Here is a 72,089-nt window from a genome sequence, read left to right on the forward strand (position 1 = left end):
CACAATTGTGAGATCTTTCACATTTTTTGAAAGAGTAATTTTTTAGAGAATGATAAATTAATGCTTATGATTAATATATTTTTTATTTTAAGAATATTATAATACCTAGATTAAATTTGAAGAATTCATATAAACTCTCCAAAACCCTCCTCCACTACAATTTTTCAGTTCCCCAAATGATGAGGGTTTGTATTATAAAGAAAAATAAAACCCTAAAGCCTTTCCATCTTAATATCATTTATTTTTTCCACTTGCTCCTTCCTTTTTTTTCCAAACGTCCCCCCTTCTCCTTCAAACTCGCAAGCAAAGACTTAGAAAATTACCTTTTGGAATTATTTACCTTTGTTAATGTATTAATGAATTTTTTAATCCACCCATTATAATCCAACCCAATTTTATTTTATCTAGTTATTTGTCACGACAAATATAAATCGATTAAAAGATGTTTGATTTTGTTCGTTTTCTTTGTTGCTTTCTCAATTCAACACAACGTGGTTGAGCAGTCTCACATGAAAGAAAAAAACTGAAAAGAAGCAAAATTGAATGAATAAAGTAATTAATTATATTTGAGATTAGTGCTAGTAATACACACTATATTCTTGTAACACATTATTCTCAACACTTATTGAAACTCATTTGAATTTCTACCAATTAGAGCAGTTGAAATACCTGTTTCTGGCCTAATTTGGAGGGAAAACAAAATGACATTAACATGTTACAGTATCCTTTGTGTTGCTTAAGCAAAAATAACATTTTTTTTCCTTTATATGTTTTGAATTCAGAATATGATCTTGAATGATATTTTTCCTGTGGGGAAATTCTTGAAAGTAAATATTATAATACTCTTACGAAAAAAAAACATATTTTGTCAAAAGTTTTAAACAAAGTTCTTTTGGTAAATGTTTGTGGTAGACGTAGATATTATATAGACATGTTAGATATCAACACAAATGTAGCAAAATCATGTTTACCAGAAAACTGAATAGAACTATAGAACTCTTTTTATGCCAAGATTCGATATTCTTTTCATCCAATCGGTTACAAGACTGTAGGTAATGCACCATCGACAACAGAAATCATGGTGTGAATCCAATAGAATTATAACCATATAAGACTATGAAATTGCTCTTTTCTCTTTTAAAATTGCTCATTCTTTTAATCCAGCAACGATTGACATTTTTCAGCATGAGTTAACTCATGCTACCACTTTTAAGATTGATTGAATCGATTTAAAAAGTGATTTAACCGATCTTAAAAATAGAAACGTAAGTTAACTCACGTTGAAAAATGTCGGACGTAAGTTAACTCACGTTGAATTTAGAGAATGAAAAAAAACGAAAGGGGAAAGAGCAATTTTCTAATACTACAATGGAAGGGTCCATTTAACCATTTCAGGATTTCGACGGAGCCCATATAGTTAATGTTTACTAACTTTGGATACCATGAGATTGACATTATACCAAACTTAATGTCAGGCCCCTCCCATATTAATATGATTGTATTATTATTTTTCAATATGCTCTTGTCATTATTATTGATCATTGATCTATATAAACCAAACCAGAAAAGGTGTGGAAGATGAACTGATATTTTTAAGAATTAATTGTTTTGGAGTCTTAATGAAATTGGAGTCTTATTGATGGACAACATTGAAGTCTAATTAATTAAAAAAGTAAGATATCAACTTACTTTTTCAACTACTTGTTAATTTTATTCAACTATCTTCGTCTCATATCTCATTTAAAAAAAAAAAATCTCAAATTCTGTCATTTCATTTTATAATACAAATACGACATTTACTTTTTAACAATGTTACTCATTTTTTTTTTTTAAACAAACAATGTTACTCTTATTTAATAAAGTAGTTACAAGTATACGATGGACCATCCATTAATAAATGAAGTACAAAAATATTTTAGTCTTAACATATTTAATTATCTTAAAAAGTGTCTCGATGATGAGCCACTTAATATATACGTGGAGATGGAGTGGTTCATACTAGACATGTCTTCATAATTTTTTTTTTTTTTGAGGGAAGACATGTCTTCATAATATGAAGACCCTAGCTAGTACATAGATAAATAAAAACAATAGATAGTCTCTCTTGTAATTATCAAGAATTACGTGTAAGGGATACATGGTTTACACAAGAACCAAACTTATACAACATGAAGAAAGTTTTTTACAATTACGTGTAAGTTTTTTTACAATTTTTCAATCATAATTTACCACTTACTTCACATGGCATATGTTATAACCGGTGAACAACGTATACAACATCTCAATTTTGATTAGTAAAATAAAATCTAGATTGTGTCATAGTGTGTATTAGACATTTATTGTTCCACCAAGTATTTTTATACTTGTATGCCAGTCCGTCGTGCATGAAGAAAATATAGTCTCAATTATAGTAATTTTTATTAATGATTATGTCACGTAAATTAAAAAAAAAATATTAGAACAGAGAAATTATTAACAATTAAATTGACAGTGGTAGTAATTTTACAACTATTTTCCTGAAGGAATTTGAACTCAATCATTGTAAGTTAATTATAAGATGAAACTCATACCACTAATTTTTCTTTTTTGGAACAGACTCGTACCACTAAGTTAATCATAGAAGAAAAAAATATGTTTGTTTTGTCTTCTAATATGTGGGTGTGATTATGTGTAAAAATGAAAGAAAGCAACACAAATACATTCCTACTTGCTTCTTTGCATTTGTGGATAACGCTTTGACTAGTGACAAGTTACTAAGTTAGGGTAAAAAGCACATTGAATACATGCGTATATCGATTTTCCACAACAAACTATTTCCACATAGAAAAGTGAATCAATAAGAAAAAGTTAAAGAAAGATACTTAACAAACTTGGCAATGTTCATTGGCAATAACTACACATAGATATATCCTTAAAAAAAAAAAAGTACACAGATATAGATAGATGAGCTCTTATACATGAACCACTGTAGATGGCATACACTCTTTTACACCCACACATATTTATGATATGTGGCAAAAACATTAAAAGAAGAGATGAAAAAGGGTGATGATGTGATGTAAAATTACTAAAATATTCCTGACACATGAGGTGTATATGAGAAGTGTATAAAAAAGGGTGTCTATCTATATTTTTCCTAGATAGATATATACATTTAATTTCTCTAAGAAACACATGGCGGCGTGTGATGAATGACAGAATGAAGCAACCCCACCACCATAACATGTGAATGTGACTATGAGAAGCCAAGACAAAAAATTGAAAACCACTCTTTGTGATGGGTAGTTTCGTCAATTAAACTCTATCACAATTATTATCAAATTAAAGGTTTCGTTAACGAATGTCTCCATGATATTCTTAAAAGAATAAATTATTATAAAAATTCAAATATTTCGATTTTTTTTAGCAAAAAATATTTCGATTTTTAACACATTGATTATACATATTTTCATAAAAAAATTAGCATTTAAAGATCATAAAGAGTGCTTCATAGACACTTGTTAACATTTCCCTTAAATTAAATCCACATTGTCATTATTATTAATACTATTCTTATGTGTGTACATACGGTACTTCTCTAGCATATATAAAAACAAACACAACTCATCCTCCAACTCATTCCTCATTTTATAAATATATAACACATCAAAATTCATAGCTTAAATCAAAGGGTGGTTTGTATTGTGAAACTTCAAACACAATAATGGGGAATAGCTTAAGGTGTTGTTTGGCTTGTGTTCTTCCATGTGGAGCACTAGACTTGATCCGTATAGTTCATTTAAATGGCTATGTAGAAGAGATTACACGTCCAATTTCAGCTGGGGAAGTTCTTAAAGCCAATCCAAATCATGTTCTAAGCAAACCAAGCTCTGAAGGAGTCGTTCGCCGGATTCTCATCCTTTCGCCGGAGACTGAGCTCAAGAGAGGAAGCATATACTTCTTGATCCCATCCACGTCGTTACCGGAGAAAAAACGGAGGGTCAGAAGAAGCGTCGCGGAAAAAGATCTTGAAAACAAGAAAGTATATTTCTCCTCTGAAGAGAAGAGCAAGAAGTGTGACGATGATAATAAATCATCGTCACAGAAACATTGTGAGTCTAAGGAGATGAAAAGCTCGAGGCGAGATCGCCGGCATAGCCGTAGCTGGCAACCTCATCTTGAAAGTATCATAGAAGATTTGTGTTAGTTTTGTGTTTCAAAAATTTGCCGGTGAAGGAATCTGGCATATGGAAGGGAATGGGAACCAAAAGTGGTTCAATACTTTAATTATTGAAGCATATAGCTAAATGATCCATTTTCTCTTTTTTCTTTCTTTTGAAATATATGTGAGTATTAATTTTGTGGATAGAAATATTACCTTGTTTTCTTGTTTGATCTTTTTATTTTTGTGTTTGGGGTTGGACTTGTTAAATTCTAATATACTTTGGCTCATAGAAATAGAAATTTAAGAATAAAATTAAAGAAAAGAAAATAATCAAGAGAGTTGTGACCAACTGAAAATTCAAGTTTATAATTATTTCTTATATATCTTGTAGTAAAAAAAGTATATTGCCTTTTGTGTTAAAGTCGTGATGATGAATTCAATTTTCTTATCAATGTAAAATTTAAGATTGTTTGTCCTAAGATCTGTTGTATATTATATTAAGATGAACATCTTTGTTTGAGTTTAAATCCTAAACCTCATATTTTTGTTTAGAAATTTCAGATGGTGTTTATTAATTACTTTGTCATATGATAAAAAACTAAGATTGTTTTTGTTTTTTGCGATTGATAAAATATTATATGGACCCCCAAACAGTAAACATATATGCTGGCACTCAATTAATGATCCAAGGGTTAGATCCATATTCCAATGATTAAGATGAATTTTCAATTTGGATATTTAATTGGAACATGTACGTTAGGCACATTTGTCCCCTCAAGGAATCTATTAACTCAATATAAAAGATAAAAGACTTAGCTATAGATTAATATAGGGTAGTGTTAACTTGTGTCCTTAGGGCACATGTTAAAAAATCTCAAAAAAGAAATATTCCTTTAAATTTTGTGCATTCAACTCATTAAAACATTAAAGATTAAATTTAATGCATGCATTCCAATACATTATTTCTACATTTGACTTCTAAACTTGTGCCTTAAGGGTACAAGTTAACATTTCCCATTAATATACTCCCTCCGGTCCTAAATATAAGCAAATTTAACTTTTTAGGTTCATTCAATTGATGATGTATGTGGTCCATATTATGAACCACATACATCATTAATTGAATGAACCTAAAAAGTCAAATTTGCTTATATTTAGGACCGGAGGGAGTATTATGGGTGGTGTTAACTTGTGCCCTTACGGCACATGTTAAGAAATCCCAAAAAAGAAATATTCCCTTAAATTTTGTGCATCAACTCTTTAAAACATTTAAGATTAAATTTAATGTACGCATTCCAATACAATATTTTTACATTTGCCTTCTAAACTTGTGCCTTAAGGGCACAAGTTAACATTTCCCATATATTATTTCAATACTAACCAAGTTTGTTTGGGTTAGTCTAAAAAGGGCAGCACTTTGGTGCCATTAATGACATCGTGCCATTAAATCTGGGTCATTAATGGCACCAACATAAATGTGTTGTGTGGCTCAGATGCAATGACAATGTGTTTGTATGACCCAGATTTAATGGCACGGTGCCATTAATAGCACCAAAGTGATGCCCGTCTAAAAAGGATATAAATTGCCACTTTTAGGTGATGAACAGTTGTAATTGGAACCAAACTAGGTCCAATTAGAAAAAGAACAATAATAGTTCGTTGGTGTCAAAAGTCAATTTAAAGCTTAAACACATAATAATTAGCACATTAAAAAGTAGATTATGTCCAAATTAAGGCTAATAGTTGTACGTCTAGGCCTTCTTTTTATTCTTGAATTTTTCTTAATCAATCCAGCTCGGTTAGTAGAATTTAGTTGGCCATATTAATAATTTGAGAGAAGTTAACATTGTTTCTTGGTAAAAAAGAGTGTAATATTAATAACTCTTTTAATATTTAACCTATAGTAAAGGACAAGGTAGTACACTTCTAAAAGCAAGTAGAAGAAAAAAAAAAGATGATAGAACTAGAAACATTAGAGAGGAGAAAACAATGGAACATGGTAGAAACATTAGCGACATTGCCACGCTACACACCTACATAAGAATTAGAAAACAAGCTGGCATATTTTACTTATCTTAATCACTCAAAACTCAGTTATTCATGTGGATTCCCTCTTCTCTCTCCAATGCCAATAGTAATAGTGCTTTAGGCAATTAAAGTTTAGGCGAATTGTGTTGAATGAACTTATAAACGAATTATAAACAACTTCAAAATCAACTTCAACATCCACATTCACGTGTAGTGTAAGCCTGATTCCAATTTTCATATTGTGATCTTTAATTTGTGGCTCTGATTACATGTTAAATGGGTCAATTTGGAAATCTGAACATTGTGAGACTATAAATAAACTACAAACAACTTCAACATCCACTCTCACGTCTAGTGTGGACCTGATTCCAATTCTCACATTATATTTTTTAACCTGGTTCTGATCATATGTTAAATGAGTTTGGATCTCATCTAGAAAATGAGCATAAAGAATGAGGGTATTCAAGCATAATTATATATTTCGCAGCTCAAAAATCTAAGCAATATAGGACTAGAAACGAACTACAAACAACTTCAAAACCAACTTCAACAAATTGGACTCAAAGGTTCATCAAAGTTAAAACAATATGTAAATTTTAAAAAAACAGTTATAAAGATACTTACAAATCATTTCCGAAGAGGTACTCATGTCTATGTGTCTCTTTGATGGTTTTGTAATATTTGAACCAACTTTCATAGACAATAATAATAGTTTATCAAAAATAAAAAATTGCAATAATACTAGACAATTGTTTTTGCATCACTTTCCAAGGCCCCAACTCATCCGTATATTATTATACGGGTTCAATTGGACCACACACCTACTTGGTTCCACTCCTTTAGATCATACATATATCGATGTACATCTGTTTTAGTAAATAAACATCATAAGTACATTGATTGCTGATATTTTTCTTTGGAAAAAAATTTTTGAACAAAAACTTTAACATCAAAAACCGTATAAATACACGGATTGGATTTTTAATGAACGTTTTTTCTCTTCTCAAATGATAATGAGAAAAAGACACTAATTAGAGTGTATTTTATACTTTGTCAAAAAAAAAAAAAAGAGTGTATTTTATACAATGTCCGACATATATGTCATATTTTGTGGCCAAATAACAACTTTATATTTTAAATCCTTCAAAAAAAAAACTTTATATTTTAATGTCCTTATTTTTTTCCCCTTAAATCAAATGATTCAACTTTAGAACAACATACGTACGAATACAGGATGGATTTTATACTTTTTTAAGGTAAAATTTCTTCGAGATAGTTAATTTTACAATCAATGAAGCATTAATGTTTTTTTTCTTCCTATTATATCATTAACTATTTATTACGCCCTCTTCTTTCAATTCTTTAATTTATCTTTCTCATACCATATTTATTAAGGACAATTTTGTAAAATAATTCATAATACATATATTTCCCGTAAAAAAATTAATTGTAACTTTCACTACGTGCAAAGTCATTAATGAATGCATCTGAAATATTTTTTACCTCTCTCTAAAATATCAGCTACCCTCAACCTTTTCTTTCTCTTCTCCCAAATCCAAGTCGATTTATACACGATGTAGATGGTACGACCGGTGGTGCGCACCGTTCTAACGGCCACACCACCCTATTTCTCGTCGGCGTCGTGTTTGTTGCTCTAATACTTGCTAGATCCACCGCCTTGATCCGTTCTCTGGCACCGCCATTCTCCGTTCTCCGGTGAATGGGTGTTGTTTTGGTTCATTTTCTGGGTCAGCTCTTGATGTCATGATGGGATTTTCTTTTTTGAGGTGTTTTGGCAAGTCGTCGCCATCTGTTCTGAGCGCTGTCGTGAAGCTCTCCTTGAGCGTCTACGCCTTTCTATTCGTATTGTCTGTGCAAGATTTGCTTTACTTTCAGATCGCAGTCACTGTTCACATTCGATTGTGGTTGTGGGTATGCTTGCTTTTGGATTGCTCTTCGTTGGTGTTGCGCCATGTTCTTGCTCGGGATGTAGCGGCAGTGGCTTTTCTGTTTTTTTTATAGTTTTTGTGTTTCTTTTTGTTTGTTTTATTTTTCTGATCGGAGATTGTGGGTGATATCAGACGTGGACTATTTTGCGGTGATTTATTTCGTAAATCCGAAGAGTGTGGTTCTATAAATATGAAAGGGTTGTTTGGTAATTAACATGTTGAGCTCATCCTTCAAACGCATCTGAAACTGGTTGAGTTGGTGGTCATGTGCTTGATTCTCTGATGTTTCAGGTATATTGATATCTACAGGTCTCAAGTCGTCAGCCCTACATCCGCTTCGGTGATGTCTTATTTTCCGTCTTAGTTCCTGTGACTGATCTCAGAGTGTTTGCTCAAAAGAGCTCTTATGCCTTTTGCTTTGTTCAGGAAGTTGCTGGTACGTGGATTTGATACCGTGTTGGTGGTTGATTTCCTACTTTAAACCCTTTTTGATTCATACGAATGTTCACTCCACATTTTTTTTCCGTAATCTAGTTTCACGCTCATACGTGGGTTCGCTGGGTTGCACCCTTGTGAATGTTTGTTTTGTGAGGATTGATTAGGGTTGATCACATGGTCTGTATTATCACGTTGTATTCCTAATCGGGTTGTACCTTGGTCAAGTCTAATGTCCCCAGGTAGAAAAATATTTGCCTAAAAAAATGTGAAATCTTTAAAAAGTTTTATAATTTGGGACGGTTGGAGTGGTAGGTATATTTAATACTTTATGGATTTTTGTGAAGGTGTAAAGGTTTTTTTTATCATGTGTAAATTTTCACATCTTAAAAAGTTTAAAATAGTAGTAATTTTATATTGTACTAACTTGTACATTTTATATTAAATATATAATTTTTTAATAAATAATTGTTGTTTTCAATAAAAAGTTGTTATTTTTAGTTTCTTTAACATATGCAAAATTTCACACGTTAGACGAACCCTATTTGTAAAATCATTAAGATAATTACAACAATTAATATTTATCTTGATTTTAATATGTTAGCATTTTCCTTTTTTTTATACATCATTTAATGAATAAATCTAACATGTTGATTTTTGTTATAATAGTGATAAGATGATGTACAGTAAAAGGATCGGGATGGATGGAGTAGTATTAGAAAAGTAAGTCAAAGTGATGATAATAGTTAATGCAATATGAAATGACAAAGAGGGAGATCCAAGGAGGGGAGTAAAGTAGCATTGAGCCTTGCGCTGCATTAGGTTAGAGGACAATACAACACAAATCAAGACGCTAAGTTCACGGACGGGTTTCATTAGCCAAATCTAATCTAGGAGTTAAACTTGCCTGAATCTCTTAAAACATGCGCACAACTCATTCTTGGAGATTGGAAAAAAATATTGTTTCTCACTTCACTATTATAAAGAAATTGTTATAAATATTAATAGTGGATGTCCAAATAGCAAATTGGTTAATGGGCTATACTAATAGATCATTGGGCTTAGTCCATAAGCTATTTTATTTCCCTATAAATAGAGTTCATTTGTAACATTCTCAACCACACCAGAGAAGAATAACATTTCTCTATATTCTCTCTTCCTCTTATTCTCTCTATCATTCTCTCTATTTATTTAGTTTTATAACACGTTATCAGCACGCTCTAATCAACTAAGAAGGTACATAACCCTTCTTAATCTATTATAGTAGATTGTAATTTTGTATCGATGATTATAGGCTATTGTTGTAATTCCATCAATTTGGAATCAATGCCTTATAGATACACTTTATCATTATTATGCAAATTATATACCGTTTGTTTATTTTTTTAATTAAAAATTCAAGCATCCCTGAAGGATTGCATAAAAGATTGATCACATCTATAATATAGTTCCTGAAGAACTATATTCAAAAAGAAACGCATCCCTGAAGAATTGCTTAAAAACTCAAATTGTTTTCCAATGAATTCCTGATGAATTCAAAGGTGCTGCATCCCTGAAGGATTGCTTAAAAACTCAAATTGTTATCCAATGAATTCCTGATGAATTCAAAGGTGTTGCATCCCTGAAGGATTGCTTAAAAACACAATTTTTACTGAATTCCAGATGAATTCAACAAAGATACATCCCTGAAGGATTATAAAAATGAATTAATTATATTTATTATATTTTTTATCAAGATTTAATTTATTATATAGTTCCGGAAGAACTCTCAAAGAATTCAATAAGTATTTTAATATCCCTGAAGGATTGCAAAAGTAGCACAATTTTCATTATTTTTATCGTAAATTTGCTCTGTTTCGGTATGATCATCTTTAGTTTTTATTTTAATTATTGTGATGAATAATACCTTAATGTGTAAGAGTAGTAACAATTTTTTTATTTAATGTGAACTTTATTGTATTTTAATATTGTAATCAATAGTATTTTAGTATGCATGAATAATTACCATATTAAACGTTATGTCAATATGGTTGCATTAAATCATTATTATGTGAATTGTTTTATATTACTGTTATTATTTATTCTGTATTCATTTTTGAAGAATTCAAAAGTGTTAATCTCTAAAAGATTGTTAGAGAATTGATTTTATTGTTTAAATATATTGCATAGTTCTTGAAGAACTTAAATACTCGGTTTTATTTTCTATGAATTCATGAAGAATTCGGTAATGATACATCCTAGAAGGATCCTACAATTAACTGATTGGATCGGTTATATAGTTCTTGAAGAACTTAAAAACCAAATTTTATATGAATTTCACAAGAATTCAAAAGTCTAGAGTTTATTCTCTATGAGTTTCAGAAGAACTCAAAAGTCTCAAATTTTAAAAGACAACTTTTATTCTCAATGAATTCTTGAAAAATTCAATATTGATGCCTCCTTTTAAGGATTACTTGAAGAATAATTTTCAAAGATCATTGGTTATGAACATATGTGATATAGTTCTTGAAGAACTAAAATAAACATATTATTGAAAGCATCCCTGAAGGACTACTTAAGGAATGAATTATCTCAATCATTGTTCATGAAGATTTGTGACATAGTTCCTGAAGAACTAATGCTTTAGTAAACACCCTTAAGGGCCGTAAAGAACGGTGATTTTTCTTGGTCACCGTTTATGTAAATTTGATGTTGAGTTCTTGAAGAACTACACATTTAAATCATAACAGAACACAAATTTATAAGATCTATTTTATCATGAAAAAAAAGGAGGAAAATATGAGACAATAGATGTTTTTATACCACTCGAATATGTTCCTGATGTAGCAAAATGAGTGAATATCTTGAAGAATATTTTTGAAAGGTTACTCACATTTGTAATTGAATAATGAGTGGTTTTTGATCAAAATAGTGAAAAGTCACATTGAACGTCATTCCCAGAAGTGAATGGTTCATACTATTTGTTTTATATAACTAATATCATGGTTATTGTAATTGATTTAGTAAAGATTAGTATTGATATGATACATGCCAAGGTCATACAATTCCTTTAGTATGAACTTAGATTAGATAGAAAATTACTATTTGATCAAAGATTTTCTTGATACGATCATATTTCTATTATATGGATTGAATCTGGCAAGATTGTTTTCTTATTGCATGATCAAAGTTTGGTTATGATTTTCTTCTTTCTTATTGCATAAGACTTCTAGATGGCTTGAATTACAAGGTAAGCACAAATTCTTCTCTACATAATTCTTGAAAATATCTTCTATGAATTAACGTTATCTTATTTACTTCTAAATCCTTCAAGATTTTTATCTCATAAACATTACATGTTAGATATATATATTTTCTTAGGAAATAAATTTATTTTATCTTGATCTCACAAGTAATTTACTTTGTGAAGATATCAAACTTTGGAAATATATCTTATTTTTTCGTAATTATACACCTGAAAATTACATATGATTTATAAAGTTTTATTTCTTGGATAAATTTTGAGTTTAGCTCTTTTTATATCTATGGTAATACAAGAGATAAATCAAGACTTTAACATATCTATTATATAGTTTCATTTGGATACATTATGGATAAGAACAAATGAAACACATATTATTGTAAACCAGAAGTTTACAAATCATCTTTTAAATGGTAATTCTTAAAAATATATAACAATTCCAGAATGATTGCTCAAAATTGTTTTTCTTGATTATTTGTGATATAATTCCCGAAGAACTACAAGATTACTCGAAGCTCCTGAAGAGCTAATGTATTGTTACATAAAGTAACAAAGTTACACGTTGAGATTGCATTCTAATATGATTTTATTGTGTTATAAAATATCCATCCAAATGGATATCATATTGAAAAATATATGTTAAATATCTCTATTACGAGATATACTCTGGTGAAAATAAGCGTAATGGAAAAGTGATGTTGTCTATGATTTGTAATACGCTTATATTAGTGCAATGGAAGCACATATTATGTAAACCAGAAGTTTACATACTATATAAAGTTTGTCGTTGACAAGACCGGTTGGGTTATCCCGGATCTATTATGATGCAAAATAGATAAATTTTAATGGATTTGTATTGAAGATCCAGTAGATTCTTCAATCAAATAACTTTTGTGTCTTAATATTTTTCAAGGAAGTAGAAAATTTGAGAATTTGAGTCTCTCAATAATTGGTGATATTTATGAATCGATATATCGAAAGTGTGAATAAACTAAATGACATGTATGACTATTGTCAATTCACAACCAGAAGTTTGTGAGATTATTTTGTCAACAAATTTGATAATGAGTTTATTTTCTGAACTTTTCAGAAAAAAAATATAATAAGTATCATTTGTCAATTGAAATTGATATTGAACAATTGCTAGCATATGCTCATGAAAAAATGGACTTGAAGATCCATTCTTTAGACGTCTAAAGTTAAGTGTATGATTGATACTTATAAAACCACACCTTATAAACTCTATTTTGGGAATCAACAATCTTTGATGTTGATATATTTATTTGCATCAAGCCAACATATTATTATATGTAAGTCCCCCCCTTAATTCATCATTGTTTTTAGGTTAACAATCTAATATTTCCCATCTTAATAAATTTTTGGATGTGTTGTGTATATCACAATTGCTCCAATATAATGTACTAGGATAAATCTTGAAAGAATATTGGGAAAACATATTTGATATGAATCTCCATCTATCATAAGTTTTATTGAGTCAACTTGTTTACAACCCAGTAGGTTGATTATCGATTGATGGATTAGTTTTCCCAATATTAGGGGGAGATGATAAGCAGCTAAAAAAAAAAAAATGTGAACCTGAAGTTCAAATAATTATTTGAAAGGAAATATTATTGTCTCATCATGATCCTCAAGATATAACTCATTTGCAAAGTTAAACAAATTGAATATCAGCTGCTAATGCTCCAAACGAAATAGATATCCCTGTAGGATATTCTAATATTGCAAATGAGTCTCAACTGTGCCTGAAGCACGGTAGGCCAATCGGTTCCAAATATATAGAAAGAAAAAAAAACCTCGAATAAGAAAAGGAGCTTAAAGGAAAGATAACCCAAACGAGGATATAGAAACTCTAAAAGAGTGTTCTGACATAATTGATATTTCAGTTCCAAAAGAAACTGACCAGGTACCTGAAATTCCCGAAAATAAAGAGATCTCAGTAAATTATGACACTACTGAAATCCAATGGAACCGACATGAAATCAACGTTGATGATATTTTTGCAAACAACAAAGCGCTGAATGTGATAAATGATAACGAGGATCAAGAACCAAGGTCTATTAAAGAATGTAGACAAAGCGAAAGTTGGTCAAAATGGAAAGATGCAATTGAAGCAGAATTAAACTCTCTTAATAAGAGAAAGGTATTGGACCTGTTGTCCGAACACCTAAAGGCCTGAAGCTAGTTGGATATAAATGGGTGTTTGTGCGAAAACGCAATGAGAATGGTGAAGTTACAAGATACAAAGCAAGACTTGTTGCTCAAGGGTTTTCCCAAAGACCCGAAATTGATTTTGATGAGACATACTCACCTGTAGTTGATGTAAGTTGATGCAACTACTTTTAGATACATAATAAGCCTTATAGCTCATGAAGGGCTCAATTTGAATATGTTGGATGTCGTTACAGCCTACTTGTATGGCTCACTTGATAATGACATTTTCATGAAACTCCCTGAAGGATTTAATTTGCCTGAGGCAAATAGTTCAGTAACTCAGGAAGACTACTCCATAAAATTAAATAAGTCTCTATATGGACTAAAACAATCAGGACGCATGTGGTACAATCGCCTCAGTGAATATTTGCTGAGGGAAGGATATAAAAATGACTCCATTTGTCCATGTACTGTTATGAAAAGATCTGTAAAAGAATTTGCTATAATTGTTGTCTATGTTGATGACATAAACATTATCGGAACTCCTGAAGAGCTTCCATAAGCCATAGATTGCTTAAAGAAAGAGTTCGAGATGAAAGACTTAGGAAAGACAAAGTTTTGTCTTGGATTACAAATTGAGCAAGTAAAAGGTGGGATTCTTGTGCATTAAGAAGCTTACATAGCAGAAGTTTTAAAGCGTTTCTACATGGACAAATCTCATCCATTGTCTACTCCAATGGTTGTTAGATCCTTGGATGTGGAGAATGATCCTTTCATACCTTGAGAAGAAGGTGAAGAACTACTTGGTCCTGAAGTACCATATCTCAGTGCAATAGGAGCATTGATGTATCTTGCTGATAATACACGTCTTGATATATCATTTTTGTCAATCTATTATCAAAATATAGTTCTTCACCCACGCGAAGACATTGGAACGGGGTCAAGTATGTACTTCGTTACCTTCGATGTACAATGGATATGGAATTGTTTTATCCCAAAGTACCCAAATTAGAATTAGTTGGTTATGCAGATGCATGGTATTTGTCAGATCCTCATCATGGTAGATCATAAACAAATTACTTGTTTAGAAGTGGAGATACAACCATTTCATGGAGATCTGTAAAGTAGACCATAACAGCAACACCATGAAATCATGCAGAAATTTTAGCATTTCACGAGGCAAGTAGAGAATGTGTTTGATTAAGGTCATTGATTCAACATATACAAAATAATTGTGGTTTATCTTCTGGAAGAATGGATGCAATCATTTATGAAGATAATACATCATGTATTGCTCAGTTGAAAGAAGGATACATTAAAGAAGACGAACAAAACATATTTCTCCCAAATTCTTTTTCACCCGTGATTTTCAGAAGAATGGTGATATCAGCATTCAACAAGTTTGTTCGTGTGATAATCTTGCAGATGTTTTTACAAAGTCACTCCCATGTAAAGTTTTTGAGAAACTTGTATTAAGAATTGGTCTTCTCCGTCTAAGAGATATTTGTCTTCATGAGGGGGAGAAATAAATTTGTTCTGCACTCTTTTTTCCTTCACCAAGGTTTTGTCCCATTGGGTTTTCCTGGTAAGGTTTTTAACGAGGCAGTTCACACTCAAAAGGATATTGTACTCTTTTTCCTTCACTATAATTTTTTTCCCACTGGGTTTTATTTTAGTAAGGTTTTAATGAGGCATATCCTCGATGGACATCCAAGGGGGAGTGTTATAAATATTAATAGTGGATGTCCAAATAGCAAATTGGTTAATGGGCTATACTACTAGATCATTGGGCTTAGTCCATAAGCTATTTTATTTCCCTATAAATAGAGTTCATTTGTAACATTCTCAACCACACCAGAGAAGAATAACATTTCTCTATATTCTCTCTTCCTCTTCTTCTCTCTATCATTCTCTCTATTTATTTAGTTTTATAACAAAAATCTTATTTTTTAGATTTATTAATTAACTGATTTATCTTATCTATCATATAGAATAAATACATTAGTGTCCCTTCAAAAAAAATATACATTAGTGTCAGCTATAATTTTTTAATATATAAAAAATTGTTTTGATTTATTTTAAATTTAAGTAATTTAATTCCTTCAGCTTGTTTGGTTACTTAGTGTCTGGGTGGTTTGGAATGCTCGTAATGATAGAATATTTAATAACATCCAAACCACCGTAGAACAACTTCTAGAAAAGGTTAAATTTCATTCTTTGTGGTGGCTAAAGGCTAATAACGCCTCATTTGTGCATGGCACTCAGATGTGGTGCTCGAACCCTATGTTATGTCTGGGTATCGACTGACCGAACTTTTGTATATATTGTTTGACTGTTTTCTTTGCGGGGTGGCACTTTGGTACATCTTGTGCTGAAGTGGATTCACTGCCGGTGTTAATATAATCCATTTTTGTTTCTTCAAAAAAAAATTTAAGTAATTTAATATATGTTAAATAATTTTTTTGTCATCCAAGTTATTGTTAGATTTCGCTTTGATCCTTAAATCTTTTTTCTTTCATTTTAGCTCCTTAAGTCACCAATGATATATAATTTGGTCCCTTATAATTTTTTTGTTTTATTGATCCTTATGTTTTAAATTGAACGCGTCATTCTCTTAAGTTATAAATATTACATAATGATAATTCAAATGATAGTAAGCATGACAATAAGAAATCTTGTGGTACAAGTAATTAGTATTACATTCTGTGAAGCCCCGATACTTCAAAATGGATGACGTATCGTATCCCCTGCGTATCCTGCACTGATACCTACCTGATACTTCCCGATACGTATCGGGAGAGTATCCGAAGATTAAATTTTATTTTTTAAAAAAACAATTATCTGATACTTCCCGATACGTATCAGGAGAGTATCCAATTAATGTTAGCTAAAATAACTTAACTCTTGCGTACTAATGTGTTCTTTTTTGGATATAGTGCTTCTTTTTTGGATCGATATAGTATAACACTAACAATGTTCCTTCTGGATATAGTATAACATTGATGGTGCTCTTGTTGGGATATGTTGTGTATGTAATTAACTAACCATCACTCTCTTAATCGTCAATATTATTTAATTTATATTGATGTGCTATGAGCCTATGACTGGTTTCTTTTGTTTGTTAATATATTTGCATATTAAAAAAATGGTTATAATTATATTGTACATTTAATTATATAATTTTTTTTATTAATGTATCTCAGCCGTATCGTATCTTGATTTTTGAAATTTTCTCGTATAGGCGTATCGATGCAGTATCGTGTCCGTATCGTATCTCGTATCCGGGCTTCACAGATTACATTGTACTTTAGCTTGACGATAGTACAATCCTTCTAACATAGTACAATTAGCATATTGCATATCCTTATTTATTAATTTTGTTAGGTCTGCAGCAATTTAATCTAATATTTTCCAGCTCATTTGCTGTAGGTTAGCAATAATTTAACCTAACAAATTTCATCTAAAAAAATGCATCGCATCAATTTCATTTCTATCCTCTAGCCTTTTTTTTGTACACTTATTTAATACTAAAAAATGCATCACACCAATTTAATTCCTATCATGTTGGCTATATCCTTATTCGTTTGTCAATCCCTTTACAATAAACATGTGCGGAGCACGGATCAAATATCTAATATACTCTTATGTATCCTCTTTTCATCTTAATGAATCATTTCACACTTTTATTATATTCTTAATAATAAATTTTAAGACATTTCGATAGACTAAAATGTCTAAAGTTTGTAACTTAATCAAAGTATTTAGTATTTATAAGTTAAGTGATCAAAATAAAACGAAAAAAATATACTTAAAAGACTAAATTGTCTAACTTTTATAATTTCTAGGGTTACAATAAAAGAAAAAGCTTAAGAGATGAAAATAAAACAAGAAAAGTGGAAGAATATTGGCACAATATATATGAATAAGGGATTAGAATGGGGTGGCCATGGTCTTCCAAAGGGGCGGAGATCCTCTCATGTTAAAGTTATGTCCGGTGAAATCCAGGCCATTCAATCTTTTTTATTGCAAGCACTTCAGGTTGTTAAAATGAATATTAAAGGCGCATATCAACACTGGACACTCTCCAGTGAAATTCCCACAGGAGGAGATCCAAACCCCTTCCAAAGCCACCGCCGGTTCCGCTGCTGCTTACAATTACAACCATAGTATGAGAGAGATATCATGTGGAAATCCTAAGGAAATTTTACCCTATACCCCAACACATGTAATTTCACCCCGACAAATTTTTGAAAATTCCAATTTTAACCCTTTTATTATTTAACCTTTTAAACATAAATTTTTCACCCTCATTTTCAACATCTCCTAATTCAGTGTGAGTCAGGGGCGGACCTGGCCTCACAAAACCAGTGTGGCACAATTTTTTTTTGTAGGTTGTCTTATATATATTTTTTTTGAGTTGTGCAGGTTGTGTTATATATTATTTCTCACAACAATATTCATAAAACAATTGTATAGATTAATGGTATATATGAATAATATAATTAATGGTATATATGAATATGGATTTTACTTTAGGTGATGCGGTTCAACACTTGCTTTTTGCATTATATGGATTTTGTTAAAATAAAAGTTAAAAAACTAAAATGTGCATTGCAGGAATCAAACCAAGGTTCCCTTGATGAAAGGGGCGCACGTTTGCCACTAGATACCACCATACATATGTGATTAAGTGATAAAATTTAATTTATATAAGATAATATTTAGCTAAAAAATTAAAAAAGATATATAGTTCGGCCTGGACTGGTGTGGCACTTGCCACAGTGTGCCCAGTCCAGGTCCGCCCCTGGTGTGAGTTCACCCCACTTCTAAGTACGTATTTCCGTTTTTTGTTCTTCCCTAAAACGTTTCCGAAAAAAATTCAGAACACTCATATAAACATTTCCGAAAATAATTCGGAATACTAGAATGCTTGGCGTTCCGAATATATATACCGGAGAACACAGAAATACCTTTCCGATTCATGCTAGTTATACAATTCCATCACTTGATCACAAATTAGCATATAATTCCATCACTTGGCTACTTCCTTGTTATAATTTCCTAATTATGGTCACAAATTACGATTATATCACTGGTCAAAACTAGCATAATATAATTGTTCATGTGCTGCGAAAAATATGTTGATTTCTAAAAGAAGAAAAATCAGCATTTTGTATCCAAGACATTAGCATAATATAATTGAATTCTAAAACAAGTATATTAGTGGTATAAAAACAGATAAGTGAATGCTGCTGACATAAAAGATGCATACGAGTTCAGGAATTATAATGAATACATATAAACAGATAAATGAAAGCTGCAGACATAAGGATGCATGAACCGGAATACTTCCCCAAACTATTCCGGGAAGCATTTATCGGAAGGCTTCTGACGCTTTTTCTGGAAAACAATTGGAAAGCTTTGGTGAACATGATTCCGGTTAACGATTCACAACGCCATTTCATACATCGTCATTTCCAGAATCGTCCTCACATCGTCGTTGTCAATTGACAATTCCGGTAACCACTAACCCAAAAAACCTAGAAAACCTTAATCAAGGATTCCGGTAACAAGGAAAGAAGGCTCATATAGTAAGAACGAACACGGAAACGATTAAGAGAACAAGGAAAGAAGGCTTACTCTTTGTTGAAAGTAGACACAGAACAATGGTTTTTTTTCTTTTTCAGAAAAAGGGTGAACACGCGAAGTGTTTTTTCCAGAAAAGTGTGGGGTGAAAAGTGAAAGGGTATTGTGTTTTGTTTTATATAAAGGGTAAATTTGGTAGTTTGTGTTAAATGTTGGGGTGAAGGTATAAATGTAGGGGTGGGGGTATAACATCCTAATTTAGAAAACTTCTTTACAAATTTTGCAATATGTTTAAAAGGATATAAGTATTAAAGGTTTATATAATAAAAATCAGAAATGTAGAGATATCAATATGTTTGAGATTGATAGTTACTTAATTATAAAACCAATGACGTGTATAGTCAGGATCCGTTTAAATACCTAAATGGGGTGCTGCATTGTGGATGGTCTATGTAATAACCCGCTCAAAAACACTGTCAATTAATTGTGTCAGTTATATTTATACTTGAGACTTAAGTGAGGGCAAAATGGTAATTGCACATAAGACTTTTCGGACCAAATCATATTATTCTAATGGACTGCGAGAAATGTAATATTTCGCTTAAAACTTTTACGACATGTTATCAGATAAGCTAAGTTAAGAGAACGTGGAAAAGGGGTATAATGGTCAATTTCCCTAAGTGGGGTATATAAAACAAAATATCTAGAAATTTTCTACACTTTTCTACCACATTCTCTCTCACCAAAATCAGATTTTTCTTCCTCTTCTTCTCCCTAACTCACGCTCCTTTCCTTCTTCTTCCCAAGTCCACCAAAAATTATCACTTCTCCACGTAATCATTAAGTTTTAGTGTTTTTCATGAATTATGGTAGAATGGAACCTTTTGACAACTCAATCTTTCTCTTATCCTTTTCTGAGAAGTTCATACAAGAAACTTATGGCATGGGTTTAAGAGGTTAAAATGTATTGGAGGCAAGTGTAATCAAGATTAAGGCAAGACACAAGAGCTAGGGTTTTGGCTTGGCAAGAAGTTTGAGGTAAGGGCTGTTAGTAGAATTTGTATTGTTGTTGTTGTTGTTTGGCATGAAAAGCTAGAAGCTAAAAGCCATAAACTGTTCCAAAAACTTCCATAATTGATTTTTGAAGTTAGCATGTTATGATTGCTGTAGAAATGGGACATGAGTTGTGTATACATGTATGTTTTGATTCTGGAAAATTTGAATTGAAATTGAATTGTTTAGAGGTCATAACCTGCCAGTTAAGCTGTTTTGAGCAAAATTCCTTAAATGACTAAATCGTGAATTCAAACTGATGTATAAGTGGATCGTAGGGCTGATTATACATGTTGGAACTACTGTGTTAAAGGTTGGGTCGAAATTAATTTGATAGAAGTCATAAGTTGGTAGAGAAGCTGTTTGAATAAGAGGTTAAGTTGGAATTTGACTTGTTTCAGGTATTATTTTGTGATGAACAGCTTAGGAGAGATATGTTAAACTGGTATATGTGTAATGGTAAAATTATAATATGTTCTAGTAATGATAAAAGTGGTTAAATGGTAATTAAACTGTTTTGGAAGTGCTTAAATAGCCAAACGGTGTACTTCTGTTGCAGGGACTGAAATGAGAATTTTTGTATATTCTGGTTTATGAAGTAGGAGTATGTCACAAGTGGTTTGGACTGTTTACGAAAAGGCAAGACCTATAAGTCAAGGGATAAGCTATTTTGGAAAAGAGATTATGGAGTTTTGGAGATAGCGAAAGCTGCAGATTGTGGATAAGTTGTTTTGCCATTTCTAGGAGTGATTCACGGTGAGATCCTTTAGATAGAATCCCCACCTTGGGTAGTTTAATTCTCCATGAAACTACATTAATTTATTTATTCTAGCTTATTAATTTATATATTAGTTTCTTATATCAATATAAATTTATCAGGGCATGGGAAATTATTTATAACCTTTAGGAATGGAATATGACAACGATATGCCTAGAACTAGAATAGGTTAGTATGATTAGACACAGGAAAATATTAGAATTATTAGATTAATTACAAGTTAAAGACGAGATTCACTTCGTCTTTATTATCATATGCAGAAATATTATCATTGTAAGAAAATCAGTTAAGATAAGTTATTCCTCTCTAGCTACCCGTTAGTAGTGGAGTTGAGGATTAACTCAGTTATCAGAAATCAGTTAAGTTATGACTCTCTAACTCCCCGTTAGTAGTGGAGTTGAGATTAATTCATATTTATAAGAAATCAGTTCAGGTTATAATATTAAAACATGTTTAAGTCGTGGCTTTCGATATCCCGCCAATTGGATACGAAAGGTTCCCGCCAATTGGATACGAAAGGTTCCGTAAGGATGACCACACGACGACAAGAGGAGTCCGTTATCCCCGTCAGTTGGGTTCCCGCCAGTTGCAATTATACCGGTTAGCATTGGAATAAATTCCAAGGTTACTCCACCTGGGTTTATTCTCTAAAATCAACTCAGATAATATTGTTTGTTCAACGCTAACAGTTCTTACATAATATGACAGAGATTATGATTATAATTATGATTATGATTTGAGCATTAGTATCAGGATTATATCAGTATTTTAGGCAGCGATCCTAGTTATCCCCTGATCGCTTAGTTATGCATCAAGAAATTGTATAAACCCGAATTGGGTTGAGTTTAGAAACAGATGGCGATCCTAGGTTCCCTGAGATTGCCTACAGCCTAGGATAGGTGGAACTCACTGAGACATTATGTCTCACCCAAATCCCTTTTATTTTTATTTTAGAGGCACTGGTGGCGCGCAAGCAGGATTCTTCGTGATGAGACAACAAAATAGGCTGAATGATTATTTTTACTCGTCCTGTATCAGTTTATGTTTATCATTTGTATGTAATTTGCACACATCAGTGATACTATTTCAGAGGCATTCGACGAGTAGTATTATAATTTGTTCAGAGAAAATTTTTATTATTTTAATTTTAATGTATCCAGTACTAAATTTAACGCACATGCTAAATATTCCAGATAAGTTTAGTATGGGTGTTACAATTTGGTATCAGAGAAGGTCGATTCAGATCATGCCTTTGATCATTAGAATTCAATAAAATGCAGTGGGACCATTGGGTTCCGGATGTTTATTCTAAATGTCATATCTACCTGTGCCTGATCAACTCAGACTAGTATATGACGGTTATAACAAATGTCTGAGAGCTGAATAGGACCTCGGAGGAATGAAGCAGAGGAATGAAGCGTATGAAGGAGGAAGGTCCGGGTGTCAGGTTTTATAGTGGATTTTGATAAGGAAGTATTTGACGTCAGATGGTGGCTGATAAACTGTGAAGTTGAAGATTTTTCGAGGACATAAGAGAAATGTTAAGATTAAGACGAAATACTATGATATTGTTGAACGACACTTTTATGTGGATACCGAAGAAGTAAGATTCAGGATTATTAAGGAATGATTGTAACCTTAACATGAGCCGCAATATAAGAAGCATAAGTAAGGCGTAATTAAGATTGCGAGATCAGAAGAGGAATTTGAATCAGGAAGTGAAAATGCTATGCAGCATAAGAGATAAGAAGGATGAATAAATAGTAGTGGAAAGATCTTTTATGGATCAAAGTATGTTTCATATGTATTATTCTTGGCAAAGAATTGCAGAGAAGTTAAGTTAACGAGAGTTGTACTCTAAGGGAATTGTAATAGACCCCCCATCATTTAACATGGGTTATTAAGTTGTTTTGGATTAATAAACACCAGTATAGCAGTGAATGGAAAAGCGATCTCAATGATGGTCAGATACGAGATGTAATTTTCGATTGAAATAGAAAATAATGATTTAATGATAAGCTCCCAGAGTTTAGTAAACTAATAGACGAGTAATGTCAAATTCTTTCAACATAATGTGTTAACGCATGAATAAAATAAGTTTATGTGTTAAGGATTAATCAAGATTTTTGAATTTGAAAATTATTTTAAGGTTCTGCTACAGGAAAGATTGTCGCTAGTGTGAAAGAGTTAAGAACGAAGTAAAGTATTGAGGAGTTAAACATTTTTATCTGATGATTTTTCTTATGCAAGTGTCTTGAAAACCAAAATAATGATTTTGTTAACAAAATTGAATTTTGGGAGTCGAAGTTATTTTAGAGGAGATCGTAAGTGTAACTGTCATTACAAACAAGAACAAACTAAATGGAAATAAGCCTCAAATATTCAAGTATGTTTTAGTTCATAAATAATGTGAATGTGGGAATCATTCAAGGAACACTTTGCGAGAACAAGTATGTAGTGCATGTTTAAAGAAAAAATTGCAGTATTTGAAGATGACTCGTCAGTGATTATAAGTCGGTGCTCGAAATAGCAAGAAGTGTAGAGTTAGCCCCATGTTCATAACATGTAGTAATGAGATGGAGAAATTTACAGTATGGTTGGAGCAGTACGCCTAAGCGAAGTGAACTAATAAATCAGAGTAGCGCAGCGAGATATTAATCAGCAAGAAGTAACATAATATGCAAAAGTTTAAGACTTTGAATGAGATATTCATGGGAAACTATAAGAGACGAATTAAGGAATTTTCCAAACCGCATAATTCAAAGATATTAAAAGTTCAAGTAGTTGAAGAGGATGATAGTAAGAGTAGGACAAAAGTGTTCTTACCTCGTTAAATCGAAGAAAATTGGAATCACCTTTAGTATGTAACCTCGAAGAATGAATTAAAAGTACCAGTTTAGCTGGATAAGAGTTAAGTATGAGACAACAAATATGAATGTTATATCTAGAAGAGTTTAATTTTGATTTGAAGCACCATCCCAAAATATCAAGTATAGTAACAGGTAGCTGAGTGGAAGATACTACTCAAAACATGAATGCGGATGCTCGAACACAATTTTAGTTGAGAAGTTCGGGAAATCAAACTCCATATTTCTGGAGCTGAAGAAAAGAATGATGTCACACCAGTTAGGAAAATCATCCGTGACATACTGTATGGAACAATACAAATTTAAGTCATGAATGTAAAATTATAGGAAAGTTTGGGATAGTATGTTCCTCATAGTAATAGCTAGAACAATGTTGCTCGAGAATGGAATGTATATTTTGGAAAGAAAAAAAAAATAAGTTCACGAGAAAATCCATGATTACAGATCCTATTTATTTTAACATGATGATGATGTATTCTGATCGATTTAAGAATGTTGAAAGCTTAGTATAAATGAAGCAAAGTCGGATGACTACAAATATATGTCATGTTTTAAGCTATCAGTTGTACTACCTCGTGTATTGTGTACTCGTCAGTCAGTGCACTACTACTCAAATAAGAATTGTATTTAATGTACTCATCAGTTGGTACATTTTGCATTTAGATATGACTTATGGATTGTACTCTTCAGTTAGTACTTCCATCAGATGTTTGAGGTAGTACCATGTTTGAATTCATTTCAGAGAACGTAACAGATATCAGAAGTAACACATCTTAATTATATGTTAAATAATGCAGAAAGTTGAAACAGTTCTTACATTCGTTGGAATAAACTTAACGACAAATATTGTTCCGAGTATGGACGATCTTATACGGAATATGGTATGATTATTATTATGTTATGTGGGGCATAGTTCAAAAAATATTTATTTAAAATTAGTTGTAATATGAAGGACCACTCAAAGGTTGGATCCATTCAAGAAGATATAAAAATCAACGGAGTCGATAAAAGTGTTACTCCAATAAACGTATGAAATTTTTCCAGAATTCAATGAAGGTAAACAAGTATTAATAACTTAAGTCAGATTTATAAGGAGCTTATTATCGAATTTTTTTTTCGACTTATGAGACTGAAAACCATGTTGTGAAATTAATTTCAATCCATCAATGAAAGCAAGTCTGTATTCATGGTTATGTAGTCAAGAAACCTTGTGTAACAATGGAAACCAATACTTGAATTGGACAGGAAGAATCAGTTAGTAACAAGTATATATTGGAAATTAAGTCCGGAGCATATTGTTGATCGTGGTGTCAAATCTCTAAGGAACAGGAAGATTTCCATTAATAAGGTGATATGGAAGGGTTCTCCTGATGATAAAGTTACATGGGAATTTGGGATTTGAAATGCAAAAGAATTAACTGCATTTATTCTCAAGTAAACTCCAAATTTCGAGGACGAAATTTCTTTAAGGGGGGTAGAGTGTAATACCCCGCTCAAAAACACTGTCAATTAATTGTGTCAGTTATATTTATACTTGAGACTTAAGTGAGGGCAAAATGGTAATTGCACATAAGACTTTCCAGACCAAATCATATTATTCTAATGGACTGCGAGAAATGTAATATTTCGCTTAAAACTTTTACGACATGTTATCAGATAAGCCAAGTTAAGAGAATGTGGAAAAGCGGTATAATAGTCAATTTCCCTAAGTGGGGTATATAAAACAATATATCTAGAAATTTTCTACACTTTTCTACCACATTCTCTCTCACCAAAATCAGATTTTTCTTCCTCTTCTTCTCCCTAACTCACGCCCCTTTCCTTCTTCTTCCCAAGTCCACCAAAAATTATCACTTCTCCATGTAATCATTAAGTTTTAGTGTTTTTCATGAATTATGGTAGAATGGAACCTTTTGACAACTCAAACTTTCTCTTATCCTTTTCTGAGAAGTTCATACAAGAAACTTATGGCATGGGTTTCAGAGGTTAAAGTGTATTGGAGGCAAGTGTAATCAAGATTAAGGCAAGACACAAGAGCTAAGGTTTTGGCTTGGCAAGAAGTTTGAGGTAAGGGCTGTTAGTAGAATTTGTATTGTTGTTGTTGTTGTTGTTTGGCATGAAAAGCTAGAAGCTAAAAGCCATAAGTTGTTCCAAAAACTTCCATAATTGATTTTTGAAGTTAGCATGTTATGATTGCTGTAGAAATGGGACATGAGTTGTGTATACATGTATGTTTTGATTCTGGAAAATTTGAATTGAAATTGAATTGTTTAGAGGTCATAACCTGCCAGTTAAGCTGTTTTGAGCAAAATTCCTTAAATGACTAAATCGTGAATTCAAACTGATGTATAAGTGGATCATAGGGCTGATTATACATGTTGGAACTGTTGCGTTAAAGGTTGGTTCGAAATCAATTTGATAGAAGTCATAAGTTGGTAGAGAGAAGCTGTTTGGATAAGAGGTTAAGTTGGAATTTGACTTGTTTCAGGTATTATTTTGTGATGAACAGCTTAGAAGAGATATGTTAAACTGGTATATGTGTAATGGTAAAATTATAATCTGTTCTAGTAATGATAAAAGTGGTTAAATGGTAATTAAGCTGTTTTGGAAGTGCTTAAATAGCCAAACGATGTACTTCTGTTGCAGGGTTTTTTGAAGTAGGAGTATGAAGTAAGTGGTTTGGACTTAAATAGGGATAAGGGTTTTTTGAAGTAAGTGGTTCATAGGGCTTAAATAGTAATGGGAATTTTTTCTATATTATGGTTTATGAAGTAGGAGTATGTCACAAGTGGTTTGGACTGTTTAGGAAAAGACAAGACCTATAAGTAGAGGGATAAGCTATCTTGGAAAAGAGATTATGGAGTTTTGGAGATAGAAAAAGCTGCAGATTGTGGATAAGTTGTTTTGCCATTTCTGGGAGTGATTCACGGTGAGTTCCTTTAGATAGAAACCCCACCTTGGGTAGTTTAATTCTCCATGAAACTACATTAATTTATTTACTCTAGCTTATTAATTTATATATTAGAGTCTTATGTCAATATAAATTTATCAGGGCATGAGAAATTATTTATAACCTTTAGGAATGGAATATGACAAAGATATGCCTAGAACCAAAATAGGTTAGTATGATTAGACACAGGAAAATATTAGAATTATCAGATTAATTACAAGTTAAAGACGAGATTCACTTAGTCTTTATTATCATATTCAGAAATATTATCATTGTAAGAAAATCAGTTAAGATAAGTTATTCCTCTCTAGCTCCCCGTTAGTAGTGGAGTTGAGGATTAACTCAGTTATCAAAAATCAGTTAAGTTATGACTCTCTAACTCCCCGTTAGTTGTGGAGTTGAGATTAATTCATATTTATAAGAAATCAGTTCAGGTTATAATATTAAAACATGTTTAAGTCGTGGCTTTTGCTATCCCGCCAGTTGCATACGAAAGGTTCCCGCCAGTTGGAATGGGCACTATCCATAAGGATGACCACACAACGACAAGAGGAGTCTGGTATCCCCGTCGGTTGGGTTCCCGCCAGTTGGAATTATACCGGTTAGCAGTGGAATAAATTCCAGGGTTACTCCACCTGAGTTTATTCTGTAAAATCAACTCAGATAATATTGTTTGTTCAACGCTAACAGTTCTAACATAATATGACAGACATTATGATTATAATTATGATTTGAGCATTAGTATCAGGATTATATCAGTATTTTAGACCGCGATCCTAGTTATTCCCTGATCGCTCAGTTATGCATCAAGAAATTGTATAAACCCGAATTGGGTTGAGTTTAGAAACAGATGGCGATCCTAGGTTCCCTGAGATTGCCTACAGCCTAGGATAGGTGGAACTCACTGAGACATTCTGTCTCACCCCAATCCCTTTTATTTGTATTTCAGAGGCACAAGTGGCTCGCAAGCAGGATTCTTCGTGAGGAGACAACAAAAGAGGCTGAATGATTATTTTTACTCGTCCTGTATCAGTTTATGTTTATCATTTGTGTGTAATTTGTACACATCAGTGATACTATTTCAGAGGCATTCGACGAGTAGTATTATAATTTGTTCAGAGAAAATTTTTATTATTGTAATTTTATTGTATCCAGTACTAAATTTAATGCACATGCTAAATATTCTAGATAAGTTTAGTATAGGTGTTACAGTCTAAGAGATTGATAGTTACTTAGCAAGTGCATTAAAAGCTATCAAGTAATAATCAAATAAAGTTATGCTCAACAAATGTATTATTACTATTACTATTACTATTACTATTACTATTATTATTACTATTACTATTATTATTATTATTATTATTATTATTATTATTATTATTATTATTATTATTATTATTATTATTATTATTATTATTATTATTATTATTATTATTATTATTATTATTATTATTATTATTATTATTATTATTATTATTATTATTATTATTATTATTATTATTATTATTATTATTATTATTATTATTATTATTATTATTATTATTATTATTATTATTATTATTATTATTATTATTATTATTATTATTATTATTATTATTATTATTATTATTATTATTATTATTATTATTATTATTATTATTATTATTATTATTATTATTATTATTATTATTATTATTATTATTATTATTATTATTATTATTATTATTATTATTATTATTATTATTATTATTATTATTATTATTATTATTATTATTATTATTATTATTATTATTATTATTATTATTATTATTATTATTATTATTATTATTATTATTATTATTATTATTATTATTATTATTATTATTATTATTATTATTATTATTATTATTATTATTATTATTATTATTATTATTATTATTATTATTATTATTATTATTATTATTATTATTATTATTATTATTATTATTATTATTATTATTATTATTATTATTATTAAGGATGTATTGAAAATGAGGGGTTGCATATGGCAATTGGTTTGATATTAACACATAAACTAAAAGAAAAATTATGATAAAAGTTGAAAACAAATTTTTAGGAAATTGATCAGGTCTTTTGAATCTTTTGTCTCTCATTGTTGGGTAAATTGCACCTATGCTTTATAAATTCTTTTAGTTTCACTACAAATTAGCATAATAGTTATGATCAATTCCTTGATTTAGAACACTCTTCTAAAGCTACAACACCCTAATGCCTGAAGTAAGTTTGCAATCGTTGAAGGTTTTATATGAATGTTAATTTATATGGCATAATGTAACATTCGTCTATCCCTACACTAACGCGTTAGATTAACCATAATTATTAGATCCAATTCAATAGTTAGAACTAATAGTCAATTGATATTTGAAATTAGTTTATATGTGATCAATATACAAAAACCATTAGGAACAAATAGTTATGAATAAAAACTAGAATTGCAATACTTTATACCATCACATGTTTCCAACAATTTGATACAATTTCGTGTAGGACCTAATCAATGGAAAAAATAGGGTGTGCTCCTTGGTTTTTTGAATTATAAAATCAAACACCCCCTAAACACCCCTCTTATGCTAAGAATTAAGGGAAAAAGATTATATAATGTGAAACCTACTAGCACATTACAACTCGAGAGTTTACCTCAACTCGTTTTACCTACGTAAACTCGAATCGTAAACTCGTACGAGTTTGACTAAAATTAAAATTATATAAAATTTATTATATACATGACATATGTAAGCTAATATAATATTGCAAATAGGTCAATAATACAAAATAGAGTTTTGCTAACCAGTGTCCTAAGGGCAATGGTTAAAGAATACATTAGTAGAAAATTTGTCATGTAAATACAAGTTTTTATCTTTGACTTAGCAACAATTACACAACTTTAATCTGTTGTAATGTTGCTTATTTTAGTACTTTAACCAATGCCCCAAGGGCACTAGTTTAACATTCTCCTACAAAATATGACATAATTATAAAGACAAAGTACACATAACCACCATAATAAAGAAGAGTTGTGTTCAAGTTAACATCAAGATACAAAATTAACTTGCAAAATCATAAGTTTCGTAAGACTCTAAACCATCCAAAAAAGCAAGTTTCACAAGTTTCTGAAGCTGTTAATAAACCTATCCAAAAAAAAAAACGAGTTCCGTCAAAAAAAAAAACTAGTTAATTGCTTCAAAAGTTCAATCCTTCTAAAGTTTCATAACATCATTATCGTTGGTGTCTTCATCTCCAACTTCATCAAATTCTTCTTCATATGATAAAGAGTTTTCAAATATTAGAACCAAATACATGGCTTGAAATCACTTCAACATTAATTTCAGTACCTTGGCTTGAAAAAAAGAATTGGGTTTGGACAAAAAAAAATGGGCCAAAAAAAAATGGCCCAAAATATAATAAAAAAGTGTTTTTTTAAACATAAACTTGTAAACTCTGTCGAGTTTACCTTGATTTACATGAGTATACTGAGTTTAACACGTGTTAACTCGGTCAAACTCGTCAACCATTTTGATTTCACCAAAAACCGAGTTTACCTCCAAGTTAACACGTTTTTGGCACCTAAAAACGCAAGATCGGGCGAGTTTACGAGTTAACATTCAATTTGTGGAACACTGATATTGAGTCTTTTTGTAACATGGATAGTCAGTTTAAGGACCATACTAATCATTCTAACCCTCATCCTTGTGTTTTAGGTCATTGTTAGTTTTTCCGACTGTGTCAAAGTCGAAAATTTGGTTTTCAGTCTACTTGATCAGATTGGTCCGAATTACTTTCCCACAAAATCAGATAAACAAAATAAAGGATCAAGACTTCCGTATAAGAAACTTCATATGGGACTCCACTCCTCAAAATCCAAAATTCCACCATTTATACCCATTTTTTATATTCTTAGAAAAATACGACAAATATTTTCATTGCTTTTATTTTATTTATTTTTTTTCTTTGGTGATATTTTATCTCATTTGACATGTTTTCATCTTCTTTACTTTGTCTTTTGTTTGTTTTTAAAAATTTCACAAATGTCCCTCAAAAAAAAAATTCACAAATGTTGAAATGAGAGAGATTATAATTGATACTTATATATAAGTATGTTTTGGATTCTATAATCCGAACACATGCAAACTCTGTTTGGATTATAGAAACTAAAGCCGAATGGATTTTTTTTTAAAGTAGGGCCCTTGGTAACGTAATCGGTAATAGATCTAAGAATGGTGAAGTGAATTTTTTTTTTTTTTAAATTTATCCGAAGTGGTGAAATTTAAAGAAAAAATAGGCTTAAATAAGAAAAAGGTCCCTGTAAGTTTGCGCGTTTTTTGTTTTAGTCCCTGTAATTTTTTTTCTTGTGAGACAACCCTTGTAATTACATAACGTTTTCACATTCGTCCCTACCGTCCGTTTCTGTTAAAAAAACGTTGTGTTGGCTAACGAAGGCGTATGTGGCACTTGGTAATGTGGCTTTAGTTGATGACTAGTGTTAGTATAGGGACTAAAACCAAAAACGCATTTTTACACAGGGACTAAATTAAAAAAACGTAATAATTAATTTTTGAATAAGATGTTTCTGTTCTTTCCTTCTTCTTCCTCTGAAGCCAGAGTTACTTGTGATATAAAACTCCGATTGTGAATAAGATGTTTGGAAATGTGTTAAGATTTACTTGTGGCTGTTCAGTTGTGTTATTTTGTTTCTGCTTTTCTAATCAAGTTTCTTGGGCAAGATGAGTTTCAATTCCCTCAATTTGCAGCAGCTCAACTTTGCTGTTAATAAAGCAATGCTTAACGTTGAAAAAGACTAAAACATATTATCAAGCATCAGAAAACCGTATAGCATGTATTAAGTTTAATTGGGTAAAAAGAAGTTTTCAGGTTCAAATTTACAATCTTGCAACAAAAAAAATAAATATAAATTTGCTTCAATTTAAGTTGGAGTGTCCTCTAAAAGTAATGTGGCATGTCAAACAAACCAGTCAATAGAGTACAATATCGAGTCAAATACAACACCGGGAAATACTAATAATTTTGTCACAGATGATATAAAAATATCAGGTTTCAGAAATTGTGTAAAGTGTAACAAAAACGAAAGCAGCCGAAACTAACTAAAATTTTTATATGTTATAACATATAAAAATTAAGTTAGCAGGTCTCTTCCTCTGTTGTAATTTGGTTTTTCATCTTGGTTTTAATTTTCTCAAGTTCAATCTAGCTACACTGATGAAAGTATGCTTGCACAAGCTCAGACACACAACATTGTTGATACTCAGAATTAGTTACCAAACCATGATGCTTCCCAAATCCATGAGACTCAAGTTCAAGCCACTACTCAAGCAAACAACACCCTGTCATCTCAGAATCACACAAACTTTTAAAATTCAGAGACAAAGAGAGGAAGAAGAAGGAGGAAAGAACAGAGAAAGAGAGAGAGAGAGAGAGAGAGAGAGAGAGAGAGAGAGAGAGAGAGAGAGAGAGAGAGAGAGAGAGAGAGAAGAAGATGGAAATACTGCTTTTAAAAATACGTTTTTGGTTTTACTCCCTATACTAACCCCAATCATCAACTAAAGCCACATAAGCCTCCGTTAGCCAGCACAACGCTTTATTAACAGAAACGGACGGCAGGGACGAATGTGAAAATGTTATGTAATTACAAGGGCTGTCTTGCAAGAAATAAATTACAGGGACTAAAACCAAAAACGCGCGAACTTATAGGGACCTTTTTGTTATTTAAGCCGAATAAATATTACGATGTGGTCTTGTTGAATTGGTGAAATTTGAAAATTTGAAAAATTTGTCCGAAGTGAAAATGAATCAAATCTAAAGTTATAGGAAGACAAGTTTCCATCTTCTCTATTTAAATTTAATGAACTAAATAGGTTTATTAGCCTCCCAATCCTATATACAAATTTTTGTTTGGATCAAATAGAGAAATGAATTAGAAAACGTCCAAGAAGGAATATCATGTTCTCATTCTATGCTTCTCAACTAAGTATTAACAAAATAACTATCATGAATAATAAAAGTGAACTATACATGATGTCCAATGTACATGTCCCTAGTATTTTTTTTCTCCCTATTTTATGATCCTAGTATATACAGTGACTATTAACCCCATATATTAATGTTTCTTTACACAAAATCTGACATCAACATCATATAGTTTCCACTCATTTACTTTGATCCGACGTTACCAATCATTTGTATGCTGTGTCGGTTTTTGTGTCTAAATAACATAGTTGATTAAATAATTGGCCACACCTTTCTATCACGAGGTACTTCCACAATGGTTAGGGTTTCTTGCTTTGTTTTGATCATACCAGAATCTAGATTCAAATCATGATAACCAACCCCTGACCTCTTTTGTTGTTGAATCACCAAAACAGAACCATCAAAAGTAGAATCTGAAGCCACTAACATGTCTCCAATAGAACCAAGTTCTGGATACTCATTCCATTCAGACATTCCACTAAACAAATTTGACTCACTTGCATGTCTTCTACCAACCAAAACCAAATCAAAACAACCATCAAGTGACCTTATAACATTTATCAATTCAATACTATCTCTTGCTATTTCCTCTTTATAATCATGACGTTTAATTTGAATACAATCCACTTTAAACCTATGAATCAAGTCGCCGTCCGGATCCCTGTTGATCAAGTTCCTATTTTTCTTTCGAGGCTCCATTATTCGAACCAATGTGATCCTTACGTTCGGGTGATGCGCCATTCGCATCGCGTATGCTAACGCTTCGCGATCGTCCTCACCTTCTATAAAAACCATTCCAACACTAAAATATGAAACACTAGTTAGAGGATTATTCCTACTCAATGTGCCGCGTTCGATTAATATCCCAACAGAACAAGGTGCTGTTCTAAGAAGATGACGATTTAATGCACGAATCGGGGCTGCTGACTCTGAAGACCCATTTGGAATCCACCGTTTATGAAAAGGAAGAATCAACAAACAAACCCTCTTTTCGGCAACTTGCATACATATCTCATTATGCATTGTCTCATAAGGAGAAATCGATGTGAAGAGTTTCACAACCACATTGTTCGAATTTTGTTGCTCATACGATCTAAACGCATTTATTATGTGTTGTGAATAACTCGCCGAATGCGGTGCATTCTCCTTGTTGCATTCTGGTTGATGATCTATGAAAACTGGTGATACTCTTCCTCTAAGTTGAATAAGATGTAGGACATAGAAACAAATAGGATTTTGCAATGAAGGGTTTGACATTTCAAGAAGATTGATAATGGATGGTGTGTTTTCTTGACTGTGTATACATGCCATGAGACGTAGTTCACTATCTGAAGTTGATTGTTCAATGGTTCTTCTTCTATTCAAGGATAAGTACCTCTTAGATGGATCATATAGGAATTTCACAATGGGTGTTGCGGCTCCTGTTAACCATATTAAAGCTATCAACCCACTTGCATTTGATTTTTCATTTATAATCTGCAACAAATCACATATATATTCACATTCAAATATGTAGCTATTATTCATATCTAAAAAAAAAAAAAAATATGTAGCTATTATTGATTGACATCATTGCACTCATTACATTATCATTACTTTCAAGTAAACTGTCAATTTAGTCATAAAGTATCATTCTCACTCTAATTTATTCTCTAAAGAATTTATTAGGTTTAACTCAAACGAGTCTTTGCTCAATCCATTTATGAATGAATCCATAAATCCGAATTTTTAGTTGCATTCCTTTACAAAATTCAAAATTTATCAATTTGTCATATTCATTAAGAGGGATGCTATACATCGCGAGAGTTATTTTCCCGACAAACTCACGAACTTTTTCTTTTTCTAACTGCAGATGACAATATTTAATTTTTTTTTGAAGGAGATGACAATATTTAATTGTCCACACTTTATTCAACGCATGTATGTTAAACCACACTATAATGTATTGTATGTACAATTAACAAGTTTTATATACACTCAACGTGTCAACTTCAGAAACACCTCACCGTTCCATACCTGCTCAAGCATATGACAAAAGCTCTTTCATAATTTAGATTAATAATTATGGTGGATTTCATTGAAGTGCCTTCTAGAGACACAATAGCATGCTAGAAGTTTACTGAAGTGCCTTATATTTGTATAATTTGCCAACTTTTAGACCGTTCTTCCTCGTTCGTTATACTTTCGCGAATTTTTTTTTTTTCGCTGTATTTAGCATTTTTCATTCATTAATGATGTAGAACTCGATTTGATGATGCGACGTTGAATGATTTGAAGTAGATATTGTGAATTTAAAAATAAAAATAGATCTACATTTGATAAATTAGAGCGAAAGAAAAAATTTATCAAATTTGATGGTAAAAAAAATAATATCAAAACCAATGCAACAATTTGGGTTTTTACATCATGTGCAAATTTGCACATGTTAAGAAGTTTTAAATAGTAACTACGCAAATTTCCACATATTAAGAAGTTTTAAATAATAACTTTGCATTGGAACTTGTATATTTTGTATTTAAATGTATAACTTTATAATAAATACTCCCTCCGTTTCACAATACTTGTCCATTTTGAAGAAATTACGCATACTAAGGAATCAAATAAATGTTGTCATTTTTGATGAAATTTTTTGTGTTTTTTCTATAATACCCTTACTCATTTATTATTTCATTCTATTATTTCTTTCTTTACAATAAATAGGTAAGGGTATTATTGATAAACCAATAATTAATGTTGCATTGAAACTTGAAAGCGAGAAGTAAAGTGAAACAATATTATTCTCCAAAATGGACAAGTATTGTGAAACGGAGGGAGTAGTTGTTTTTTTTCTTCAATAGTTGTTTTAACATGGGCAATATTGCACATGTATGTTAGACAAACCCTTTTTGCAAATACAACCTAAATTATAGTGGTTTACGGTTTGCACACGATTATTAAGGAAATGATTAATTGTGTTTATTTCAATGGTAAAATTAATATCATTTACTAAATTACCTTTATTAATTGTAGTAAGTGGAGTAGTTAAGTTGGATGAAATTTAGGGATGGCTAAATGGATTGAACCCGTCGAGTTGGCCCGTTTAACCCGCTATTTTTAGCGGGGTGGTTTGAGAACCTGCCACAAGTAGGTTGCCCGCTCCGCCTAACCCGCTAAAAAGCGGGACGGCGATGGGACGGGGCGGGTTGGCTCGTTGGGTTGATATGTTAAAAAAAACACTCTGTTTTTCACTTCTTTTAATTTATAAGTCACAATCAATTTTCCAATTTCACCTTCATACATTGGGGAAAAAATTCAATTAATTTTATCACTTTTGGTTTATGATTTTAGCCTTATATTTTTAACAATTAGTTAATTTATAACTCATGAAGTTTTTCTTTTCAATGTCTTATTGATTAATTATAGAATTTTAGAACATGTAATTTATATGTTTGAATAATTATTTATATATTTTTAGTGGATTCATAAATTATATATTTAGATTTCTTTCAATTGGCTTTAAATTTATATATTTTTACATTGTTTATTTGAAGATTTAATTAATAATTTTAAAAAAAAAACATCGACGAGTCAACCTGCCAACCCGTCGGTCTGCCATAAAACGGAGTGGGATAAGATTTTCAACCCTATTTCTCTAATTGACCCGCCCCGTTCAGCCCGGTTATTGACGGGGAATGGCGGGGCGGGGCGGGTTGGCCCATTTTTCCATCCCTAATGAAATTCAATAAATAAGGGTATAATAATGGAAAAAAAATAATAAATGTTGTGTTGATATTCTAAAGTGACGATTATTTTGAGAAAAAGAAAAAATGCTAAAGAGACGATTATTGTGAGACGGAGCGAGTAGAAAATTGTGAAACATTAAATACATTTACTAATATTAAAAAGACAAATATTAATTGACGGGTCTTTGCAAAAAACATTAATTGAGGGGTAAGTATTTTTTAAACAATAATTACACGGTAAAAATTGTGACATTTTCTTATAAATAGAATCAAACTTTTATTTTTTGAAAATCTTCTCGTAACAAGGACCATATGGAATACTATAAAAACTCATTTTGCTCTTCATGGAAATTAACCACATACATGATTGAAAATGAGAAGAAAGTTATAATGATTCTTACCTTAAGATTTAGAGCAGTCTGCAAGAAAATGAATTGTGTAATGCCATGAGCACTCATAAGTATTCCTAAAGATAGAACATCAGTTGCTGGCATCTTCCAAAAAATTGAAGGCAACATAGTTCCACCAACCTTCCCCAAAGTTGAAAATATAGCAATAAATTGTATTATTAAAAAGCTACGAGCATCAATTAGAAAAAATTTGAATTTAGCAGACATATAAAGAAAATACAATGGCAAGTAAACTGCTGACACCATTGTATCCAATCTTTCAGCCAATGCTGATCCTAATGGAGGTCCATCAGGTACAGCCATACCTAAAATAACAGCCCCAACTAAATAATGTTCTCCAATTAACTCACCACAAAATGCACAGCCCAATAACATTAAAAACACAGAAATTATGTATGATTCTTTGATTGGTTTTCCTTCTGGTGTTTTTCTTATCATCCAAAGCATTATGGGTCTAAGAACACATATTATGATAACAACCATAGCGAAAAAAGAAATTGTCATCCAATTAATTGATTTGTCTTTCTTTGATTGTTTTTGTGTGTTTACTACAGCAATCCACAATAAGCAAACGGTTCCATTAACCATTGATGCAGATAGTGCTATTTCACCTATTTCTGTGTTTAACAGCTTTAAATCGGATAAATGGACCGCGGTGGTGTGTACCGAACCGGTTGAAAAGACAAATACTATGGCAAATAAGGACTTCAAGGTAATATGGTCTAGGGCTAATACTAATCGTAGAAGAAGCAAGATTATTGTGCTCATTATTAGTGGGATGAGCAATGAAACTATTCCAATTGTCCAAGCTTTTTTCCCTAATCTTGTAATAACAGTTACGTCGACTTTTACTCCAATCAAGAAATTGAACATCATGCACCCAAAATATGCGATTGTCTGGGTTATGTAGATTGTTGTTGGTGGGAATAGCCATTTTTTTAGGAACTCACTTTGCCCGATAACTGTTGGTCCAAGTATCAAGCCAGCCTGAATACATTTCAAAAACAAAATAATTAACTATCATGTTTTATATCTTAATAATATATAAATCTGTTGTTGCCAAATATTCAGTTTTAGCATTTTTAGCATGAATACATTTCAAAAACAAAAGAATTAATTAGCATCTTCATGTGTCAACTTTTAAACATGTTGTTGCCAAATCATCATTTGGAAGAACAATTTTCTTAACCATTTTTTACCTTCCAAGGATTACATTAAGCACATAAACCAAGATGTATTTGAAAGAGCAATTCATCATCGTTCTTCGTGTTTTTTATTTATTTAAAGGATTGATCTTTGCGACACATAATATTTGAAAATTCAATTTTTCCTCGCTTGATGTATAAATTCGGGTCTTAAATACCGAAAAAATTGAAATCAGACTCAACAACAACTACGTCCAACACAATACAACCACTAATTTTGTCGCAAACAAAAGGAAATTTTCCTTCATCACAAATAAACAGAAACTATAAGCCCTCTTTTATGAATTAATCCTCTGCATAACAAAGACAAAACCTAAAATGCTTCCTCTGCACCACCAAACAAACATTCAATCTCTCTTTATTCTCCTCTCTTTATTAGTCTCAAATAAATCCACTCCCATTTTCAACTTCTCTCTATGAAAGATTGTACATCGAAAACCACGAGCTAGGACGTAGATACAAACTTCAAACCACTCTCCGAGGACTGATGACAGTGCATCAACATTAGTTTTTTAGTCATATTTAGGTCTTTATTATAGCATTTAGAGAGTCAACTGCAATGAATTCATGGTGAAATCAAACCAAAACAGGAACAAGAGCTCAAGAGAAGAAACTTTGAGAAAACAGGAAAATATTGCCCAAGTATAAGCAAACGTGCCACGTTGGTAACTGGTCGTGGCACGTTGGAACGATGTGGAGTTCATGGTGACATTCTGGAATTTTTGTGGCACGAAGGAAAATGCAACGTGCCACGATTGGTTGATGAACTTGCTGCCACGTCAGATTAATGAAGGCATCGTGCCACGATGGTCCCGAAACGTGGCACGATGATGGGCTTTTTCTAGATTAAACCCTAATTTCTTTCTATAAATATCCAGCTGCTAGCAAGGGTTAGGGTACTGATTATTATTGCGATTTTGAGCACTAAGGACGACAGGAGACCAAGGAACGAGCCCTGAATCTCATACCAACACCCCGTTGGTTAGATTTATGTATGTTTTCCCTTGTTATTTCTTATGATTGTTTAGCTATGAGTAGCTAAACCTTTAGTTTGGTTAAGCCATGATGAAACTATTGTAATATATGATTTTGTAGTTGAACTCTCTCTATGATCAATGCTATTCAGTTTTTATTCAGAATTACTTGTGTTTATTGCTTTTCATGTTATTGTTTTGTATGACTACTAGCCCTAGCTTCTTGCAATCACATGAATTGATATTAGGAATTGAATGACTACTAGCCCTAGCTTTTAATCCTGAAATAGTAATTTTGTTTAACTCAACACTAGGAGCCTAGAGATAGGAAATTGAGGGTTATGATACATGAATTAACGTTCCAATATTGCTTCCGCGGTTATTCAATCAAGTTAAGAGATTAATAGGGTTATAACTTATGAAAGGGTTTTGAGTCAAGAGATTGATCAAAACCACTTAGTTAATTTATCGTAAAAACTGAGTAGTAATTGAGAATAAAGAGAGGTAGACTTTTCATATAGAGCAATAGCGGATTCACCGGCTTAACCATTCATCTCAATATAATTTTCTCTCGCACTTTTTGTATTTTAATTAAGTCTGATAAAACCAAACTTTTCTGCCTAGGGCAACCAAATACAAACTTTACACATCCTAATGTATAACGCGCTTGCTATAATTGAAATTAACACAGTCCTTGTGGATCGATATTTTTTACTACTTCGATAGTTTTTGGTACATTTCCCAGATATCTATCAAGGACAACCACGATTTCCTATTCTTGCATTTATTCACTCATAATTTATGTTTTGTTTCTCATTCATTATTCTCTCTATCTCTCTTTCTTCTTCCACAATTGGCCAAAATGGAAGGAAATGGAAGGATGCCGGTGAGAGGTGAAATTTTCTCGAGGTGATTTTATTTATATCTTGACATCATATGCTTTGGGTTAGTCGTTTGTCGTCATTTATATTGATTATTATGTGGCTTTGCAATACGTTTTTCAGAAAATCATTTTCAATGTATAGTTAGTTTGTGTGACTTGCTATAATTAGGCTGTGTTTTTTTCCTTCTCTTTCCTTTCTCTATTTTGTACAACTTGACTTATTGTTATTTCATGATCATAATTAGCGAGTTAAAAAGAGGTAATGCAAAGACTTGCATTGAGGCCGATAATTTAAAAGGCTGCAAAGAGCCTCACAATTTGAAATTAGAATTGAAAATGCTTACTTTTTTTTACCACCACCACTTTTTTTTGCATAACCGCCTTAAACAAACAGTAGGAACCTCTCTTCCTCTCCTTCAATATCCAAATGACAGCTCACATTTATCTTCTTCGACACATTGAAATCATTTTGATATGACGTAGCATCATATGGGTGGTGTGTTTGCCATAGGCGCCACCACCTCTTCTCCCTAAATTGTCGGCTCCATTGCAGTTGTTCATTAAGGGCTGAGCACCAGTGGCCACCGTCTCCCCTGATTTTGTTTTGAGTTTCTCGACATGGTTTTTTAGATTCAAATGTGGTCCTCTTCTCGGATTGGTTGTTGAATTCTGAAGGTTTGCGCTGGAGATTAGAGGTTGTTTGGTGCTTGGGTGGGTGTCTGTTTGCACAATTATTTTTTGTCTTTTTTTCCTGCGTGTGTTCGTATTATTTGTTTTCATATTGTTTGTTTTTATGTTTTTGTGTTTCTATTCTTAATAAGAGATTGGGTGGTAACATATGTGACATCTTTTGTGGCAATTCAGATTTTAAAACCTGAAAGGTTCTTGTTCTATTAGCTCAAAAAAGTTGTTTGGTTACTAATGTGTTGGACTTATCTTTCGATCTAGGTTTAAACATGTATGTTCTTGTGAAACCAGTCGTGTTGGTGTTCTTGTGCTCTTCGATTCTCTGAGGTCCAAAGTCTGTTGAGATTTGTAGGTCTCAATGCGTCAAGACTACCTTCACTCTAGCACTGACTTCTTATCTGTCTTAGTCCTTGTGAGTTTGTTCGGACTGTTATCGTCGAAAGAGCTATCATGCTTGCTACTTTGTTCAGGATGTTGTTCGTACATAGATCTTGGTTTTGTGTTGACGGTCGAACTATTTGCCAATTTTGAACCCATTTTTATCCTTAGAGATGTTCAATCTTCATATTTTTTTTTGTAACCTGGTTTCACACCAGTACGCAGGTTCTCTTGGTGGCACCCGTAATGAATGCTTGTTTTGTTGGGATTGATTAGGGCTAGTCCACTTGGTTTGTATTATCACGATGTATTCCGGAACAGATTTTACTGGGTCAGGTCTAATGCCCCATAATCTCCTGTATCTTTTTATTTTTATTTAATATATTTCTCCCTTTGTCTAAAATTTTTATTTAATATATTTCTTCTTTTGTCTAAAAAAAATAATATATGTCTAATTTGGTGGAAATGCGGCTTTGATTTTCAGGAATTCCTCGATTCAAATGGATTATATGGGGCTTAAAGTGTTTGAATAAGTCCACACAAGGGAAAGGGATGTAGTTACATATAATGTTACGATACACTAAATTTGATACTAATTCTCTTAAAAAAGAAAAAAAAAGAAAAAAAACCTATTTACAATAAATTGTAAATTGCAACCAATGTTGATACCTAATAGAGGGATACAAGTGCTTCCCTTCCTCACTGGTTATAGAAGTCATATAGACAACTCATCAACCTCATAGAACAACAATTACAATAGATTCTAGTTAGTTACAACAAGTAACTTGTTAGACAAGTTAACTAGTTAGATTGATAGCTCTGTAAATAGACTTCATATGTAACTAACTTGTACACAGATCATTGATTCAATAATTCAGTTTTATTTATCAATTTTGTATTCTTTATCACATAATATGGTATCATGGACATTTTAAGCTCATGTCATGCATTCTTCAATTTTCTTGTTGATTCTCTTTTCTTGAAGAATATTCTGAATCAAGGGGGGAATCATGAACCGGTATTCAAGTAAGAGATCAAGGCAGAATAGTTCCAAGAAAGTTGTTGAGTGTTACCACTGTGGTAAAAAGGTAAAGGTAAAGTTAAATGGTGTTGTTGAGAGGATGAGTAAAGCATTGGTGAAAAAAGTTCGATGTTTATTGTTAGATGAGGAGCTTCTAAAATCGTATTGGGATGAAACATAGAGCACAATAGTTCTTCCTATTATTTTTTCTTGACTGAGATCATCGGTAGTGCTTAGTATTATTCTTCGATTTCATCTCTCTTTTGTACTAATTAGGATTATCCTTTCGGTAAATTGAACAATAGTTCTTAAAAATATTGCATTTCCTTGTTTTCCTATAGTTTCATAAAATATGATGATATATCATGTAGAAAACTAATAGTATTTTGTTCTTTCCTTTTCTTTAAAATTTCAATTTTAGAAATTAATGCATTAATTTGCCTTTCCTTTAAATATAGATTCATTTCTCTTTCTCTTTGTACTAATATAGATTCATTTCATGTTTATATTTTTATAATTTAAGGGTAATATTTATTTAAAATATGAAATATCATATAGGGAGAATAAGTTTTTTCTTACTATTATGAATATGTTGTTGCATGTTAAGTGTATTTAAAATAAGGGTAAAAATTGTTATCCATATTCCATTATGTTCAATATCCAAACAATGAAATGCAGTATTTTCTCCGTTTAACTTCACTGCATTCTGCTCCACTCCATCATATTTCATCAATTCAAACCGTACCTTAGATACTATCTCAGAGACTAAACTGGATGATGATAAACAATTAATATGACATGAGTATTTGTTTTTCAATTTCAATGATCATTTTGAAATGTTTTTTTTCTTATTTGATCAACACCTAATTTCAATGTATTCACTTTATAACTTGATACATCAATGATCAATGAAGTTTCAATACTTCTATTTAAATATATAATCATAATAGCAAATGTATCAATCTTAATTTTTACTTGCATGGTTTTAAATTGCAGCCCACAACCGCAAGCATAAAGGAATATGATATCTCCGTAACCACATCATAACCCAAATTATATCCCCATCCGCCATATTTTTTTTTCAGATTTTGCCGCAAATATAAAGGTTCCCAGCATATTCCCATTAATAGAATGAGAGAAGAAACTAGTATTTCAATTCTAACAAACATATTTCAGAAATATTAAATAAATTACCAGTATTTGTGGAACGAAGCTGGTCTGTCCAAGTGGTGCAAGTAGGAATTGTAAAATTGTGGTCACAAGAGAAGCTAAAGAGGTTTGTACAAATAGCACTGGCAATGTGTAACTAAATGGGTTATCATGAAAGAAAATTCCTTTTGATCTTTGATAATTGACCATGTGTTCACATAACCACCTTGTTCCGTTTGGCATAACGGTAACATTCGCGTTTACGCTTGTTGCAGCCATGCACGCTAATTACTGCAAATCAAGCTTGATATATTTGGAGAAGAGAATATGTAATTACTTAATTGATCTCCATGGAATTGACGAAGAGGAAGGCAAAGAAAATAGGGTGAAAGACAATGTTTGGATTTTTTTGGAGGATGCAACTTTGTGAGAAGTATATTGATTAAATTTTGATAGCGGTAACGCTGAATTATGGGTAAGGTTTTAAAATTAGTTCTTTTTTTTTTTAAGGAAAAATTAGTTCTTTTTTGTGATTAGTCTATGATGATATTTTTAGAAGTCAACTAATGGTATTGGGTAGGAACTGTTAATGGGCTTAAGTCCTTAAATATATTTTTTTACTAGAGGTAAGATGCATCATTTTTTTTTTCTTCAAATAACTTAGTAGATAAAATTCAACTTTTTTAGAGAAATGATATTTGCATAACTATTTTTTGACAACTTTTGTGACAATTTTTTTTTCTTAAGCTCACATTATGTTTTTACTTTTTCACTCTATTGTTTTGTTTTTGTTCAAATACGGTGTCGTGTCGGACAAGACATGTGTCCGACATCGGGATTCAGGACTCACCTGATCTGAGGAGTATCCGTGCATCCATTTTTAATCTAATGGTTGATAATTATTTTCATCATTCTGATATGAAATAACCATTTTCATATGATATGTGCTATATATTGTTGTCCAATTTTGGGTGTGCTTTATGAAGAAAGTATATTTATAGTCAATAACTAGACTACTAACTAAGTTATTCTGAAGTGGCCATGATAATACTGTTGTGTGATCTTTTCGTCTTTTCTCTTGTTTAATTTTATTTCTGTGGACTAATCATCAAGTTTTGAAATGTTTAAAGTAATACATACTTTTTGAGATTGTTTATAAAAGAAGAATCAAATTTTTATCTAATAAAAAGATATAATGAATAATAATATATCACTTCATTAAGAAACCAATGGTATTAATTCCTCTAAAATTTAATGTATTAATTATAGGCTATTTAATAATTTATATCAAATGTTAAGTGGCGAAAACCCTCAATTTAGAATTCAGTTTAGGCTCTTCAAAAAACACAATTTAGGCCTTATTTTTTTAAGGGAAATTTAGGCTATATTATATTGCAATATTGAGCTATTTAATTTTATAAGTTGTAACATTTGTATTAATTTGCAATGTGACTCATTGATAGTGGATTGGAGATATGTTCTCATCCTAAGATGTAGATCATTGTTGTACCAATACTCTCTACTCTCTTTATCTTGTAGTTATTTAGTTCGATTGTGGTTTTGATTTACACTTAATTGCAAGATTAGATCGTGATATGTCTTTGTTACTTGTCACTGTTTAGTTGTTGGTTGCCATTGATATTTGCTCCTTTTAGATGACTCATGGTTTTAGGGCATCCCCCTTAGGAATAACTAGCAGAGTTTATTTTATCAGAAGATAAAGCTATTTTTGTTAGAGACACAGTGCAAGACAAAAGAGAGTAGTAGAAATGAAATTTTAGATGGAGCAGGAATTTATTCCAAGAGGAAATTGTTTTGGAAAAGGAAATTAGAGAAAAACTTATGAAATAGTAATTACCTAAGAGCTTAGAGCAAGTATTGAGGTTGAAGATCGTTATATAACAGAAACTCTGTTTCTGGGAGTTTGAAAATGTATTGGGTTGTTCCATTACTCTTCATAATGAAACAATTAGGTTGATTAGCCTCCCACTCCCAAATACAAATTTTCTATATAGAGCAAGTACATAACTCAATTAGAAAATGTCCAAGAAGTAACACTTGAAAATTGTTACTAAAACAAGAAAAATGTTACCGATTAAAATTAGTAACATATGTATAATTGTTAGGTAAAGCCCATGTTACTAAAGAGCTCTTGTTACATTTTATAATATTATCTGTAACATTCAAAAAGTGTCGCTAAATGTTACATTGTTGTAACACTTTTTGTATCACCAATAACACTAAAAAAATGTTACATTTATAATTTTTAAGAAGTTAAAACTGTCGCAAAATTGTCCAGGCTAAAAAATTATGAATCTACCTAAAAATATTACTATTTGAAATAGATTAGAAAAAAGTGGATGTAACGCCTAAATTTGAAAGTGTCTAGAATATTCAAATATGCGTTAAAACTGATATTGGATACATTAATTATACAAAAGGGAAACGACATCAAGTCGGAAGTTAAGATACATCAACGTTCCAAAGTTTCTATGTTACATTATTACACCAAAATTTTTGTCAAACTAAGTACATATACAAAGTTGTAACAACACGTCCCATAATATAACATAGGCATCATTAATCTACATCAAAGTGAATCCAAGAAGTCACGATCAATCCAAGACTTTTTCTTTACCTTTTCCTTGCGAAACCTGTGAACCTGAACAAATAATGAGTTGGGTGAGACATATTGCCTCAGTGAGTTCTTTCTAGCCCTAGGCTAGTGATAACCTCGGGGAAAGCCTATGGTTATCACGTGTCTACTTTACAACCTGACGGTTGATTATACGTGTGTGGTCATATACCATTGACGGTCGTGCAAACTAGACCCGTCTTAGGTATCTCCTAACTTGTTATAGGCTTGCTAACATCATACGTGCCATGGCGGTCGAGGGTTCCTAGTACCGCTTTGCTAAGATACGCTAAACGCATCTAAGCCTAAGCATGAATCAAATCATGGCACAACCTATACCGGACGAATAAGGAAACTTAAGATCGTCCTTGGCAATCTTTTATAATTGTTCTTATCTAACATCATATCATAATCATGCATGAATACATTCATTTAAATCATTATGTTAGCGTTGAACAATCAAACATTATCTTGATTCGTTTTACGGAGAGTCCCGGGTGGAGTAACCCCGAGTACGCTCCCATCATGACCAATGTACGTACATCGGACTCCCTCGGTGTCGTGCGGGTCCCTTACGGCTTGAATCGTTCCCCTTGAGTCGAGAACCTCTTGTATCCATACCTTCATGGATAACAAGAGACACGAACACCAACATCTTGTATTAGTCATAATCTTATGCATACATGAATGGTTAATCTATCTCCTCTTGAGTTAAATTCCTTTAACTCGGATCCTTAATCGATCCCTTAGGGTAAAACATACAAATCCATGAGTGTATAACAAAATAATCTTCGCTCCTTGACATACATATAAAATCATGTTCAACACCCTAGTTCTCAACAACTATGTTGAGGCTCTAGTTCCATTTCCCCCATTATTTATTGCTTGCTACCCGTTTAACTCATGCTATAACTCTTTTACGCCATACTTAATTTATACACTACAAATACTTGTTGAATGATCAAGAAAACATTTTAAAGGCCATGCCTTGGAGTCATGTATTGAGGGGTTTATTATTGTAAAAGAATGCTCGAAGAAGACTGGACCGAACGGAGGTGAAAGGGCCTGAAGCGGGCAAACAGGGTGCTGCCACCCTGTTACTCGCCACTGCGAGTTCTCCTACTCGCCACTGCGAGTTACTTAACTCGCCACTGCGAGTTCATGGCGAGTAAACACCCCTTCCTGTGGTGCTTGCTTGCCATGGCGAGTAATTGCTCGCCGTTGCGAGTTGTGACAGTCCAGACCTGCAAAAATGGTGTTTTTGACCCAAAAACCTCAATACAAAACATCCCAAGACATATTATGGTGCTAGAAGTCATATGGAACTTGTAAAACAATCATTGAACAAGTATTCACAAGTATAAAGATGCATGGCATAAAAGGGTTAACTTTCTACTCATAAACCCTAGAGAAGTTATATAATTTCTTGCAAGCTTTACCCACATCCCATGGATAAGAACTATCTAAGAACTCACCTTAAAAATAACTTGGAGATAGGCTCACAATCTCAAGACCTTGACAGCAACCTCTAAGAATCAAAACCTTAGAAAAGTGATAGATGTTTGGTGAAGATTCTTCCTACTTGTTACCAACAACTAGCCAACCCTAGCCTTGCTTAGATTCTTGTTTCTTGAAGGATTAAGAAGAAGATTGAGCAAAGATCATGAGTAGAGAGGAGTAGAGAAGCTTGCATCCACACTTCACTAGCCAAAAACCAAGAACTCTAACCAACACATTCTTGATTCCAAAGAGGAGAAGGAGAAAGCAAAGATTGTGGGTAAAGGATGATGATGATGAACAATTTTCTAGAGAGAAGGGAGATCAAAATTTCTTACAAACCCTAGTGAGAGAAAGTGAAGAGGATTGTGTGAAAAAAATTGGACTAAAGTCCTTAAATAGTCCCTTCGTGCGCAATTACCATCTTACCCTTAGTCTTAAATGCGCTTACTCTATCGTTAACAGATAAATCATCGTTTCATAAAAGTGGGATATTAAATCCTACCCCCCTTAAAAAAATTTCATCCTCGAAATTTAAAATTTACCTGAAAACAAATGCGGATACTGACTCAACATCTCAGATTCAAGTTCCCATGTTGCCTCACCATCTGGCGACCCTTTCCATACTACCTTCACTATGGGGATTTCTTTGTTCCTGAGGGACTTGACGTCACGGTCTACTATACTCTCTGGTTCCGGCTGAAACGTCAAATCTGACCTTAACTCTATAGAGTCTAATTCAATTGGCTGAAAAGGATCTGAAACATACTTCTTCAGCTGCGACACATGGAATACATCATGCAATCCCGACATAGCTGGAGGTAAAGCCAACTGATATGCTACTGGTCCGATACGCTTAAGTATCAAGAACGGTCCCACATACCTAGGACTCAATTTCTTGGTTCTAAAAACACCTCTCAAACCCAGTTTAGGCGTAACTCTTAGAAACACATGATCACCTTCATTAAACTCTAAAGGTCTTCGTCTTTGGTCCGCATAGCTTTTCTGACGACTTTGAGCTATCTTCATCTTCTCTTGAATTGACTTAATCTTCAAAGTCGTTTCTTGAATGATCTCTGGTCCAAGGATGCTCTTATCTCCAACCTCAGCCCAACATAATGGGGTCCTACACTTCCTACCATACAAAGCTTCATATGGGGCCATTCCAATACTTGAGTGATAGTTATTGTTATAGGAAAATTCTATCAAAGGTAGATGATGGTTCCAACTTCCTCCATCTTCCAGAACACAAGCACGTAACATATCTTCTAAGGTTTGGATAGTCCTTTCTGATTGACCATCGGTCTGCGGATGATGAGACGTGCTTAGTTTCAATTTAGTTCCCAGAGCTCTATGGAAAGCTCTCCAAAAATGCGAAGTGAAGATCGGATCCCTATCTGATACGACACTCACTGGAACGCCGTGTAGCTTGACAATCTCAGAAATAAACAAATCTGCATATTGTGATGTCTTGTAAGTAGATTTTATCGGTAAGAAATGAGCTGACTTGGTTAGTCTATCCACAATTACCCAAATGGAGTCATGCCCTTTTTGGGTACGGGGTAACCCTCCTACAAAATCCATGGTAATGTGCTCCCATTTCCACTGAGGAATGTCTAATGTTGTAACATATCGGCTGGTCTTTGATGTTCTATCTTGACTTGTTGACATACAATACACCGTGCTACAAATTCAGCAATATCCTTTTTCATGCGGGGCCACCAATACTCCTTCTTTAAATCTTGATACATCTTAGTTGTACCAGGGTGAATTGAAAAACTGCTCTTATGAGCTTCTTCCAAAATTAATCTCCTCAGCTCTTGGTCGTTTGGAACACATAATCTTCCCTCGAACAAAATTACTCCATCCGCAGCCATGGAAAATTCCGAGTAACCACTTCGTCTCTGTAGTTCCAAATCATCACTTTGGGCTTGTACAATTCTTGATCGCAAGTCACACGAGACTTCCAAGTTATACAAACAAATACCATCACCAATGTCTATGACTCCAAGATTAAGATCACGAACCTTTTCATACATCTGACAAGTGTGCATCATAACTTCGGCTTGAGCTAAAGCCTTACGACTCAAAGCATCCGCTACAACATTGGCCTTTCCAGGATGATACTTTAAATCAAAATCGAAGTCTTTAAGGTATTCCATCCAACGCCTCTGCCTCATATTCAAATCCCTTTGATCAAATAAGTATTTCAAACTCTTATGGTCACTAAACAACTCAAAATGTGTCCCATAGAGGTGATGCCTCCATATCTTCAGAACGAAAACTATAGCTGCCAACTCCAAGTCATGGGCAGGATAGTTTGCTTCATGCGTCTTGAGTTGTCTAGATACATAAGCTACCACATTATCTTCATGCATAAGTACTCCACCGAGTCCCTTAGACGATGCGTCACAAAACACCACATATTTCTTTTCCGGATCTGGAATTGTCAAAACAGGAGCTTGAGTCAACTTCTTCTTCAGGGTCCTAAAACTCTTTTCACATTCTTCATCCCACACAAAAGGTACTTCTTTCCTTGTGAGTCGTGTTAATGGCAAAGCGATTTGAGAAAACTTCATGATGAAACGTCGGTAATAACCTGCTAGTCCCAAAAAGCTTTGAACTTCAGAAACATTCTTCGGCCTTGCCCAATTTTGAACAGCCTCAACCTTTGATTGATCAACGGCTACACCACCCTGAGAAATAACATGACCCAAAAACTTGACTTCTGATAACCAAAATTCGCACTTACTGAACTTTGCAAACAATTGCTTCTCGCGAAGGATATCCAACACTATCCTTAAATGATGAGCATGCTCTTGCGGATTCTTAGAATAAACCAGAATGTCATCAATGAAAATAATGACGCACTGATCTAGATAAGGTTGGAAAATCCGGTTCATATAATCCATGAAAACTGCGGGTGCGTTGGATACTCCAAATGGCATAACTAGAAATTCATAGTGCCCGTAACGTGTTCTGAAAGCCGTCTTGGACACGTCAGAAGATTTGATGCGTATCTGGTGATAACCCGACCTAAGATCAATTTTTGAGAACATTGATGCTCCCTTAAGTTGATCAAGAAGGTCATCAATTCTTGGCAAAGGATACTTGTTCTTGATGGTTACCTTATTAAGCTGACGATAGTCAATACACATCATCATGCTACCATCTTTCTTCTTGACCAGCAATACCGGTGCACCCCATGGAGAGACACTGGGCCTAATGAAATGCTTCTGAATAAGCTCTTCTAACTGCGATTTCAATTCTTTGAGTTCCATAGGAGACATTCTGTAAGGTGCTACTGACACTGGCTCAGCTCCCGGAATCAAATCAATCGAAAACTCAATTTCTCTTTCCGGTGGCAAGCTAGTGATGTCGGCTGGAAAAACATCCAAATACTCACTAACTATTGGAATATCACTGGGGCTTAAACCAGATTCTGGCGTCACAGTGAGCATTACATAAAAACCTTTATCTTGTGCATAAATAAACTGAGTCATCTGATACGTGTGCTTAATCAGTTCTAACAAAGCTACTCCTTCCTCCGTGTTACTGGTAGGCATGTAAATAGTTTTCTCTGCACACCCTATATATACATGGTTCGCTGACAACCAATCCATGCCTAATATCACATCTAGTTGTTTCATCGGCAGACACACCAAATCTATATAATACGTCTTACTAGACACGGTAATAGGACAATTTTCACAAACATGGGTTGCTACGATTCCTCCATCGGTAGCAGTAGTTACTATCATAGGGGGATTCAACAAGGAAACAGATAATTGAAGTGCTTCAACACATTGAAAAGAAATAAAAGAACATGATGCACCACAATCGAATAAAACTTTAATAGAATGTTGACCAAGAAAACACATACCACATATCAAATCCTCATTAGCCTGTGCCTTCTTTCCATCAAGAGAATACACTCTACCCTTACTCATTGTAGTACCTACTCCCTTGTCCTTGTTTCCTCTATTTGGACAATTTGCCACAAAATGCCCTGCTTGACCGCATGCAAAACAGTTGTCAGTGCCCATCCTGCATTGTCCTTGATGTGCTTTGCCACACTTCCTACAAGTTGAATTATTCCTGGGTGAACCTGAAAATTTTCCCCTTTATGGAGAACCCTTGGGCTTCAACTTATCATGATACTTGTCGGCAAAGTTACCCCTGTTCCTTCCACTTGCCCCAGAACCTTATCTAGCTGCCTTATCAAAACCTCTTTCGGCCTCCAAACTGTTATGCACCAACTCATCATAATCTGTTACCCTTTGCTGACTTACTACAGCATAGAGTTCTCCCCTCAAAGCAAACTTATATTGATTAACTTTCCACATCTCATTACCCGCATACTCGTTGTGAGTAGAGTAATAAGATAACTCCTCAAACTTCTTCGTGAAATCTGTCACTGACATATGACCTTGCTTCAGATGGAGAAATTCATGTTCTTTCCTGACCTTGTATGACAAAGGAAGATACTTCTCTTTCATCACCTGTTTAAAATTCTCCCAGTTCAACTCTAACCCATTATTCTCCATCCTACGTCGAGCAGTTTCCCACCAATCAAGTGCTGCACCTCGGAATTGATTTGTTGCAAAAACCACCTTATCCTCCTCGGTACAGTTAACCATCAAAAAAAAAATTTCCATCTGCTTGATCCACCTCTTAGCTTCAGGTGGCTCACCGCTACCATCGAACTCCGGGGGATGATTCCGGTTAAATTCCTGAAAAGTTGGATTCCCCACAACTGGAGGTGGTGGAGGGGGCTGATGATTCACACCCAGACCTTGTTGCATATTTGCAGCCCACTGCTGATGAGTCTGAGCATTCTGCTGAATCTGCTGCTGCATCATATGCATCATCTGTTGGTTCTGTTGCATCAACTGTGCCCACATCTGAGCATCAGGATTAACATTCTCCTCCACATTCAGATTAACTCTTGGCCAGCCTCGTCCCCTTCGTGCTCCAGACATTTTCGCTCTAACTGTCATATTTAAGTCAAAGTGATCAATTTCAACCCAATATAACAATGAGGACAAATATCCTAAACACAAATGAACGACTACTTAGGTTGTATTATTAATAACCCAAGGCACGATCTGAAACGACCTGCTCTGATACCAAATTGTAACGCCTAAATTTGAAAGTGTCTAGAATATTCAAATAAGCGTTAAAACTGATATTGGATACATTAATTATACAAAAGGGAAACGACATCAAGTCGGAAGTTAAGATACATCAACGTTCCAAAGTTTCTATGTTACATTATTACACCAAAAGTTTTGTCAAACTAAGTACATATACAAAGTTGTAACAACACGTCCCATAATATAACATAGGCATCATTAATCTACATCAAAGTGAATCCAAGAAGTCACGATCAATCCAAGACTTTTTCTTTACCTTTTCCTTGTGAAACCTGTGAACCTGAACAAATAATGAGTTGGGTGAGACATAATGCCTCAGTGAGTTCTTTCTAGCCCTAGGCTAGTGATAACCTCGGGGAAAACCTATGGTTATCACGTGTCTACTTTACAACCTGATGGTTGATTATACGTGTGTGGTCATATACCATTGACGGTCGTGCAAACTAGACCCGTCTTAGGTATCTCCTAACTTGTTATAGGCTTGCTAACATCATACATGCCATGGCGGTCGAGGGTTCCTAGTACCGTTTTGCTAAGATACGCTAAACGCATCTAAGTCTAAGCATGAATCAAATCATGGCACAACCTATACCGGACGAATAAGGAAACTTAAGATCGTCCTTGGCAATCTTTTATAATTGTTCTTATCTAACATCATATCATAATCATGCATGAATACATTCATTTAAATCATTATGTTAGCGTTGAACAATCAAACATTATCTTGATTCGTTTTACGGAGAGTCCCGGGTGGAGTAACCCCGAGTACGCTCCCATCATGACCGATGTACGTACATCAGACTCCCTCGGTGTCGTGCGGGTCCCTTACGGCTTGAATCGTTCCCCTTGAGTCGAGAACCTCTTGTATCCATACCTTCATGGATAACAAGAGACACGAACACCGACATCTTGTATTAGTCATAATCTTATGCATACATGAATGGTTAATATATCTCCTCTTGAGTTAAATTCCTTTAACTCGGATCCTTAATCGATCCCTTAGGGTAAAACATACAAATCCATGAGCGTATAACAAAATAATCTTCGCTCCTTGACATACGTATAAAATCATGTTCAACACCCTAGCTCTCAACCACTACGTTGAGGCTCTAGTTCCATTTCCCCCATTATTTATTGCTTGCTACCCGTTTAACTCATGCCATAACTCTTTTATGCCATACTTAATTTATACACTACAAATACTTGTTGAATGATCAAGAAAACATTTTAAAGGCCATGCCTTGGAGTCATGTATTGAGGGGTTTATTACTGTAAAAGAATGCTTAAAGAAGACTGGACCGAACGGAGGTGAAAGGGCCTGAAGCGGGCAAACAGGGTGTTGCCATCCTGTTACTCGCCACTGCGAGTTCTCCTACTCGCCACTGCGAGTTACTTAACTCGCCACTGCGAGTTCATGGCGAGTAAACACCCCTTCCTGTGGTGCTTGCTTGCCATGGCGAGTAATTGCTCGCCGTTGCGAGTTGTGACAGTCCAGACCTGCAAAAATGGTGTTTTTGACCCAAAAACCTCAATACAAAACATCCCAAGACATATTATGGTGCTAGAAGTCATATGGAACTTGTAAAACAATCATTGAACAAGTATTCACAAGTATAAAGATGCATGGCATAAAAGGGTTAACTTTCTACTCATAAACCCTAGAGAAGTTATATAATTTCTTGCAAGCTTTACCCACATCCCATGGATAAGAACTATCTAAGAACTCACCTTAAAAATAACTTGGAGATAGGCTCACAATCTCAAGACCTTGACAGCAACCTCTAAGAATCAAAACCCTAGAAAAGTGATAGATGTTTGGTGAAGATTCTTCCTACTTGTTACCAACAACTAGCCAACCCTAGCCTTGCTTAGATTCTTGTTTCTTGAAGGATTAAGAAGAAGATTGAGCAAAGATCATGAGTAGAGAGGAGTAGAGAAGCTTGCATCCACACTTCACTAGCCAAAAACCAAGAACTCTAACCAACACATTCTTGATTCCAAAGAGGAGAAGGAGAAAGCAAAGATTGTGGGTAAAGGATGATGATGATGAACGATTTTCTAGAGAGAAGGGAGATAAAAATTTCTTACAAACCCTAGTGAGAGAAAGTGAAGAGGATTGTGTGAAAAAAATTGGACTAAAGTCCTTAAATAGTCCCTTCGTGCGCAATTACCATCTTACCCTTAGTCTTAAATGCGCTTACTCTATCGTTAACAGATAAATCATCGTTTCATAAAAGTGGGATATTACAGTGGATTATCTATAGGAGTTTTTGTACTCAATCCACCACATTGAATCTAGAAATTACATAAGTGTTTTTACATGATCCAAGCAAATCAAAATACTACATTTTGATCAAAATTTAGATCAACTATTTTGGATTACATTACAATGAAATAAGATTTCCCGACTAAACCTAGTAATAATCAATTTTTCCACCAATTTTTTTTTAATAAATAAAAAAATTAGCCATGAGGGGATCTAAGAAAGCTAATGCAACAAAAATCTTCTTGGCTTGCAAAACCATCTTTCATAGATTCTTTGGAAACAGCATAAGTCTTCTAGCTGCAAGTATTTAGAAGGAATGTGTGAACAAAAACAAAATAAAAGTAAATTTGAGGTATAAATGATTGAACCAAATCCAACAATCATTAAATATTGAGATATAAATGGAGCAGAATTTACCTTTACTAAAGATGAAGCAAGCAACAAAATCTTATTGATTTAAGTGTTGCCACTTTCTGAACAGAGGAAAGATCTCACGTTGTTATATTCCATGATCAAATCAAACACCTATGTTGAGCTGAACAGAACAAGGATCATGTTAAACTCTTGTTCAACAAGGACAACACTCACTCATAAGAGTTTCTACAAATTAAGTCGAAAGACACACTCATTGCAAGCCACAAAGCGTTCACCCTTAGCATTAACCCCGTACAGTATGTGTTTTCCACATAGTTTGGCAATTGGCATGTGTGACCATCTAACTCTATTTTTGTAAAATTTTACTAGCGAGGCAAATATTCTCAACAATTCCATAAACCAAATATGTTTAGCTTGATGACACATTATCTCTTGCCATAGGGAATGAACACCAAGCCAGTTACAAAGATCTGATTCAAGCATACTCCAAAATAGTACAAAAATCTCTATATCAGTTACAAACAGCAAGTAAAGCTAATAAATTAAAATAGTCAGAACCAATACCACTCAAATTCTTTGGTATTTACTGATCAGCAAGGAATTCATCTTAGTCAACTATTTTTCCATGTCAAGCCACCATACAACACTAAGAAGTGGCATTTGCGTGGGACTCTTAGTCCATCGCAAAAGCCAGGATGACAAAGGCAGTGTATTTGTGTGGGACTGTCAGTCCAAAACAAAGTGCATGGTTTTTACGTTGTATCATGGCCCACGCTATTGTCACGAAATTTTTAAAAGAATATATGTATGCATTTGCGTGGGACATTTTCCGCCGTAAAAGCATACATATATATTAAAAAAATTAATATATATATATATATATATATATATATATATATATACACATATATCAATTGAATATAAAAAAACCAATTTAAAAAATGTGAATTTAAATATAATAATTCTAACATAAAATAGATATAATATTTATTGTTAAAAATAATATGATAAAGTTAATTCAAGAATTTTATAATAAAGTAACTATTAAATAAATAATCAAACATAACAATAAAACTTACCAGAATAAAAAAATTGTAGAGAAAAGGTAGAGAAATTGTAGAGAGATGGTAGAAAAGATGTATAGAAAAGTGGTGTAAGAGGAAATGAAAGAGGAAGATGGGAAAGATATATATATATATATATATATATATATATATATATATATAGAGAGAAAAAAATTCTGACCGTTGTACATTTGCGACGGCAAAAGAAAGACAAAAATTCCAGCTGGGATAAATTTTCTAAAAGTGGTGATTTGCGGTGGAAATAGGACCGTCGCAAAAGAGAAATGGTAAAAAATAGTTTTTGGTCATTAGCGGCGGCCTTTTCCCGCCGCAAATATCAAATTTCAAAAATATATGCATGGGTCGACGAAAATCCCAAACTTCTGAAATTATACCCAGCATTTGCGTGGGCTACAATCCACCGCAATTGCCAATTTTTATTTTTTTTCAGGTTAGATTTGCGGCGACTTTTGTTTGCTGTAAATTACCAATTCAAAAATTTTTCCCGCCTTCTTTTAGCGAGGGCTTTTGTGTCCATACTTGTAAAGCATTTGCGTGGGCTACAATCCGCAATTGCCAATTTTTGTTTTTTTCCAAGTTAGATTTGCGGCGACTTTTGTTTGCCGCAAATTACCGATTCAAAATTTTTTCCCGCCTTCTTTTAGCGAGGGCTTTTGCGTCCATACTTCTAAAACACTTTGTAGCACCGCACCAACTCTTTTGATCAAAAGTGTGTCCGATGTCTAACACGTATAAGTGTTTGACACCAACACAACACCGACACATGTGATTATATTGAATAAATGTATTACAAAATGTTGCAAGATGAGTGTTGTTAAAAAACATAAATGTAGTAGTGAGCAAGCATGCACATAAATCATAAAGTTGAATTACCTTCTATTTTTTCTATTGAACCACCAAGCAAGAGTTTCTTACTACTACATGACATTTAGTAACACAGGTATGTAACGAAGAAAAAAATTGTTACTATTTAACCATTTTTAGGACGAGAATAACATCTTCTCATCCTATGTTTAACAACAAAGTATAAAGCAAAATTAATACCATGAATATTGAAAATGAACTATACACACTCTGTATGGATATGAATTTGGATTTAGGTCCTAATGGATGGATCAAAAAACTTCTTTAGTTTCATTAAAATTCACTAAAAATTCTTCTAAAAAATCCATCCAATCCAATCCATGAAATATATAATCCATATGATCCATCCCTTATTAGATTATTAATGAATGGATGTTCATAAGATCCATATGTTAAAGTATATTATGTTTTTGACGAATAAAGTTATTATTTGTTAAAGTGTATTTTTTCAATGAAGTCGATCAAAACAGATTATATATAACAAAGGCAAAATTTTGTCAATAAATAAAGTGTATTATTTATTAAAGTGTAGCCATTGTATTTTTTTAATGAATAGAATGTATATACAATGGCTATTAAACATCAAAAATATATTTTTTTTCTTACAACATCTTATATTAACAGTTTATATAACACATGAGGTCGTTATCTTGTCTTGTGCACCGTTTGAGGAGTTAATTTTTTTGAGGTGATGGAGGAGGTTGAATCATGTATTGCACCATGTGGCCTGATGAGCCTGACGAGGTTGTCACCTCGATGGACCTTGACTTGACCTGCTTATTGGCCTTCTAGCCATGTTCTTGATGGGCCTTTATGTTGGGCCTTTTATGCCTGTGCTATTACACTAACCCCCTAAGCATTTGATAAGTGATTGTCCCTAACATCTCTCTTATCACGTGATCTTATTGTTCTTTTCTAGTTTAATTGATTTGATTTCAATATACTAACCATTTAAATAAGTGGTTACACTGCTTAAAAAAGTGGTTACTGTATACTTTTTGAGTGTGTTTATAAAATAAAAAACAAATCACTACCACAAAAGTGGGAAAATATAGCGCCCAATTAATAGCGTTTTTAACACTAAAGCGCAATAAATCAAAACACGGAGGTTTAGATAGCGCTTTTAAAAAACAAAAACTCTTTCTCCAGTGATTCTTTCTCTAGGTATATCTCTCACACCAATCTTTTATTGATTTTAGTTCTAGATTTTTCTAGTAACAATTTAATTTACTAATTTTTTGAAATCGTTTTAAATGTTTGTTGTAACTGTAAAGTTTTATATATGATATAGATACTATGACGATTCTGAAAATCATTAGTCTTCTTTTTTTTTATATCAGGTAGTTAATTCATCAAGTCCTCCATCAAGTGGAGGTTTTATGTAAACCGGAATACCTAGAATAATGAATGAAAATAAGCTTTTTTTCGAGTGTTGAATGCTTTTTGGAATGGAACAGGATGTTTACATGTTTGATTTGAATAATCTTAATGAACACTTAGTGTCTGTTACCTAATTTTAATTGGTTGCTATTGTTAATATTATTATTATTACTATCATGGGAATTATGGGATAACAAATCAGTCCATATCTAAGACTTTAGGAGTCCAATATTTGGATTGGAAGTTATAGTTATTTTTCTTTCATGCTTCACTCTCTTGAAAACCTAGTGTTGTCTAACACTGAAGTTGGGAACAGCGGGATTCAATATATATATATATATATATATATATATATATATATATATATATATATAAGGTTGGTGGAAACAACCCTGTAGCTATCAAATGAAAATTGAAACTAAATAATTAGTGTGAATTTGTTGGCAGATAAATTCAAATTAGAGCATATGTTTATATATATTTTGGTTATATGTTTGAGTGCGAGTGCTGTGTACGAGGTACTCTATATTTCATATGATATGATTCGCTTAAAATCCTTGTTGTTCAGCTTCCATGTTGACAACTTCTAGTGTCTAAATTGACATTTTGTATTTTATGGCCCAATCTTGGAATGTGATCGCAGACTGTTGTATATATGTTGGGAGATAATTTCACGAAGCCTATTTACTTACACTAATATAAGTGAATAACTTAGTTACACTAATAAAAAGAAAATTATCTTGAAAATCTTTGAATGTGATCATAGACGTGATAATTTTTATAGTTACACTAATAAAAAGATGTTTTTTAGTTACAATATAAGTGCTTTATGGCTTTTCAAGTGAATAATCTTGGAATGTGATCACATACATGATTTATTAAGTTACACTAATAAAAAGAAAATTTATGTACGTGAATAATTTGCCAATCTGCCTAAGCGCCTGGTTGTTTTAGATTTTTAAAAAATGGATTTTTCTTTGAATTTCTAAAAATGGATTTTTTTTGGAAATTCATTCAAAAATAGTAGAAGTTATTTCAAACTCATTTGATATAAGTTAAAAAAGAGATTCTATGATATGTTAATATTATATTTGATAAATAATAGTCTCAATTATAATGTGCCAAACATATATATTTTGATTTTAATTAATAAAAAAATGCATTTTTATAATTTTTTTGTAAAAAATTAACAATGCTTATTGTAGCGCTTATTTTTATAAAACGCTATTAAAACTACAATGTTTTACAAGGCTTAATGAAATAAAACGCTATCTAAACCAAATATTGCATAGCGTTTTAAAAACAAACACTAGCATGAGTTGTATCGTAATAGCACTTAAAGATAGAAGCGTTATTTAAAACCCATTTTAGATGGCTGTTCTTACTTTAAGGGTTATCAAAAGTCATCCTTTGATACCGCTTAAGACTAAAGCGCTATAAAAACACTGTTTAGGCGCGCTGTATACTAAACTAAAAAAGCACTATATTATCTTAGCAACGCCCTTTACAATAGTGCTTTTAAATAAATAACTTGAAGAAAGCGATATCTTAGCCCATTTTTATAGTATTGAATACTTAGTATAATAATACATCAATAACTCCATTAAGAAACCACTGCTATTAGGTCGTGTTACATTAATAAAATCTTATTGTCGTCTATACTATAGGGTTTTTGGGTTGTTTCATTACTCTTAATGCATCAAATATTTACCATTATTTTACAAGAAATTTACCATATTTTATATGCATTTAATTTATTTATTTTCCAACTGTTCAGCTGTAATTGATCGGTGTAGAATGAATCAAATCTGAAGTTATAGAAAGACAAATTTTCATCTCCTCTATTTAAATGCAATGAACCAAATAGGTTTATTAGTCTCCCAAGAAAAATTTCTATTTGGATCAAGTAGAGAAATCAATTAGAAAATGTCCAAGAAGGTATTGATTAAAAGAGCATGTTCTCATCTTATCCTTATCAACTAGGTATTAACAAAATAATTATCATGAAAAATAAAAGTCAACAATACATGATGACTAATGTATGTTCCCTAAAAAAAAAATGTCTGATGTACATATCCCTAGTATTTTTTTTCTCCCTATTTTATGTCCCTAGTATATACAATGTTAAACACCATATATTAATGTTTTTGTGCGTCTAAACAACATAGTTGATCAAATAATTGGCCAAACCTTTCTATCACGAGGTACTTCCACAATGGTTACAAGTTCTTGTTTTGTTTTGAAGATACCAGAATCTAGATTCAAATCATGATAACCAACTCCTGACTTCTTTTGTTGCTGAACCACCAAAACAGAACCATCAAAAGTAGAATCTGAAGCCACTATCATGTCTCCAATAGGACCAAGTTCTGGATACTCATTCCACTCTGACAATCCACTAAACAAATTTGACTCACTTGCATGTCTTCTACCAACCAAAACTAAATCAAAACAACCGTCAAGTGACCTTATAACATTTATCAATTCAATACTATCTCTTGCTATTTCCTCTTTATAATCATGGCGTTTAATTTGGATACAATCCACTTTAAACCTGTGAATCGAATCGCCATCCGGATCCCTGTTGATCAAGTTCCTATTTTTCTTTCGAGGCTCCATTATTCGAACCAAAGTGATCCTTACGTTCGGGTGATGTGCCATTCGCATCGCGTATGCTAATGCTTCACGGTCGTCCTCACCTTCTATAAAAACCATTCCAACACTAAAAAATGAAACACTAGTCAGAGGATTATTCCTACTCAAAGTTCCGCGTTCGATTAAAATCCCAACAGAACAAGGTGCTGTTCTAAGAAGATGACGATTTAATGCGCGAATCGGGGCTGCTGACTTTGAAGACCCATTTGGAATCCACTGTCTATGAAATGGAAGAATCAACAAACAAACTCTCTTCTCAGCAACTTGCATACATATCTCATTATGCATCGTCTCATAAGGAGAAATCGATGTGAAGAGTTTCACAACCACATTGTTTGAATTTTGTTGCTCATACAATCTAAATGCATTTATTATGTGTTGTGAATAACTCGCCGAGTGCGGTGGATTCTCCCTGTTGCATGTTGGTTGATGATCTATGAAAACTGGTGTTACTCGTCCTCTAAGTTGAATAAGATGTAGGACATAGAAACAAATTGGATTTTTCAATGAAGGGTTTGACATTTCAAGAAGATTAATAATGGATGGTGTGTTTTCTTGACTGTGTATACATGCCATGAGACGTAGTTCACTATCTGAAGTTGATTGTTCAATGGTTTTTCTCCTATTTAAGGATAAGTACCTCTTAGATGGATCATATAGGAATTTCACAATGGGTGTTGTGGCTCCAGTTAACCATATTAAAGGTATCAACGCATTTGCATAGTATTTATCATTTACAGTCTGCAACAAATCACATATATATTCACATTCAAATATGTAGACATTCATAGAAAAAAAAAATACTTAGCAATTATTGATTGACATCAGTAAAAATTGTGACATTTTCTTATAAATAGAACCAAACTTTTCTTTTTTGAAAATCTTCTAGTAATAATAAGGACCATATGGAATAATATAACAACTAAATTTGAAGGTTTACTCCTCATTTTGCTCTTTATGCAAATTAACCGCATACATGATTGAAAATGAGAAGAAAGTTATAATGTTTCTTACCTTAAGATTTAGAGCAGTCTGCAAGTAAATGAATTGTGTAATGCCATTAGCACTCATAAGTAGTCCTAAAGATAGAACATCAGTAACTGGCATCTTCCAATAAATTGAAGGCAACATAGTTCCAGCAATCTTCCCCAAAGTTGCAATTATAGCAACAACTTGTACTATTAAAAAGCTACGAGCATCAATTAGAAACAATTTGAATTTATTAGCCATATAAAGAAAATACAATGGCAAGTAAATCGCCGACACCATTGTATCCAATCTTTCAGCCAATGCTGATCCTAATGGAGGTCCATCAGGTACAACCATACCTAAAATAACAGCCCCGACTAAATAACGTTCTCCGATCAACTCACTAACAAATGCACAGCCGAGTAACATTAAAAACACGTACATTATGTATGATTCTTTGATTGGTTTTCCTTCTGGCGTTTTTCTTACCATCCAAAGCATTATGGGTCTAAGAACACATATTATGAAAACAACCATAACAAGAAAAGAAACTGTCATCCAATTATAAGATTTGTCTTTCTTTAAACTTGATTGTTTTTGTGTGTTTACTGCAGTAATCAACACTAAGCAAATGATTCCATTCACCATGGATGCAGATAGTGCTATATCACCTATTTCAGTATTTAACAGCTTTAAATCGGCTAAGTGGACTGCGGTGGAGTGTACCGAACCGGTTGAAAAGACAAATACTATGGCAAATAAGGACTTGAAGGAAATTGGGTCAAGGGTTAGTACTAATCGTAGAAGAAGCAAGATTATTGTGCTCATTATTAATGGGATGAGCAATGAAACTATTCCAATTGCCCAAGCTTTTTTCCCTAATCTTGTCATAAGAGTTACATCGACTTTTACTCCAATCAAGAAATTGAACATCATGCACCCAAAATATGCGATTGTCTGGCTTATGTAGAATGTTTTTGGTGAGAATAGCCATTTTTTTAGGAACTCACTTTGCCCGATAATAGATGGTCCAAGCATTAAGCCACCCTGAATACATTTCAAAAACAAAAGAATTAATTAACATGTTCATATGTCAACTTTTAAACATTTTGTTGCCAAATAATCATTTGGAAGAACAATTTTCTTAACCATTTTTTACCTTCCAAGGATTACATCAAGCACATAAATCAAGATGTATTTGAAAGAGCAATTCATCATCGTTCTTCACTTTTTTTTTTAAAGGATTGATCTTTGCGACACATAATATTTGAAAATTCAAATTTTCCTCGTTTGATGTATGAATTCGGGCCTTAAATACCCCAAAAAATTGAAATCGGAATCAACAACTAAGTCCAACACAATATACAATCACTAATTTTGTCACAAACAAACAGAAATTTTCCTTCCTCACAATAAACAAAGAAACTATTCTCTCTTTATTCTCCTCTCTTTACTAGTCTCATATAAATTCACTCCCATTTTCAACTTCTCTATATGAGAATTGTAAATCGAAAACCACAAGCTAGGACGTAGATACAAACTTCAAACCACTCTCCTACGGCAACTATGATTTCCTATTCTTGCATTTATTCACTCATAATTTATGTTTTGTTACTCATTCATTATTCTCTCTATCTCTCTTTCTTCTTCCAAAATAGGCCAAATTGGAAGAAAATGGAAGGAAGCCGGTGTGAGAGGCGAAATTTTCTAGAGGTAATTTTGTTTATATCTTGAAATCATTTGACGTGTTCATGGTTTATTGTCATTTATATTGATTATTATGTGGCTTGGCAATATGTACATTTTTAAGAAAATCATTTTCAATGTATACGAGTTAGTTTGTGTGATTTGCTGTAATTAGGCTGTGTTTTTTCCTTCTCTTTCCTTTCTCTATTTTGTGCAACTTGACTAATTGTTATTTCATGATCATAATCAGCGAATTAAAAGGAGGCATTGCAAAGACTTGCATATTTTTTTTTTACCAGCATCACTTTTCTTTTTGCCGTGTTAAACAAACAGTATGAACCTCTCTTCCTCTCCTTCAATATCCCAACGACAACTCACATTTATCTTCTTCGACACATTAAAATCATTTTGATCTGATGGAGCAACATATGGGTGGTGTGTTTGCCGTAGGCGCCACCACCACTTCTCCCTAAATTGTTGGCTCCACCGCAGTTGTTCTTTAAGGGCTGTTTTGAATCGGCAGCGCCAGTGGCCACCGTCTCCCCGGATTTTGTTTTGAGTTTCTCAGCATGCATGGTTTTATAGATTTAAATGTGGTACTCTTCTCGGATTGGTTGTTGAATTCTGAAGGTTTGTGCTGGAGATTTGAGTTTGTATCGTGTTTGGGTGGGTGTTTGTTTGCACTAGTTATTTTGTGTCATTATTTTTTTTTTGCATCTCTTTGTATTATTTGGTTTTATGTTTTTTTTGTTTCTATTTTTGATCAGAGATTGAGTGGTAACAAATGTGACCTCTTTTGTGGTAATTCAGATTCTAAAACCTGAAAGGCTCTTGTTCTATTAGCTCGAAAGGGTTGTTTGGTTACTAATGTGTTGGACTTATCATTTGATCTAGGTTTAAACATGTCTGTTCTTGTGAAACTAGTCGTGTTGGTGTTCTTGTGCTCTTCGATTATCTGATGTCCAAAGTCTATTGAGATTTGTAGGTCTCAAGGCGTCAAGTCTACCTTCACTCTAGCACTGGCTTCTTATCCGTCTTAGTCCTTGTGAATGTGTTCGAATTGTTATTGTCGAAAGAGCTATCATGCCTGCTACTTTGTTCACGCTGTTGTTCGTACATAGATCTTGGTTTTGTGTTGATGGTTGATCTATTTGCCAATTTCGAACCCTTTTTTATCCTTAGAGATGTTCAATCTTCATATCTGTTTGTAATCTGGTTTCGCACCAGTACGGGAGTTCACTGTGTGACACTCGTAATGAATACTTGCTTTGTTATGACGGATTAGGGTTGGTCCACTTGGTTTGTATTATCATGATGTATTCACAAACGGATTGTACTGGGCCAAGTCTAATGTCACATAATCTTCTGTATCTCTTTATTTTTATTTAATATATTTCTCCTTTTGTCTATAAATTGTATTTAATATATTTATCCTTTTGTCTAACAAAAAAGGTTATATGTCTAATTTGGTGGAAATGTGGTTTTGTTTTTTAGGAATTCCTCAATTCAAATGGATTAATTAGGGCTTAAAGTGTTTGAATAAGTCCATGCAAGGGAAATTTATTTGTTATTATTCGGTATGCTTGAATATGCTAAAATATCTCTAAAACTACCCTTTCCTCTAGAATTTTCCAGAACAAGATTGTAATAAGCTTTGTTTGTTTTAACATATATATGTAGATTTTTCACGGGCAGAAGGGTGGCAATAATAGGGGTGGCTCTACATTTATGTACTAATTTCGTATCCAATTTCGATTCTCTTCGTATTAACTTTGGTCGGTTAATTTGACTTCTTTTAAAAAAACAAAATTTTGTATCCAATTTTGCAGTTACACTTTGAAAGAAACAAATAAAGTCTTGCATATAAATAAAAGTAGGGTTAATAGATTTACCCCCTGTAATATAGGTTACTTTCGGTTCTCCTCTTGTAAATTTTTTTGTTTAGATTACATCCTTGTAATTGTTTTGGACCTTCATGAATTTTAACTGTACAAAATCGATGATATGGCAGGAGGTAAACTGAAATAATTTGCTCAAATTACATGAGGCGAAAGTACTATAAATTTTGTAATTTGATGTGATGAAGGTCCAAAACAAAAAAAAAAACTTAAAATTACAAGTACTATAGACAACTCATCAACCTCATAAAATAACAATTACAATAGATGATCTAGTTAGTTAGAACAGGTAACTTGTTAGACAAGTTAACTAGTTAGATTGATAGCTCTATAAATATACTTCATGTAACTAACTTGTACTTAGATCATTGATTCAATAATTCAGTTTTATATATCAACTTTATGTGTTCTTTATCCCATAAAATGGTATCATGGACATTTTAAGCTCATGCCGTGCATTCTTCAAATTGAACAATAGTTCTTAACAATATTGCATTTCCTTGTTTTCCTATAGTTTCATAAAATGTGATGATATATCATGTAGAAAACTAATAGTATTTTGCTCTTTCTTTTTCTTTAAAATTTCAATTTTAAACATTAATGAATTAATTTACCTTTCCTTTAAATATAAATAAACAAAGTGAAAGCAATGATAATATTGATATATCATGCATTTGTAATTTTTTATAATTTAATAAAAGATATTTTTGTTCGTCAAAAAAAATAAAAGATATTTTTGAAATAAGGATAAAAACTAAATAGAAAAAAAATTATCACATTCCATTTTTTTTCACTTTTCAAATAGTGGAATGAAAAATTTGTTCCATGCCGTCATAAAATTCGTATAAAAAGTTTCATAAGAATTAATATATCATAATATTGTATTGGTTTATGTCAAGTTTATATTTTTATGATTTAAGGGTATTATTTATCTAAAATATTAAATATCGAGAATAAGTTTTTTTTTACTAATAAGTTGTTGCATGTTAAGTGTGTTTCAAATAAGCGTACGTATGTCCCCAAGAGTTTAACTCAGTTGGTAGGAACATTGCATAATATATGCAGGGGATGAGGTTTGAACCCTAAACACCCCACTTCTTGACATCTAATATATTTCATCAATTCAAACGGTACCTTGGATACTATCTTAGAGACTAAACTGAATGATGATAAATAATTAATGTGACATGAGTATTTGTTTTTCAATTTCAATGATCATTTGGAGTTTTTTTCTCTTTCTTATTTCATCAATACCTAATTTCAATATGTATTCACTTTATAACTTGATACATCAATGATCAATGAAGTTTCAATACTTCTCCTAAAAAATATATAATCATAATAGCAAATGTATCAATCTTAATTTTTACTCGCATGGTTTTAAATTGCAATCCACAACTGCAAGCATAATGGAATATGAGATCTCCGCAACCACCTCATAACCCAAATTATATCCCCATCCGCCATATTTTTTTTTTCAGATTTTGCCGCAAATATAAAGGTTCCCAGCATATTCCCATTAATAGAATGAGAGAAGAAACTAGTATTTCAATTCTAACAAACATATTTCAGAAATATTAAATAAATTACCAGTATTTGTGGAACGAAGCTGGTCTGTCCAAGTGGTGCTAGTAGGAATTGTAAAATTGAGGTCAAGATAGAAACTAAAGAGGTTTGTATAAATAACACCGGCAATGTGTAACTAAATGGGTTATCATGAAAGAAAATTCCTTTTGATCTTTGGAACTTGATCATGTGTTCACATTCCCACTTGCCGGTAACATTCGCGTTTTCGCTTCTTGCAGCCATGTCACGTTAATTACTGCAAATCAAGCTTGATATATTTGGAGAAGAGAATATGTTGACGAAGAGGAAGGCAAAGAAAATAGGGTGAAAGACAATGTTTAGATTTATTTGGAGGATGTAACTTTGTGAGAAGTATATTGATTAAATTTTGATAGCGGTAACGCTGAATTATGGGAAAAGGTTTTAAAATTAGTTCTTTTTTGTGACAAGTCTATGATGATATTTTTAGAAGTCAATTAATGGTATTGGGTAGGAACTGTTAATGGGCTTAAGTCCTTAAATATTTTTTTACGAGGGAAGATGCATCATTTTTTATTTCTTTCAAATAATTTAGTCGATAAAATTCACCTTTTTTAAAGAAATGATATTTGCACAACTATATTTTTACAACTTTTATGACAATTTTCTTTTACCTTACATTATGTTTTCACTTTCTCTCTCTATTACTTTGTTTTTGTTCCAATACGGTGTCGTGTTGGACAAGACATGTGTCCAACATTGGGATTTAGGACACACCTAATTTGAGGAGTGTCATGTGCTTCACTCAATCATCCATTTTTAATCTAATGATTGATAATTATTTTCATCATTCTGATATGAAATAACCATTTTCATATGATATGTGCTATATATATTGTTGACCAAATTTGGCTGTGCTTTGTGAAGAAAGTATATTTATAGTCAATAACTAGACTTAGTACTAAGTTATTCTTAAGTGGCCATGATAATACTGTTGTGTGATCTTTTCGTCTTTTCTCTTGTTTAATTTTATTTCAGTGGACTAATCATCAAATTTTGAAATGTTTAAAGTAATACATACTTTTTGAGATTGTTTATAAAAGAAGAATCAAATTTTTTATCTAATAAAAAGATATAATGAATAATAATCTATCACTTCATTAAGAAACCAATGCTATTAATTCCTCTAAAATTTAATGTATTAATTATAGGCTATTTAATAATTTATATCAAATGTTAAGTGGCGAAAACCCTCAATTTAGAATTCAATTTAGGCTCTTCAAAAAACACAATTTAGGCCTTATTTTTTTTAAGGGAAATTTAGGCTATATTATATTGCAATATTGAGCTATTTAATTTTATAAGTTGTAACATTTGTATTAATTTGCAATGTGACTCATTGATCATTGTTGTACCAATACTCTCTACTATCTTTAACTTGTAGTTATTTAGTTCAATTGTGGTTTTGATTTACACTTAGCGTGTGTTTGGTTATGCGGTGACGAGAATTGATTTTGAGTGAATTGATTTTATAGAATTGATTTTAGTTAAAAGTGAGTTGAATGTAAAATGATTTATGTTTGGTTACCTTCCTAATAAAAGTGATTTAAGTCAAAAGTGTTGTTTGGATATTTTGTGTTAAAATTGCTTTTAGGTGTGTAAATGACCAAAATGCGTTTTTTTTTTTTGGATTTTAAACTAGATTTCATTTATTGTTTTGGTACAAATTTCATTCCATTTTTAGTTATTTAATTTTATATTGCAATACTAAATTTAATAGAATTGTTTAAAGATTATTTAAAAAAAACATTTGGTAACTAAAATTCATATCATTATTTTTATAAAACATAAAAATTAACGGGTGTTTACTCAAAAATAAAATAAAATAATTAACGAGTGCATAGGGCCATTAATTAAGAAAGACTTTGGGATGGGCCTGTAATTAGAAAGCAAACAAGATAACACGCTTTCCACTAAACAGAGTCATCTTCAACCTTCAGATTTCTGCAACAAACAAAAAAATTTCACAGCAACACAAAAAATCAGCAGACTTCAATCAATAGAAATATGGAGTAATGAATTTCTCAAATAGGTGAAGGGGTTTCTTCAAATATAAAAAGGTATGTGAAAGGAAGTGATTAGATTCAAGGGTAAAAGAGACAAATTGATGTTATGTGTTTCCAAGGTAGGGAGACTCGATTTCAAAAAGCTAGGAGGAGGAGCTTCACGAAAAATCGATTCTACACATGAAAAGCGCAACGACGGCGGAGTCTTGGTGGAGAGCCAAACAAGTCAAACTCGCTTTTGGTGATGTTGACCGTGCGTTGGAAGACTCTTACCGTGTAACCAAACAAGGACTTAATTGCAAGATTAGATCGTGATATGTCTTTGTTACTTGTGACTGTTTAATTTAGTTGTTGGTTTCCATTGATATTTGCTCCTTTTAGATGACCTTTGGTTTTAGGGTAACCCCCTTAGGAATAAGTAGAAGAGTTTATTTTGTTATCAGAAGATAAAGCTATTTTTGTTATTAGGGACATAGTGCAAGACAAAAGAGGGTACTAGAAATGAAATTTTTGATGGAAAAGGAATTTATTCCAAGAGGAAATTGTTTTGAAAAAGGAAATTAGAGGAAAAACTTATGAAATAGTAATTACCTAAGAGCTTAGAGTTTAGAGCAAGTATTGCGGTTGAAGATCGTTATATATATATAACAGAAACTCTAGGAGTTTGAAAATGTATTGGGTTGTTCCATTACTCTTCATAATGAAACATTTAGGTTGATTAGCCTCCCACTCCCAAATACAAATTTTCTATATAGAGCAAGTACAGAACTCAATTAGAAAATGTCCAAGAAGTCACTACAACATAATTGACATCTAGTAACACTTGAAATTGTTACTAAAACAAGAAAAATGTTACTGATTAAAATTAGTAACATATGTACAATTGTTAGGTAAAGCCCATGTTACTAAAGAGCTTTAGTTACATTTTATAGTATTATCTGTAACATTCAAAAGTGACGCAAAATATTATTGTAACACTTTTTGTATCACTGATAATACTAAAAAAATGTTACGTTTATAATTTTTAAGAAGTTAAAAGTGTCGCAAAATTGTCCATGCTAAAAAATTATGAATCTACCAAAAAATGTTACTATTTGAAATAGATTAGAAGGAGTTTTTGTACTCAATCCACCACGTTGAATCTAGAAATTACATAAGTGTTTTTACATGATCCAAGCAAATCAAAATACTACATTTAGATCAAAATTTAGATCAACTATTTTGGATAACATTACAATGAAATAAGATATCCTAACTAAAGCTAGTAATAATCACTTTTTCCACCAACTTTTTTAAAAAAAATAAAAAAAATCAGCCATGAGGGGGTCTAAGCAAGCTAATGCAACAATAATCTTCTTGGCTTGCAACACCATCTTTCATAGATTCTCTAGAAACAACAAAAGTGTTCTAGCTGCAAGTATTTAGAAGGAATGAGAGAACAAAAACAAAATAAAAGTAAATTTGAGGTATAAATGATTGAACCAAGTCCAACAATCACTAAAAAATTGAGATATAAAGATGGAGCAGAATTTACCTTTACTAAAGATGAAGCAAGCAACAAAATCCTATTGATTTAAGTGTTGCTACTTTCTCAACGGAGGAAGGATCTCACATTGTTATATTCCATGATCAAATCAAACATCTCTGTTGAGCTGAACAGAACAACAAGGATCTCACTCGTTAGAGTTTCTACAAATTCTTTCCGACCCCAACAGTAGTAAAATTGCTTATTTTCTTTATTGAGTTGTTTAGGAAATTTAAGTATGAACCTAGGGGTTTTTAACTAATCTTAAGGGAACCCCGCATTTGTAATTGGTTTAATTTTTGGGAACATATTTCCACAGTTATTTCATGGATTTTTAATCACTATTTTCTTAAATTTAAATAGACACTACATAAATGTTTTTTTACGGAGTTAATCCCAACAAATACGGAAGAGGGGATTCAAGGATTTCTTAATTGTCGTTACACATCTGAATCCCACAAAACCTAATTTCGCATTGAGCATGGAAATTAAACCCTGCAAACATATTTTACTTCTCTTTTCTATTCTCTTGCTAATAAGTTTTACTAATTACCGAGTTGAATGACAATCCTTGCGGAGACGATAAACTTACTAATTTATTATTTGTTACGATTTGGTGCACTTGTCAATCTTTACACCTTTCGTCCATCTTTCACACAATGCAATTGCATTAGTTGTTTACCAAAATGCCCTTACCAAAGAGTAAATATGCTGTTATATTACTTTGTTATCTATACTATATATAAAGAAAAATACCCCTTTCAACACTTTTGGGTTGGATTTTTTTTCCAAAAATACCCTCAATTTTCAATACAAATAACACATGTAACAAATAGGTAAGAATAAATTTAAATA

General features: G+C 32.5%; 3 protein-coding genes and 1 long non-coding RNA gene across 6 annotated transcripts; 2 read left to right on the forward strand and 2 right to left on the reverse strand.

Annotated features, from left to right (window-relative positions):
- Positions 1–3,617: 3,617 nt before the first annotated feature.
- Positions 3,618–4,382, forward strand: LOC146923436 (uncharacterized). The gene has a single exon (XM_085708583.1). The coding sequence runs from the start codon at positions 3,704–3,706 to the stop codon at positions 4,184–4,186; it is 483 nt and encodes a 160-aa protein (XP_085564709.1). The 5' UTR covers positions 3,618–3,703; the 3' UTR covers positions 4,187–4,382.
- Positions 4,383–20,227: 15,845 nt separating this feature from the next.
- On the forward strand, positions 20,228–28,508 carry LOC146923437 (uncharacterized). Of its 3 annotated transcripts, none has more exons than XR_015009729.1 (3): positions 20,228–20,593; positions 21,168–27,182; positions 28,153–28,508. It is a non-coding gene; the product is annotated as an uncharacterized LOC146923437 (long non-coding RNA). The 3 variants fall into 3 exon arrangements; XR_015009730.1 differs by having other exon boundaries at positions 20,231–20,593; positions 21,168–21,364; XR_015009728.1 differs by having other exon boundaries at positions 21,168–28,508.
- A 4,654-nt stretch (positions 28,509–33,162) lies between these two features.
- Positions 33,163–44,340, reverse strand: LOC146923438 (cation/H(+) antiporter 15-like). The gene is made up of 3 exons (XM_085708584.1): positions 43,678–44,340; positions 37,327–38,322; positions 33,163–34,679 (listed from the first exon to the last, which is right to left on the reverse strand). Exons 1-3 carry the CDS (start codon positions 43,909–43,911, stop codon positions 33,456–33,458), a joined length of 2,454 nt encoding a protein of 817 aa, XP_085564710.1. The 5' UTR covers positions 43,912–44,340; the 3' UTR covers positions 33,163–33,455.
- Positions 44,341–60,809: 16,469 nt separating this feature from the next.
- LOC146923439 (cation/H(+) antiporter 15-like) lies at positions 60,810–67,976 on the reverse strand. The gene is made up of 3 exons (XM_085708585.1): positions 67,689–67,976; positions 62,560–63,561; positions 60,810–62,286 (listed from the first exon to the last, which is right to left on the reverse strand). Exons 1-3 carry the CDS (start codon positions 67,905–67,907, stop codon positions 61,063–61,065), a joined length of 2,445 nt encoding a protein of 814 aa, XP_085564711.1. The 5' UTR covers positions 67,908–67,976; the 3' UTR covers positions 60,810–61,062.
- Positions 67,977–72,089: the final 4,113 nt, after the last annotated feature.

Source organism: Medicago sativa, chromosome 5 (genome assembly GCF_051527215.1).
Source record: "Medicago sativa cultivar Bolivia chromosome 5, Bolivia_mono, whole genome shotgun sequence".
Taxonomy (NCBI): Eukaryota; Viridiplantae; Streptophyta; class Magnoliopsida; order Fabales; family Fabaceae; genus Medicago; species Medicago sativa.

What these genes read in the sequence shown, in the direction of transcription:
- LOC146923436 (XM_085708583.1), top strand. Translation starts at nt 3,704, where the DNA reads ATGGGGAATAGCTTAAGGTGTTGTTTGGCTTGTGTTCTTCCATGTGGA.
- LOC146923438 (XM_085708584.1), bottom strand. Translation starts at nt 43,911, where the DNA reads ATGGCTGCAACAAGCGTAAACGCGAATGTTACCGTTATGCCAAACGGA. An exon ending in GCTTCGTTCCACAAATACTG is followed by an intron (nt 38,323 to 43,677) that starts GTAATTTATTTA and finishes AAATGTATTCAG; the next exon opens with GCTGGCTTGATACTTGGACC. An exon ending in AGACTGCTCTAAATCTTAAG is followed by an intron (nt 34,680 to 37,326) that starts GTAAGAATCATT and finishes GATTTGTTGCAG; the next exon opens with ATTATAAATGAAAAATCAAA.
- LOC146923439 (XM_085708585.1), bottom strand. Translation starts at nt 67,907, where the DNA reads ATGGCTGCAAGAAGCGAAAACGCGAATGTTACCGGCAAGTGGGAATGT. An exon ending in GCTTCGTTCCACAAATACTG is followed by an intron (nt 63,562 to 67,688) that starts GTAATTTATTTA and finishes AAATGTATTCAG; the next exon opens with GGTGGCTTAATGCTTGGACC. An exon ending in AGACTGCTCTAAATCTTAAG is followed by an intron (nt 62,287 to 62,559) that starts GTAAGAAACATT and finishes GATTTGTTGCAG; the next exon opens with ACTGTAAATGATAAATACTA.